Source organism: Chiloscyllium punctatum, chromosome 16 (assembly GCF_047496795.1).
Source record: "Chiloscyllium punctatum isolate Juve2018m chromosome 16, sChiPun1.3, whole genome shotgun sequence".
Taxonomy (NCBI): Eukaryota; Metazoa; Chordata; class Chondrichthyes; order Orectolobiformes; family Hemiscylliidae; genus Chiloscyllium; species Chiloscyllium punctatum.
The window spans coordinates 74,084,688-74,156,776 of NC_092754.1; the positions used below are offsets into that span (position 1 = coordinate 74,084,688).

Genomic DNA, 72,089 nt, shown 5'->3' on the forward strand with positions numbered 1-72,089 from the left:
CATGGGATAGTGGGAAATTTGGCCAGTTGGTTCGAGAACTGGCTAACCGCTCGAAGTCAAAGAGTGGTGGTCGATGGTAAATATTCCGCCTGGAGCCCAGTTACAAGTGGAGTTCCGCAGGGATCAGTTCTGGGTACTCTGTTGTTTGTAATTTTTATTAATGACGTGGAAGAGGGAGTCGAAGGATGGGTCAGTAAATTTGCAGATGATACGAAGATAGGTTGAGTTGTGGATAGTGAGGAGGGCTGTTGTCGGCTGCAAAGGGACTTAGATATGATGCAGAGTTGGGCTGAGGAGTGGCAGGTGGAGTTCAACCCTGTCAAGTGTGAGGTTGTCCATTTTGGAAGGACAAATAAGAATGTAGAATACAGGGTTAACGATAGGGTTCTGAGTAAGGTGGAGGACCAGAGGGATTTTGGTGATTATGTTCATAGCCCTTTGAAAGTTGCCACTCAGGTGGATAGAGCTTGTAAGAAGGCCTATGGTGTATTAGCGTTCATTAGCAGAGGGATTGACTTCAAGAGTCGTGAGGTGATGTTGCAGCTGTACAGGACCTTGGTTAGGCCACATTTGGAGTACTGTGTGCAGTTCTGGTCGCCTTACTTTAGGAAAGATGTGGAAGCTTTGGAGAGGGTGCAGAGGAGATTTACCAGGATGTTGCCTGGAATGGAGAATAGGCCGTACGATGATAGGTTGAGAGTGCTAGAACTTTTCTCATTGGAAAGGCGATGGATGATGTGTGACTTGATAGAGGTTTATAAGATGATCAGGGGAATAGATAGAATTGACAGTCAGAGACTTTTCCCCCGGGTACAACAGAGTGTTACAAGGGGACATAAATTTAAGGTTAAGGGTGGAAGGTGTAGGGGGGATGTCAGGGTAGGTTGTTTACCCAGAGAGCGGTGGGGGCATGAAATGAGCTGCCTGTGGAAGTGGCAGAGTCAGAATTATTGGTGACCATTAAGCGGGAATTGGATAGATACATGGATAGGTGCTTAAGATAGGACAAATGTTCGGCACAACATTGTGGGCTGAAGGGCCTGTTCTGTGCTGTATTGTTCAATGTTCGATGTTCTAAGACTGTGAGAAACAGATTTTAATCAGCAAGGTATTCAAAGGTTAGGTGCTATTGCAGGAACTTGAATCTGAGGATTATCAGATCAGCTGCAATCACACTGAATGGTGAGAGCAGACTGCACAGGTTTAATTGACTACTTCTGCTCTTGCATCTTTTTATCTCTCCTTTCTGGACTTTCAATTGCTTCTGTTTTTCCTTTATCAATGAATTTACTGAGCATTAGAAGAAGAAGATTTACAGTGCGAAAGCTAAAAACCGAATATCACTTCCGTATCTGATGGTGTTGTCCTGTTGATTGTTGCCTGAATATGATTCACTTTTGAACATGAAAGGGAAAAGCATCCTTCACAGTGTGGAGAAACTGTACACATGTTGTACGTGTGGGCAGGGCTTCACCAGATAATCTGCCTCGTCAGAACATAAATACAGTCACACGAGGGAAAGACCATTCGTCTGTTTCGAGTGTGGGACAGAATTCACTTGATCCACTACGTTGTTTTAACAACAGCAAGTCCGCATAGCGGATATTTCTTTTAAATGCCCTGAACGTGGGAAGCAGCTTAACATCTCTGAGAATCTGCTGACCCATCAATATGTTGACACTGATGAGAAACTTCATTTGCTCCCAAACTGGACCTGGATTAAAGTGATTAATTGGACTCTCTGTGCACGCGCCATCTCACTGTGGGGAGAGGCTGTTCACCTGCACTGGTGTGTGTGAAGATTTTATGTGAAATCCAACCTATTGAAACAATAGCAAGTTCACAAGTGAACAAAGTGGCTGGTTTTTACTGTCCTTCATCGTGTGTCAAAGTCTCAAACAAAAGTTTTGGTTTGAATTCCAACTTACTGTCGAGCTATTCCATAGAGTTTAATGTATAGGAAAGGATTAGAAGGTTACGGGGCAAAGGCAGGGAGTTGGGATTTGTCTGAATGCATATTTCGGTCGGAATGGGCCAGTTTGGACCAAAGGGTCTGCCTCTGTGCTTTAGGACTCTATGACTCTAACAATCATTGCTTGTCTCCCACTGAATGCCATATTGTACTTTCCCAATTCACTGGAGCGAACATGACCCTCCACCCTGCAGGCTTCCCTGATGTTTGACAATCATGTTCAACATTCGATATTATATGCAAATGCCGTGTAAAATGCAACATATTAATGTCACATTTCCTGAGAACAAGATTATTAATTAGTCCTTCTGAGCACACATCACCAAATTCAAACTAACCTTGTCTCTAGTTTGGATTACAACATACTCTTCCAGCTGCCTGGTACACACTTCTGGAATTTATTTTTCACAGCATTAGCAGTCACTTAGTTTATGCAGTTTAGATGTAACGTGAGATAATTCAGTATTACTGCAGCACCAACAATACCAATTTTCCACAGCATAAGATATATAAAATTTGCACGACAATTTTACACAGCAGAATACACCAATACTTGTTTCTCATTGCTCAGATCCTCCCAAACCGATTCTGTGGGATCTGAGGGACAGGGCCGGTAGCATTATTAGTGACAGACTTAGGGAAGACGTTCATTGAGGCTCGTCTCGACGCTGAGATGATCTGAAGAAATATCCAGGACGTTCTGTATCCTCGTTCTACCAGGATAAGTGTCACCGTATTCTCTCTGCTCCCTCACACTGACTGTATATCTGTTATAGCACCTACCCCCGAACAAGGCTTACGCTCTGTCTCCAAATAAAGTTCATGTACTTCCAATCTCACTGTTGAATTCAGCACCTTCCTTCCATCATTTTGTCTGTCGCCCATGCAATATACCCACACCAATAACACCTTATGGATTCTGCACTGTGGACTGACTCCCTCCAGACACCTCACCATTCAGCAACCCTCCCACCCCCCAACACCACCTAAAAAATTACGAACAGCACATTCCCCACTTCCCTTTCTCCCATTCCAGGATAAACAGCCTGGAACAAGACAGAAAGGGCCAAGCTGGGTGGGGGAGTGTCCGATATCCGTTCCCTTTCCCCCCCTCCCCTCTCCCCGCCATGTTGGAAGCACCGTTGCACGAGCTGGAGAGGACCGAGTGAATCGTATGGAGATTCTGTAATATCCACCTCCTACCAACTGAGTAAGAAGCAATGTTTTATGGAGGGCAATTCTCACTTAAACCGCTCTGTCTTTTCCACTACTTCTTTCCCTCCCAAAACAACAAATATCTCATTGCAGAAAAATGCAGACACAGAAATACTGAGAGACATATGTAAACACCACAATATACTAACACTCATAGTACATGCAATGAAATGGACCCGCACACATGTAGAGGCATACAGAGACATACACAGTCACACACAAACAGACTTAAACAGATAAAACGCAGAGGCTGATACACGGAAAAACAAATGTATAGACACAAATACACATGAACAAACACACACGCACGCATGCAGATACACATAAACGCAGGTACTTGTGTCTATAAGCCAGAGATAGATCGGTTTTTGATGAATAAGGGTACCAAGGGTTACCGAGAGAAGTCACTAGAATGATGTTGAGAAACCTCTAAGCCAATATTAAATGACATTCAGCTTCGATGGGCAGAATTGCCTAATTCTGCTCCCTTTTTTTTAATGTTCATGTGGTGTTATGCTATCTGGTATTCTTTTCCTGGCACAGGAGTAGAGAATGAGTTTAATACACATTTGATTGGAAAGAGTCAGTGGTAATGTTGGACAGGTTTAGGGGGATGTATAAGTCTATTCCTAATTATTCTGTCCTTCTGTTTCAAAAAAGGTGAAAATTTGATGTTAGTTTAACACATTTTTAAAATAATGGGTCCTGCAATGAAATAACGACGCTCCTTTTCCTTTCGTGTTATGGTATCTGTGGTGCCCTTTTCCTCAGGGAGCAGTAAAGATGCGTTTTTTTAAGCTATTCAAGGCTGACCTCGAATGATCTTTCCTGGACAGGAGGGTCAATGTTTATTGGGAACAGACCAGAGACAGATGGTCAGAACATTCAGATCAGCCATGAGCATTCTGAATGGTGCAGCCGAATGGCCAACTTCTGCTCCGATCCATTAAGTTAGTCTGCAGATGTAGCAAGTGGGATGAAATGATGTTGTTTCTGGGAAAAGGTATCGGGTTTAATTGTAGCAATGTGTTACTGCATCTGGACAGCGAGACTGCAGATACAGGAGGTCAGAGTCGATAAATATTGCCCTGTAAAAGCACAGCAGGTCAGGCAGCATCCGAGGAGCAGGAAAGTCAATGTTTCGGGCATAAGCCCTTCATCAGGAATGTGACTGAAACATGCCTCTCCTTCTCCCTGTACACACATTTCTGGGAGGCCTTTTGATAAGAAGCATTACCAGTTTAGGTATTGGATGCGAAATCTTTTTTAACCACACACGATTTTCTGAAAAAAATTAGCTGGATATATATTTTATCTTGTTAGGGTGTTTGAAACTACAGAATAAATGTTAAGTATAAAATGTGTTGATTGATAAAAATGCATAGGCGTGTACTGTACCTTTTAAAGAGAGTAAAAGTTGGCAAGGACTTAACAAACACAGAGTGTGCTGAATTTTTAAAAAAAAAATAACATTTGACTGAAAGAAAAAGTTGATCTGAGTGCTATGCTATACAACAAATTCGATATAGGCCAATCAGTTTAACTTACGCTCCAAGAAACCAAAATCCAAACGAATTTGAATTTTAATGCTATAAAACCAATGAGACATTCTGGTGTTTTGTGGTATAAAATCGAGCATTTTGGACAGTTAGGCAGGGCGGCAAAAAGCACTAATAAATGCAGACTGCCTGCAGAATCGCTCTTTGAAAGGTACCTGTTTCTATGAAATCTGTGCAGTAGAAGACCGAAGATAAGACCCGGGAAAACCTACAGATGAAGATTCACAGGAAAATCGACATAAGTCGCTGGGCGTTTTGAAATTCAATTTTTTTTTTGTAAATCTTAATCGGGTGGTTTTATTGGATCAGTACATTACTGTAAAGTGGGAAGTAGATAAACTGATCAGACCAGGATGAGTACAGTGTAGAAAGTTGTTGTTTAATGTTGTCTTTTTTTTATTGGAGTTAAAGAATAAACTATTATTGCTTTCGATAGATAGAGGGATTTGGTCGTTCTTTGTCCCTCACACTTTTATAGACTATGAGGCGAGGTGATATTTTACTGTGTGTCTGGTTTAAATTAGCAGAAGGGCTTCACACTCTGTCGTAACATTGATTTTAACGCAGATATAATGAAGACATCAACCGATTTCTTAAAATTATGCAGACACGTGTAAACATGCCATCAAATTATGCAGCTGGGATATTGTTTTTTTTTGCCCAGAAAAGGCACTGTGTACAACAGCAGTAATGATGCATTTGTATATAGGATCTTATCATCCATTGCAGAGAAATTTCAAGGAAAGCACACGTGGTCCTTTTTGGTGTTCAGTTGGCATTATTGCATAGTTTAATACAGGGAGGGATAAAAATGTTAACTGCCACATAGCAGCAGCCTCGTGCCCCCGTCTCTCATTTTCATCCACCTGACAAGAGAAGAAAATCCTGCGTCATCTTGACCAATCGTGTCGGTTTCCTGATGAAAGATTCTTTGGCATCTTTCCACTATCTGACGTAAAGTGAATTGAACCAAATCCAACTGTTCCAGGGAGATAGTCCATTACAAGCAGCTCGTGTGAGCGGAAGAACTTCAGAGGACCGAATAACATTTGGGACATTCTGTCATCTTTCCATTTGTTAAGAGTTCAGCTATTAAAGAACTCTGGAAAGCTTTCTTTTTTTGTTTTGTCTTAAAATGTGTGTGTTCCGTGTGTGCATGCAGCTGCACGCTTGTGTGTTTGTCTTTTTCTCTAGAAGGTGAGCCAGGCTGACACTTATATCATAGGCCTTATCACTAAACTTTGAAATTTCTTGTAACCAGTGGAGGAGTGTGACTTCAAAAGGAATCAGTAACCCTGGAACAGTGGTTGGAACACGAATGAGAAATTCTGAAAGAGCTGTAAAAGTGGGAATTCCATTTCCCAGAAGTAAGTGATGTCTAGGTGTTTGTATTGAACAGAGAAATGAATGAATGGAAATGGCGCATTTAGAAAAGTGCTGCTAAGACCACAACCAGATCAGGTACGAACTTAGTACCTGGTACAGCTGTGGCAAAGTGGTTAATGACCCACTCCTGCTCCTCACTCAAATGTTCCAATGTTCTATTCAGCCCCTCACAGGAGCAGATAGAGGCCACTTGCGCCAAATACCTGGTTCACAGTAACATAGGATATCATTCAGTTCCTCCAGACTGACACACACAGTATGGTGTGGGTTGGAAAATGTTATTGGGTAATACAAGCTGGGTTCGAAAGACGCCTCTGGTCTCTTTACAGAGCGTTTCTGCTCTGCAACCTGTGGTTCATTTGTTGGTCATGTCGTGGACCCAGTTTCACTGTGAATACAGCCCACAGACATCACTCAGAGATGATACACAAAATAATTTGCGCTCTCTGACTGCAACATTCAGGAAAATTACAATCATTAACTTTCCAGATGCAGGATATGAGAACATAAGGTGATGAGTTAATTCGGCCAGTCAATCCTGCTGTGCCATTGTATACCATGATGGCTGATCCACTGTTGGTAGCAATTCCTTTCAATTCCCAATTCTCCACACCCTTCAACAAAATGATAGTGGGCAAAAACCAATCTACCTCCACTGTAACTACTTTCAGTGATCTAGATCCCCGAACTCTCTCATCCAGATAGTTCCTGACATGCATTACATTCTGTGAGAAGAAAACACTCCCCACACAGACACAATAACCTATTGATGAGTTCAAAAGAGGTGAACACAGGAGCCCAGCTAAGAGTGGCAGACCCTGATATCAAGGCCGGAGTTGACTCAGTATGGTATCAAGGAACGCTGACTAAATTAAATTTAGTGGGCATCAGCCACAATATCTCTTCTGGTTGGGGTCATCCATAGCACAACCGAAGATATGCGTCGTTTGTGGACATCAATCCTTTCAGTTCCAGGGCATCACTTCAAGAGATCCTCAGGGGAGCCTCCTTAACACAAACAGCTCTAGCTGCTGCATCAATCCTTTCCACCACCATAAGATCAGAAGTTGTGATGGTCACTGAAGATCAGACAATATTCAGAACATTTTGTACACTGTCAGCTCCTGAACCAGTCTGTATCCATATGCAGCAAGACCCGGACAACATTCAGGCTTGTGCTGTTAAAGTGTCGGTAACATTCATGATACAGCACGGCCAGATACTGCACATTTCCACAGTTAAAAGAGGTGCTCATTCAGCATCTCAATGTGGTTGCACCCGGATATGAGGAAGTAATTCAGGCCATCGAAACGAATGGACAAGAAGAGGGACAAACTATTAAACCCTTCTGCCTGTTCCACAAGAAAAGAAGCAGTCTCGTCAATGCATCTAACTGCTAAACAGGAACGTGAAATGTCCAATCAGACCCTTGAGCGAGTTCCATGCGACCTGGACGAGAACATTCATCCCCTCAAGGGCTTATGCAGAAAAAGGAGGATGTCATTGATGTTCCAACGTGACAAAGAAAAGGAGCAGTGACTGCACTCAGCGACTGTTCCATGATGTTCCTCGTAGCCCCATTGCATGTGGAACGTGTGCCATTTTAACATAGTTTCCTGGCAGTGAGGAGAGAAGCCAAATATTTTGTGCGAAGTCTCAAGGAGACATCTTTCCCCTCCGAGAAGACAGACCCATGTTCTCCATCCAGGACAGAAGCTGTTGAGAATGGTTAACTGTTTTAGAGTGAAGGTATTTTGGCTGCTGTCGGGATTGTGGATAACATGACGCTCTGTGCAGAATCACACATACCGAATGCACTATATTAATGTCGGAGACTGTATGCAAACCCTGAACCTGTCTCTGTTAATCGACATGGAGAGTGGGGCTGAAGTAGGAGAAACCTTCTCAGAGGCACTTAAACTATCGAGAATTATAACCCGCGTGAAAAAAAAACAAACAATGGAATTTATCACGTTCTTAGTGTCTGTTTAGAACATAATGAGTGATTGTCCATTCCCCTCATGTTTCAAGGCAATTACCTCTTATTCTGTCACAGAGCTACAGATTAATCTTCACTCACTCCTCATGGTACCATGATCCCTGTGATTAGTCTGTTGACACTCTTTCACACTCTCTCTGTGACGTGGAGATCATTCCCTATAAAGGAGAGAAAATCTGCCCACAATACCCTATATACTGCCTCAACAACACTCTCAGGGATGATCATAATAATTCCCTTCCCTCACTTTGCCGTCTCTGTTTCTTTCCTGTGGTGTGAAAAAGCTATTCCTTCTCTATGCCCTGAGACTGATGTGAAATTTACAAGTTCCTTACGTCTGTACATCAACATCAACAAAGCCAACGCCAGAGATGGAGATGAACATCACTCTTGTGAAGAACTTCAAAGATATAGAATACACCTAAAACAAGGAATGGTCACCTACCCCAATGGAAAGGAATATGGTCTGAATATGGTAAACAGGCAGAGGAAGGAGCTATCTTTCCTTTGTTCTTCCCTCACGGGATGTGTGTAGACCTGGTCAGGCCAGCATGTTATCCCGATCTGAAACTGGGTGGCTGGTTTAGCTGATCCACAGGACAGTAAAGAGAAAACTACATTGCTGTGGGATTGCAGTCACATGGAGACTTGACCAACCAAGCATGACTCATTGTCTTCTCAGAAGGACATGAGGCAAGCAGATGGGCTTTTTCTCACAAATAATAATGGTTTCATTTTAATTATATCAATTTCTTTCATGAGATGTCAATTGATTATTATTCGATGGCAGTAGGTTAAGCGTCATTGACTTGAGTACTATACACTTTCTTACATCTGACAGATTCTGTGCAGAGAACAAGTTAAACATCTCAAATGCAATTATTTTGTAGTGGACACGTGGTTTGAAGAGATTTGAAGAAACAGCTGTATCGGATTTAACAAAAACACAAACGATGGTTCATTCAGGAATTGCACTGAGGCTGAGGAGACGACTGGGATATCATAATGGTGGTATTGGACAGGATTGGTGGGTAGGGAGGATATGGAAATGTAAATTTGTGCAGGACAGAAAGGATTATGGAGTTTGAGTTCCATCTCGCATATCAATGAGTAATTTGTAAATAGTAATTTGCTTTATATATTTTATAAGGAAAGGAATTTTTGATTGGAACTGAAGACATTGATTGCCATTTCCTAATATTTACATGTCATGAGCAGAAATTCAGTTCAACCCAGTTTAACAGTCAAAGAGAATGACTTACTAGGAACACCAACTATAGTGAAGATGGGATAGTAACCACCCTGAATAATCCAAAGGATTTCCTGGATCCGCCATGCTAATGATATCCAAGGCTGAGAAAGAAAGTATAGACCCAAGGATAAACTCCTGTCCATTGGTGGAACATTCCAGTCTAATGTTCACAGATTCTGATCCATTGTTGGAACATTCGAGTGTAATGTTCACATATTCTAATCTCTCCTCCCTTCCCTTTGGAGCTGCTGATCCCTGTTAGTGCTGTCGGTGATACACCCTCTCACACTATGGGATAATACATTGACATAGCCCATTTATCGTTTAACGATGGAAACCCTCCACTGGGATAATTAGAATCCACAGAGATTGACAATAATCACAGTCGGTGAACAATTAGCTCCAGTTAAACCCTTTCAATTCAATATTAATTTTAATAAAATTGAAAATAACGTTTAACATTTTCACAGTCCGCATGGGATATGTTGGAGTGACTGAGGGAAGGGATGTTGGAGATGGCAGATTGTTTGTGTGTAATCATTCAATCTGCCTTGGATATGAGTGCAATGACAGAGAATTGTTGGAACATAAACGACTTTCTCCATTAATCAATTGAAATTATAGCCTGAAATTATTGATCAGTGATTATGTTGATGAATTAACTTTTATATCCCAAAATCTGATGGGAAAATGTGCTTAAGAAAACATGGATTATAACAGGCAAACTGCATGGATATGTTAACACAGACGTGTACATGATAAATACAATTCAGATTGTTATTTGAGGATGAGAAGGGGCAAGTAAGGGTCATGCTGCTGATGTTATTGATGTCAATGAACTCTGATAAAGTATCGTTTATTAGACTCCAATTACTGTGTGATTATGACATTGGGGAGGAGACAGAAATCAGAGAGATTTGGAGGAAATGGCTGCTGCGACTGGAGGGAGAGATAATGATATTGCCAGTCATCAGTATTGGAACGTGCCTCTTTATAAATCATTAGGTCAGAATCATGATGCAGTTATAGTCAGGGATGAGGACAGCCAACATTAACCAGAAGACCAGAAGACATAGGAGCAAAAATGTGGCCTTTCTGCCGATTGAGTCTACTCCGCCATTTGATAATATCTGTTAAGCTTCTCAACATCACTATCCCGCTTTCTCTCCATAACCCTTGGTCTCCTTGACAATCAAGAACCAATCGAGCTCAGTCTTAAATATACATAATGACCTGGTCTCCAGCTTCTGTGGCCGAAAATTCCATAGATCCCCGACTCTCTGGCTGAAAAAGTTTCTACTTGTTTCTGTTGTAAAAAGTCTTCCCTTTATGCTGGGATCTCGAGTCCTAGTCTCTCCTATCAATAGAATCGTCTTTCCAACATCCTGTCTGTCCATGTCATTCAGTATTTGGTAAGTTTCAATTAGATGCCCCAGATAATTCTAAACTCCATCAGATACTGACCCAGAGTCCTCAAATGTTGCCATATGTTAAGCTTTTCATTCAAAAACCATTCCTATGAATCTTGTCTGAACATCCTGCAGTGTCAGTACATCCTTCCTGAGATACGGGGCCCAAGACTGCACACAATGCTCCAAATGTATTCTGACCAGAGCCTTATACAGCCTCAGAAGTATATCCCTGCTTTTATATTCAAACCCTTTTGAAATGAATAGCTTCATTGTATTTGCTTTCCTTACTAGTGACAACCTGCAAGTCGACCTTGAGAGACTCCTGGACTAGAACTCCCAAGTCTCTGCACTTCAGACTTCTGATTTTACTCTTAATAGTGAAATGAGTCCATGCCTCTTGTCTTGCTGGCAAAGAGCACGACCACGCACCTTTGCACACTGTACTCTGTTGACCAGTTCTTTACCCAATCTCTCAAACTGCCCACATCCTTCTGCAGGCGAAAGTGAGGACTGCAGATGCAATAGATCACAGCCCAAAAGTGTGGTGCTAGAAAAGCCCAGCCGGTCAGGCAACATCCGAGGAGCAGGAGGTGCAACGTTTCAGACATAAGCTCTTTGTCAGGATTGAGGAGGGTGGGCGAAAGGGTGCTGAAAGTTAAATAGGAGGCCGTGAGGCTGGGGAATGGTAGCGTGGAACGCAATAGTTCGATGAAGGTGGATTGTGATCGTGAAGGACAGGGAAGATGGAGAGATTGGACAGTTCAAAGGGACAGTGCAAAGTTGCAGTGTTCGATGTGAGATAAGGTGGGGAAGGTGAGATGAGGAAATTGGTGAAATTGACATTGATACCGTGTGGTTGCACGGTCCCAGGGTGGAAGATGAGATGTTGTTCCTCCAGGAGTTCGGTGACTTGGGTTTGGCAGTGGAGCAGACCCAAGACTGGCATGTCTTTGGCGGATTGGGAGGGAGAGTTTAAGTTTTCGGCCATAGGGTGGTAGGGTCATTTTGTGTGTGTGTGTGTGTGTGTTTGTCCCAGTGATGCTCCCTGAAACGTTCCAAAAGTTGACATCCTGTCTCCTCAATTTAAAGGAGACAGGGAACAATGGACAAGGTACAATGTCTACAGGGTGAGGAAGGATCCTTTGGGGCTTTTGATGGAGTTGAGGGGGAAGATGTCGGCGCGCGTTTTACACAACTTGGGATGGCAAGGGAAGGTGCTAGAAGTGGATGATGGCTTGGTTGGGGGGTTGGACCGTGGACCTAATGAGGGAGTTGTGGAGGGAATGGTTTCTGCAGAATGCTGATAGGGGTGGGGAGAGAAATATATCTCTGGTGGTAGGGTCTGCCTGGAGGTAGCAGAAATAGTTAAGGATGATGATACTATCTGGAGGTTGGTGGGGTGGAAGTTAACGACCATGGCGGTCTAACCTTGTTGTGTTAGGAAGGGTGGGGTTCAAGTACAGAGGTTTGGGAGGCTGAGGAGAATCAGTGGAGCAACTTTCCGCAAGCTCACTACCTCTTCAATGCTATCTGACCATCTTCATATCTTTGTGCTGTCGGTGGCACGGTGGCTTAGTGGTTAGTACAGTGTCAGGGACACAGGTTCGATTCCCACTTCGGGTCAATGCTAGTTTGGAGTTTGTGTATTCTCCCCATATCTGCGTGGGTTCCCTACGGGTGTTCTGGTTTCCTGCTGCAGTCCAAACATGTGCAGAATAGGTGAAATGGATATGCTACATTGCCCAGATATTACGTTATTAGTCAGCAGAAGATGGGTCTGCTTGGATTACTCTTCGGAGGATTGGTGTAGGACTTATTTTGCCAAAAGGCCTGTTTCCACACTCTTGTGATTCTAATACTAAAAATTAGCCAAAGTGCCCTCTGTTCCTTCATCTAGATCGTTAGCTGTATAAGGTGAAATTTGGTGCTCCCAACACTGAGCCTTGTAGCAATGCTTGTCACTGACTGCCATCGTGAGATGGCACATTTTACGCTTACTCTCTGCTGGCTTCAATCGATGGTAGCATGTTGCCTCTGACACCATGGATCCCCTTTCTCTATAACCTCCAGTGTAGCAAGTTGTCAAAGGACGTCTTGAGGTGCACGTAGATTATATCCATTGGCTCTCCTAATCTGCTCAGTACTTCCTCAAAACATTCTGGTATGTTTGTCAGGCATGACCGCCCCTTGATGAAACCAGGCTAACTCTGCCCTATTTTACCATTTACATCCAAATATTCAGAAATCCCATCCTTCATGATGGATTTCAGAATCTTACCCATAAATGAAGTTAGGTTAATCAGCCTGTAATTTTCTGTCTTCTGCCTTAATCCCTTGTTAAACGGGGTGTCACGTTAGAGATTTTCTAGTCCACTTTGCCCTTTCCTGATTCTAGTCATTCCTGAAAGATCACAACTAACGCTTGCACTACACCTTCAGCTATCTCCCTCACAAGGCTTGGGTGTAGTCCATCTGGTCCAGAATATTTATCTGCATTCTGGCTATTCAGTTTTCTAACCCGTTCTCTTTGGTGATGACCACCATACTCTGTTCTTCCCCTCACTCTGTTGATTTTTTTGGGAAAGTAATCCTATCTTCCACTGTGAAGAGTGATGCAAAGTTCCTCAGCCATTCCTTTGTTCCCCACCACGACTTCTCTGGCATCATTTCCAATATCTACTTTTGCCTCACTTTTGCACTTTATATATCTAAGTGGCTAGCTTACCTCCTTATTTAATTTTCTCCCTCCTGAAACATTTTTGTTGCCCTATGTTGGTCTTTATAAGCTTCCCAATACTTTGCTTTCACACTGCCCTTCACCACATTATATACTTCTCTCCTTTGCTTTGATGCTATCCCTAACTTCCCGCGTCAGCCATGGTTGCCTCATCATCCCTGTACCATGCCTCTTTGTCCTTGCAATGTATCTCTGCTGTGTCTCCTAAATTACTCCTAGAGCCTCCTGCCATTGCCGTTCTACTTTCTTTTCTGCAAGGCTACTCTCCCAGTCAATTCTACCCAACTTCTACCTTATGCCTCTGCAGTTGCCTTTATTCAGCTGAAGTACTGTTGCCTCTGATTCTATCTTCTGCCTATCAAATTGTAGCATAAATTCAACCATGCTATGATCGCTGCTTCCGACGGCTTGCTTCAATTTAAGATCCCTTATCTAGTCTGCCTCTTCGCACAACACTAAAACCAGTATTGCCTGTTCCCTCGTGGATTGCACCACAAGCTACTCAAAAAATATCTTGTAGACATTTCTTGAATTTCTTTTCTTACAATCCACTACCAATCTGATTTTCCCATTCCCCCCTGAATATTGACATCGCCCATGATCACTGTAACCTTGCTTTTCCTACACATCTTTTCTATCTCCTGATATATCTGATGGGCCAGCTCCTCACTACTGTTTGGAGGCTGTATAAGACACCAACTGCGTTGCTTCCTCAATTTTACATATGCAGATGCTACACCATCTGACCCTATGTTATTTCTTGCTATTGATTTAATTTCATTTCTTCCTGATAAGGCAACCCCACCTCATCAGCCCACCAGCGTATCGTTTGGATAGGGTGCATATCCTGGAATATTTAACTCCCAATCCTGATCCCCTTGTAACGATATCTCCGTGATGCCCATCACGCCATACCGGCCAATTTCGATCTGGGTCACGAATTCATTTACCCTATTCCTCATACTGCATGCATTCAGATAAAACGCTGTCAGTCCTGTATTAACCATCTCTCCTCTCATTGTCATTCGTATTCCAGAGTGCTTGAGGTTTGTTTGTTAATCATTTCTAGATACTCTATCCTATTTATGTCTGTGATGGATATTTTAATAAACTATCCTGAATTCTGCACTCTTACCTCCTCTTTTAATTCAGGTTTCTAATTACCCCTATAACTGATTCCCGTTCCCCACTACTTTTCCATTTACATCTCTGTCTATCGCCCTAGTTAAGCGATTCATTCGGACTCTGGTCCCAACATGGATCTGATAAAGGCTGTCCCATCAGAACAGGTCCTTTCTTACCTAGAAATGATATGCGTTTATTCAACAGAAAATACAGGGTCAAAATGATTTTCTCGACAAACCAAAATATGAAATGTACAAAGAGATAAGATTGTTCAAATACCCTCATGATATCGAGCTGTATGAAGTGAAATGTGGATTACTAAACCATGGAAGTGGGGTGCAAACCTTTTCAGTCATTACTTGACCCACAGCTGAGATGCTGATTTCCCCTTTGAGAGTGATCCCCTCACTGAGATTCTCTGGCTCAGTCACTCGCACAGTGTCTCAGGGGGTTATCAGTTCTGCTACCGTTGGCACAGTCGATTTAAATTAATCCACCTTCTCTCTGGAGCCAGTCAATTGGTCTATTAGATTCTGTTTAGCTGTCAGCCACTCAACTCTGTGATATTATAGAAGATAAATGATCTAGGATCGCAACCAGTATCACCATGGTGCTCACAGTGTTTGGCTCCCAAACAAAGAGCTTTTGGTTCAGGGGAAATGGTTAAATAAAACTTCCATTTTCTGTCTATGTCTCCTCATGCTGTCTCCTGATCTACCGAATTTCATCCCCATTTCACACCCCTTCATTTCTCACTCACTCTGTCACTCCGTTTTCTCTCCTCTCTGTTCATCTCCCTTCACATTCTTTCTTTCTATTTCATTCTCTCTCTCTCTCTCTCTCTCTCTCTCTCTCTATCTCTCTATCTCCAATAACTCTCTCTGCTTTCTGATTGCATAGTTGGAGAGCTCGTGAATGCACGAAGGACTGAATGGCTTCCGTCTGTTCTCTATTAATTCTGTGGTGCTCTGACCCACATTAAAAATATTAGGTGCCTGTAGAGACAATATGATTCAGTGAAGGACTCAGGTCACAATCATCCATTGTCTCTTTCTGTTCTCTGGTATACAGCGACTTCAAAATATTTGTTCAAATAAAATAGATTGAAATTCGAACAGTCGAGAGGACGTTCGCCAGATGAAATTTCAATCAGGATTTAATAAACAGTTGCCACGTACAAAATGTGGATTTGCCTGATAGCTACTCCTCCCAATTAACACTCTCTAGCTCCTGCCTGATACTGACATAACTTGCCTTACTCCAATTCCATAGCTTCTCAAAAGGTCCTGACTTATCCATGTTCTTAGGTATCGGAGTTTCCAAAATGATTCCACAATGCTGTCCCCCTAAAATTTCAATCAACTGTCCAGGCTCATTAGCCAACACGAGGTCCAGTATGCCCCTTCCTGTAGTGGACTACCCACATACCGACTCAAGTAACCCGCTTGGATGCACCAAATTCTGCCCCGTTGTAAGCCACTTGCTCTAAGGGAGTCCCAGTTATTATTGGGGATTTTGAAGTCACTCAAAATGACAACTCTGTTTTTATTACACCTTTCCATAACTGGTCCTCACATTTGTTCTCAAAGTCTCGGTGGCTGTTGAATGGACTATAGTATAATCCGAACACAGTAATTGCATCAACCTTATTTTTGTGCTCTACTCATATTGCCTCAGTGGATGAGCCCTCCAGTACGACCTCTCTGAGTGCAAATGCAACATGATCCCTGATTAGTAATACAGCTCCTCCACCTCTTTTACCTTTCTTTATATCTCATCTAACACAACAATGTTGAACGCCCAGTCCTGTCCCTCTCCAAACTAAATGCCTGTCAGAGCTGCAACATCATGGTTCCACGTATTGAATCAGGCTGTAAGCTCATCTGCCTTACCCATAATAATTATTGCGTTGACATAAACACACTTCAGCCCAATGCCATCAGATCCTGACTTGATAGGATATACACAAGAAGGACGGGATGGACCTTAATTGGTAGCAATCTCCGATATATGGATCATTGGGATTTGCAGGTCGGTAGGATGTTCGCAAGAAGAAGGGGATGGACCTGAACTGGCAGCAATCTCCTTGCAGGCAGGTTTGCTGTTGTCAAACAGGAGGGTTTAAACTAGTGTGGCCGTTGGGGGGAGGGGGGAGCAGTGGGAACCAGAGCAGTAGGTCCACAAGTACACGACTGAGGCGGGGTTGGTGACTAATCCCAGTACAGCTAAGACCAACAGCAAACAGACAGAGGTTACTGAACACAATGAGCCTGGCAGTCTGAAGTACACTGATTATAATGTGAGGAGTATGACAGGCAAGACGGATGAACTTGGAGCTTGGGTGAGTATATATCACTGCTATATTAATATTATAGATATTTGTTTGAGAGAGGGACTCGGGAATCCCAATGATACACATATCGGAATTGCTGCCTCCTCTACCAGTTCTTTGCCCATGTATTTAACTCTACCTCCATCCTATTCCTAACCTCATTGGCACATTGAATAATCTTGTCGCATGAAAATGTACATATCATTTCAGCACAACTCCGGCAATTACTTTTCCTTTAAAATGGACAGACCTGACAATAAATACTTAAGAGTGAGTTCATTAACTGGGAATGAAGAGTCCTTTGAATCAGTCCAGTGATTACAGGATCTGATATCTATCACCTCAACCAAACCTGCTTGACAACGACCTCCATTTTTCCAGTGCGGCGGGGAGAGGAGGAAGAGTGAAGCGAGGGCTGCTGGGAAGGTTAGTGCTTAATTTATATCTGAGATGTTGTTATACCGAGATACCACACATATATCTCCCTAACTCCCCCCTCCACTAAACAGAAGAAAACGATCCTGTAAGGTAAGGTTTTTATATCTTATCCATCTTTTGCATTTATTTAAGTGCATTGTTTGGTTTTAGTTAGTTCATATAAAGTTAAACTTACAATGGCAGGGGCCCTCAGATGCGTCGCATGTGACTATTGCTTGATGGGGGAGCTTAGGAACGTGTCTGTCGTTCCTGACTCTTACACTTGCAAGAAATGTGTCCAGCTGCATGATGGCTCTAGAGCTGCGGATGGACTCACTGTGGAGCATCCGCGATGCTGAGGAGGGAGTGGATAGCACGTTTAGTGAACTGGTCACACCGCAGGTTAGGATTGCTGAGCGAGACAGTGAATGTCTCCAGCTACCACATGATGCAGAAATAACACATCCCCCGATCCACCATCGTTATTGTATTTAGCTAGTGCTGAATTTGTTTTTTTTTTACATTTTTAAATGTTTTTATATCTCTACTTATGCGACTTGTATTCAATAGATAAACAAAATTCAATTTAAGGCAGATTCATATTTCGCAGAGTCCCAATTAGCCAATCAAATCACATCCTTCCTTGCCAAACTTGCACATTATCATCTGAAAGAATTCTGGCAGACTTGTCAGCGAGACCTCTCCTTGACAAAGTCATGCTGACTCAGCCCTATTTTACTATGCACCTCCATGTACTGCATTACAAGGTCCCAGTTCTGCAGCGAAATATTCCAGGCCAAGCCATCTCCAGCTGCTTCATCAAAGTCCTTCCCTCCATCATAAGTTCAAAAGTGGGAACGTACAATGACAAATGTACAATTAATACCATCCACAACTCCTCAGTTTAAATTTACCATAGCATAATCCATTAGAGATTGGGCAACTTTAGATTTAGTCCTAACAATGAGAAAGTCTAATTGCTAGGCCCCAAGGGATCCTTCTATATCCGCCACAAATTCAACTGCACCTCCACACATATTTACTGCATCCGCTACACCCGATGTGGCTTCCTCTATATTGGGGAGACAGGCCGCCTACTTGAGGAACGTTTCAGAGAACACCTCTGGGACACCCGGACCAACGAACCCAACCACCCTGTGGCTCAACACTTCAACTTCCCCTCCCACTCCACCAAGGACATGCAGGTCCTTGGACTCCTCCATCGCCAGACTATAGCAACACGACGGCTGGAGGAAGAGCGCCTCACCTTCCGCATAGGAATCCTCCAACCACAAGGGATGAACTCAGATTTCTTCAGTTTCCTCATTTCCCCTCACCCCATCTTGTTTCAGGCCCAACCCTCGAACTCAGTACCACCTTCCTAACCTGCAATCTTCTTCCTGACCTCTCCGCCCCCACCCCCACTCTGGCCTATCACCCTCACCTTAACCTCCTTCCACCTATCGCATTTCCAACGCCCCTCCCGCAAGTCCCTCCTCCCTACCTTTTATTTTAGCCTGATTGGCACACTTTCCTCATTCCTGAAGAAGGGTTTATGCCCGAAACGTCGATTCTCCTGCTTCTTGGATGCTGCCTGACCTGCTGCGCTTTTTCAGCAACACATTTTCATCTTAAATTATTCACAAGGTTTATAAATAAAACATGCAGAGCTGGCAGAGCGTACGTAAAAGGAGAGTTCAGCTCTGTGTTTATAATGCTACTTCAGGCTCCCTCAGAAATTACCTTAACTACATCACTCTGTACATTCCCAAAATAAGAACAGCAAGAGATTGTCCCACTATTTTCATTGCTGTGAGCATCATGTGGGGAGGAATACAATTTCCAAGATTACACAGCATCCTGGCTTGAATCAATATCATTGTCCCTTCACTGTCATTTGTTTAGAATTCTGTGGCTCTCTTTGAAACATATCAGTTAGTGTCCCTGCACCACGAGGATCACTGCGGTTCACCACTATATTCTGAATGGAAATTAGACATAGGCAATAAATGCTGGTCTTGCTAACGGAATTCACCTTACAAGAACAACTGACAGGAATCTGCTCAATTAACGGCATCCATTCTAACCTGTCTAATTTCTAACGCAGTTTTAATGAGGCTTTTACTTTGACCTAAGCATCTGATCTTTCTGTAACTCCATGAAACTTCCACGAGTGCTTTCTCAGTGCTGATTAAAATCATATTTGCAAGTTGTGCTCATCATTCTGAAAGGGAGAGCCTTTTTGCACTTGAGAATGCTTTCATTATTTGTCAGTATCTAAAGGCAATAGCTACAAAGAAACTAAGATTAGGAGTAAGTGATTGGACAACTTGAACCAAGTCTGACATGTGATAAGATCATGGATGATCTTATTATGGCTATGCCCTATAACTTTAATTCATAATTCATAGCCGATAAACTGTCTGACTGTGTCTTAGAATATTCATTGTCTTACCTTTCATCACTCTCTGGGAGGGAAGTTCCCACAGACGCAGAACCCTTTGAGATGGTTAAAACAATCACCAACTCCTTCACTGGGATATTCTCCAGTTTCCAGGAGTCCATCCATTTCTGGAAATCTCTCGCACAAATTGAAATATTGTTTCAGCATTCAACTTGAATAGACTACTCAGAATATTATGGGTTTAAAAGGGATCATGCGTCATTTGCCTAAACCCCACCTGATCCAAGGCCAATCTGACGATGTTCTTCATAGAGATAAATGCTCCTCACAGAAATCAGTTGAGTGAATCTTCTCCGGACGGCTTTTCATGTCATTGGGCCCTCAGCTCTCCGTTCCCTACAAAACTGTAGGATGTCTTCCCTACTCCTGAATGTATTCTCTTTCAAAAGGTTTGAAAATTTATATCGCCTCCCTATGATGTGCACGCAACGTGTTTTTTTTTGTTATCCAGGTGTCTGATTCCTCTGTGCCTCAGCTTTGCAATCTCTCCTTTGGATTTATGCACTGTTTTTCATTCAAATCACCAATCTATTCAAACACAGACACATGTTTCCTGCTATGCCCCATTTCCCAATATATCATTCACTTGACCCACTTCGAACTCTCTATAATATAACGAAGTGGAGGTCAACATCCATCTGATAATTAAAAGCAATGCACCCAGCGAAGAGAGTGTGACAAGTGATGTAACCTACCTCCTTTTTGACAACCCAGTTTGTTATAAAGGAATGGTTCAATGAAATGGAATCCTTTCACGCATTCTGTCATTAACAAGTACTATTTGCTTGTCTAAGGGTGACACTGTGCCTCAGGGGCTAGCACTGCTGCCTCATAGTGCTAAAGACCCCAGGCTTGATTCCAACCTCGGGCAACTGTGTTTGTGGAGTTATCACATTCTACTCGTGTCTGCGTGGGCTCAAAAACGTGCTCCTGTTTCCTTTCACAATCCAATGATGTGCAGGTTACTTAAATTGGGCATGCCAAATTGCCCATAGTGTTCACGGATGTGTAAGTTAGGTGCGTTAGTCGGGGGTAAATATAGTCATTAGTGTAGAGGAATGCATCTGAGTGGTTTACTCTTTGGAGGGTCAGTGTGATCCTTGTTCGTCCGAAGGACCTGTTTCCCTACTCTACGTATTCCATGATTCTAACTTTAACACTGAACAAATCACTTACAAACTGAACAATCTCTCTGTAACTAATTACGTTTTCCGGAAAAAAAAACAAGATTTTCCTGATATGCGGTTTCACTAATGCGGATTCCATTCATAAATCCATTATTACTAAGAGTAAAATTAAAACTTAGTCTCTCAAAGTTCATCCAGTATGGACTGTCTTGAAATTTCTGTATCTTATTCCCTCGTCTTTCTCTGTCTGAAATGCCTTCCCAGTTGTTTTCTGGTTTCAAGAATATTTGCTCAGCGTGTTGTGTACCTTTATTGATGGATAGAGCTTTTTAGGCAGAGCATGGAGATTTTTTGTGAGACCCCAATATTTCTTTCACAGATGACACTTCCCTGTCATCGTTTTTTCAGCTAGCAGTGGACTCTCCCCCTCGCCCAATTGCCTCTCTGTTATATATATCTCCTTGACACAAGAAATTCTTAGTATATGATTGGTTTCATATTGTTAACGCTAAAATGGATCCTTAATCTCCAAGTGCCGTTTTAAGTTAATTGGCAGCATTTGAACTGTTGCCTGGATAAAAATGCTGTTTGGGCCTGAAAACTGAACGGGTTTGATCCATTCTGTCAATTTGGGCACCTGAAAACTGCTTACCCACAGACATTCGTTCGTCTGTTTAATCACCGAAAAGCACCTTACCTTTTCAAAGGTCATCATGGTATTGCCCAAAATTTTGCAAGTTCGCCGTTTTTACGCACCAATAGATTGATATGCAGACGGATACCTCCACCTCGATAATAATAGTACGATCAAAAAATCCTGATGAAGATTTTTTAAAAACTCTTAATTCAAAACCAGGCAGCTGTCAATTCTTCTCCATATTCCTGTCTTCTTTTCTTATTCTTGGGGATTCTGCTTCCCAGGTCTTTGGTTGATAAAGGTCCCTGTCAGAGAGCAGATCTTTCTGCTGCCAGGCTGGACTTGTTAGCGGCTTGCTGCTCTTTGCCGCTCTGACCAACTGTTCAAAATGTTTGATATTTATACCCCAAAAGATTGGATTGTTTCATTGGTTTTAATATTTTAAAAACACTAAATACAAACTTGATTAGCATTTGGCATCTTGGCACATTATTTAAACTGATTGGCTGAATTTGAATTTGAATTTGTCTGATAGAAACCCAGATACTGCTAGCTGTTTGACCAAATATTACATTTTTTATTTTTTCCAGTACTCTGGCCACCCTTTCAACTCTCTTGAAGGTATAGTACACTTAAATATTCATAACACTGTCCACCCTATCTAACCCTCTGATTATCGTATATAGATCAATTCAGACAGCTCTCATCCTTCTTCTCTCGAATGAAAACAGTGAAACGACCTCAGACTTTTCTTATAAGACCTTCTCTCAAAATCAGGCAACATTCTTGTAAATCTCTTTTGATCCCTTTCCAAACGTTCCACGTCCTTCCTGTAATGCAGCAAGCAGAAATATACAGTACTCCAAGTGCGGCCACATCGGAGTTTTGTGCACCTGCCATATGATCATGTGGCTCCAAAATTCTATTCCTCTTCCAATAAAAGCTAACATACTCTACGCCTTCTTAACAAGCCTATTAAACAGATTGGCAACATTGAGTGATCTACGTACATTGACACCGAGATCTCTCTGCTCATGGACACTGCCAAGAATCTTACCATTGGCCCAGTACTCTTTATTCATTTTACTACTTCCAAAATGAATCACCTCACACTCTTGCACATTAAACTGAAGTTGCCAGCGCTCAGTCCAGCTCTGTAGCTTATCTATGTCCCTCTGTAACCTGCATCATCCTTCAGCACTATCCACACTTCACCAATCTTAGTATCATCATTAAATTTACTAACTCGTCATTTTATGCCCTCGTCTAGGTAATTTATTAAAATGACAAACAGCAGTAATCCCAAAAAAGTTCCTCTGTTTTTAGTGTAGTCTGTGAAAACAGAAAACATTGCTTTTGAGCCTCTGCCATTTTTGAGTTTTTCATCGTTATCTTGTCAGTTTCATCCTGCAAAGAGCCATCACTGAGTGTCACTCTGGTATTCATTTTTATGTACTAGTGAAAGCTAATGGTATCAGTATTTATGTTTCCGTTCATTTCCTGTCATAGCTTCTTTTAATGTTGTGTGTTAACCCTTTGCTGATTTTTTTTTGTTTGTTTTCATTAATTCATAGAAAGAGGGCATTGCTGCATAGGCCGGTATTTATTGCCCATCCTTGATTTCCCAGCGGGCAGTTAGGAGTTATCTACATTGATGTGGGTCTGGAGTCACATATCGGCCAGACCAGCGAAGGATGGCAGTTTTCTTCCCCAAAAGACATTAATGAAACAGTTGAGCATCTCCTGACAATCTATTCATGTTCACTATCAGTCTGTTAATCCCAAATTGGAATTCAAATTCCACCATCTGCCATAGCAAGATTCGAGTCCAGCTCCCCAGAACATTATCTGGGTCTCTCGATGAGCAGTTCAGCTGTAATGCACTAGGCCACCGCCTTACCCAATCCCCGGAGCACGACTAACTTGTGCAGTATGATTTGCCCTAGTGTTTGCCCTCATGCTGTCATTGAATTCCTTATCTAGACATGGATAAATTTTCTCTGTCATGCAATTCCTCTTCTCTCACAAATATACTTTACTTGAGACGTATTTAGTATCCCCTTAAGTATTAGCCACATTTCTTCACTGTCCTGCCTTTGACTGTTCCCCTCCTCACACCCCGCCCCCCCCCCCCCCCCCACCCAACACCTTCCTTAGGCCACTATATGTATTATTACCCAACACTAAGGCTCTCGTATGTGAAACTGTTCTCACCAGTATGTTGTGGTCATTCTTTCCAAGAGGATCCTTTCCTGCAAGATCGTTTCTCATTCCTTGCTTATATCAAATCTAAAGTACCCTGCTCTCTTTTTGGCTCCATGACATGTGTTCTCAGAAACAATCCTTCATATACTCTATGATTTGTACTTGGAGCCTACCCTTTGCCAAGTTGATTCATTGATTCAATATGCACGTTTATCCCACCGTTGTTACCTTGTCACGAACCCTCATTTCCGACCTCAGAAGTACTTTGGTGAGATGGTGGCTGAAGATTACTCTTCCAAAGAGGTTTCTTCAGTTTCTTTTTATTTGCACCTGGACTGATTTTAATTTGTTCCCTCGTGCCAACATGATTTCTTAATATAGTCTTGATATCATCTGTAACCAATACACCAATTCCACCTCCTTTACATTCATGTCTATCCTTTCGGAATACCGAGTACCCATGAACAGTTCACTGTCCAGTCCTGATCTTCCTGCAACCATGTTACAATCATCCTTACCAGGCCATACCCATTTATCTCAATACCTACTGCCAGCTCATCAATTTTATTCCAAATACTGTGTGCTTTTAGGCCTAAGGATTTTAAATAAGACTTTTTCGATTTATTTTTCCCCGTTAATTGTTTCTTGAGTACAAGCTTCCTGATCTCACACACCTCACTCCTTCACATTTCATCTTCATTTGTTAATCGCTGACATACATCTCTATCACTTATTCCAAACTCCAACTCACATTTTGGACTGATTTGATTCCTTCTCGCAGCATGGTTATGAGACTGACCGTGCCTGATGTCCTACTCACCTCTACCTTCTGCTCCGTTCCTGACCTACTGCTTTGTTTCCCAGCCTCCTGGTTTATTAGTTTAAATCCACCCAATTTGCACGAGAAAACCTCCCCACTAGGATGTTGGTGCTCATCCAGTTAAGATGCAATCTCTCCATTTCTTAAAGCCCCCACCTGTCCTGGAAGAGTGCCCAATGATCCAGAAATCTGAAACCGTCGCCCCTGAATTTGCTCTTTTACCATATGTTAATCGTTACCTAATCCTTACCTCTTTGAAACGAGGCACTGGGTGTAATTCAGACATTACAGAGAATTGTTTATTTTGTCTCTCTCTCTCGCTCTCGCTCTCTCTCTCTCACACACACACACACTTCATTACTTTGAAGAAGAATAACTGGAACCTTATAAATAATCAGAGTGATAAGTGGAATGAAGAAATTAGGTAAAGGTACGATGCGAGAAATTAGAGTAATGAAATTACTCCTGATTGATCAGAACAGACGAAGATGTGAACATATTGCAGTAATCAAAATTATGAAAAAAAAGGGTAAAATAAGAATACTTCGTTTCTCCTAGCTGGCATTACAGCATCCCAGTTTCAAGATCGTCGGCACAAGAACTTGGAGTGAGATAAGTCAAAATCTCTTTATTGAGACAGTTGTTAGGATTTGGAATGCCCTACCTGGGAGATTTGTGAATGAAGACTCAAGAGGGAACTGGATATATATTTGAACGTTCCGAAATTAAAGGGCAACAGTGATAGAGGTGGCGAATGAGAGGATTTGGGAGACACTTCACAAGCTGATGCATACACAGTGGCCAAATAGCCTCCTTGTGTGTACTCTATCATGAACAGATGCAAGTCAAAGCCAGTATCAGATTATTTCCAGCTGTAAATGTTGGCAAATATCTGTTCATTTTGCTGCAGCATAACCATTTATAATGCAAGTATTGCAAGTTCAGCTTGATGATGAAGTCTAATTAGTACTCAGCGCACGAATATTTTAAATTTTGTATCCCAACAAATAAAACAAATATTTCCTTTGCTTTGCCACAAAACTCTTTCGAAAATGTCTGACTGTTCACTCACACGGATATATGTTCTTCATTCTTTTTCACATTTCAATTTAATACCATTCATTCTGAAAATTGTAAGGTTTCAAATTGTTGTTCACTTCAATTTAATGACACAATTCGTTTATTTAATCTAATATTCTCTGTTCATATTGAATTATTGTCATTTTTCAATTGTTGGTAAAGAACTGAAGCTCGCACATTTAGTGAGAAATTAAACTGATCGATTATGTATAAATATGTAAGAACACAATTTCTATATGACTGTTCAATCGTTTTCTCACTCGAAAAATACAATCATTCAGAAGCCAACGACTTTCCAAATGTTGGAGCAACGATGTATTCATTTGAAAACTGACAATGAGTATGTAATTATAGCGAGTTTTGAGAAGATTTGTAGCTCAGGTTGAAGTTTTGGATGTAGGCTTCTTCGCTGAGCTGGGAGGTTCATTTCGAGATGTTTTACCATCTTCATCTTCAGTGGGCCTCAGGGGAACCAACGCTGAAAATTCCTGCTTTCTATTTATATGTTTGGGTTTCTTTAGGTTGGTGATGTCATTTCCTGTGGTGATGTTGTTTCCTGTGGTGAAGTCACGTCCTGTTCCTTTTCTCAGGGGTGATAGTTGAGCTCTAACTCGGTGTTTTTGCTGATAGAGTTCTGGATGAAATGCCATGCTTCTTGGAATTCTCGTGCATGCCTCTGTTTGGTTTGTCCCATGATGGGTGTGTTGTCCCAGTTGAAGTGGTGTCCTTCCTAATCCGTATGTGAGAATACTAGTGAGAGGATCATGTATTTTTGTGGTTACTTGATGTTCATGTATGCAAAAGCATGTTATTGTGATCATCACTACAGTCAGAAAACATGTTCTTTGTTCGGTATTAAATAAAATATACAATCTTAATTTTTGTATCATGAAATGTTGGCAGGAAAGTATATTTTAGTTCCATAAATATACCATTGACCTAATTGTTTTCAGAGCTGATGCAATTATTGTTTGGTTGAATAATGATAATTCACACATTTGTGAATCACAATTCATGAACATAGCAAATATCTGATTTTTTCAGATCAGATTGCAATCATAACCTACATTGAAAAAAGACATTAAAAGATTTGAATTCAGACACAGCTGCCTGTGATCCTGGGTAAGACATTTGTCTGCTCTTAAATGAATCCAGAGAGCTTCCACCTGGGTCAGGGCAGTCATTCAAACATTATTTCACAACAAATTATTTCGACTCCATCTTCGGTCTGAGGCTTGACTGGGGGAAGATGAATGGACATGGAGTGTCAGAATCACATCGCACAAGTTAATTATGGTGATGATATCTGGCCTGCCCCCCAGACTCCAAGCATCTGCTATCTGGACCACACACTGGGTAAAGACAAGTTGACAGTATTCTGCAGCACATTGTGTCTAGCAAAGAAAGCTCCAAAACCGTTTCCAATAAATGTCACCTTCACATTCACCAGTATACAAATAAAATTGTACATCTCTGTTGATGGACAAAAAATAACACATGGGTCAACCAACAAAATCTTTCTGAAGAAAACAACAGCAAATGACAAGTCCAGAATCACCTTAATAACAGAACTTGATGGATTCTGTCTGGTGTAGGTCATCACACATATATTGTACTGGTACTCAGGTGACTGTAAGAATGCACCCCAGAAGTGGTCGTCTTGGCCTAACTCCCCTACAGAGCTTCCTGATCTCACACACATCACTCCCTTACACATTCAACAATTGAAAATAATCCACATGCTAAGTGAAATATAGAACACTACAGTGCAGACCCTTTGGCCTTGACATCCTGCCGACACTTTATCCTACTCTAACATCAGACTTATCTACATACCCTTCATTATACTATCATTCAATTGCCTATCCAATCGTCTCTTAATATATCCCCAATGCAGCTGACTCTACTACAGTTGCCAGCAGTACATTTCCAACCATCCACCATTCTCTGTGAAAAGAACCTACCTCTGACATCTCCATTCAACCTTCCTCCACTTACCTTTAGGTTCTTCTCCCTTGTGATAGATATTTGCACCATGGGAAAAAGTATCTGGCTATCCACTCTATCTTTGCCTCTCGTCATCTTATAGACCTCTATCAAGTCATCTCTCATACTTCTTTGTATTCATCAAATGCAACTTTCCAGAACTAAGTAATGGAGAAAGTGAGAACTGCAGATCCTGATGAACTGCTGATGCCCAAAGCTTTGACTCTCCTGTTCCTCAGATGCTTCCCCAATGGCTGTGCTTTGCCAGCGCCACACGTTTCGACTCTGATCCCCAATACCTGCAGTTCTCACTTTCTCCATTACTTAGAGCTCTCCCCTCTGCACACTGAACAGGGAATTAATCAGCAGAAACTCATTGCATGTGAAGCTGACTGCTTAGTTCTGGAAAGTTGCATTTGATGAATACAGATATTAAAAGAGAAATTGCAATTCAATAAATATTCATTCATTCCCAAAGTTACAGTTTTGGTTCATGAATTGGGCAGCTTGAGAACAAACAATGAATGACTAAAAAACTCCGCGTTATAGAGTATTCCAGGTGTTACATTCCAGGCTGGATGTCGTTTACCTTAATGCTGGGAATGTTATCGGATAAACAGAAGTGATAACGGAATGAGGTGAAATGGAGAAGTGTGATATTTTTGCCATCACAGAGATGTGTTTGAAGGAGGTCAGGGCTGACAACTCAATGTCCTGTGGTACAAGATCTAGAAGCACGACACGAGAGGTGGTAAAAGAGGAAATGGGGTTGCATTATTAATTGTGGATTTAGTTACTGCAGTAAGGAGGATCTAATGAGGCTTGGTGTTTAGAGCTCAGGATCCAAACCATGAAGACACACCGCTGGGGTTATAATCCCAAACAAAAGAAAGTACAGGAGCTGATATAGAACCAATTACTGAGGTATGCTAATACAACAATAGGATCGTTATAATCGGGCATTTCACTTCCAAACATTCATTCGGGCAGTGATAACATTTTTAAGAGGGGACAGATGCCTTGAAATTTATTCCAGGGAGCTTCTTATGTCAACGTGTAGCAGATACAACAATGGGCGGGGCTGTGCTGGGCCTCACCGTGGGGAATGAAGCCAGTCAGATGTTGCAGGCAGGATTGGGGTGAGCATGAAAGGACTAGTGACCGTGAATCCTATGTTTTGGGTTTGCTAAGGGAAAGACCCAAACATGTTTGAAAAATAAAAGCTTTTTGGATTTGGGAGACCGATTTTATGAAAATATATGACAGGATCTGGCCAAAGTACAGATGCTTCTGGGTGGAACTGCAGCAGAACAGCGTGGGGCGCGAGTTAGGGGGTCACTTGATCAAAATGCGATTGATGACAGTATCAGCCCAGCATGTTTAACCGAAGATGAATTTTAGGAACACAAGCCCAGAGAACCTTGGGTGTCGACACAAATTCCGAACAGAATTAATAAGGAAAGAAAAGATTAACGCAGTTACAAAGTGAGCAGGTCAATGGAGGTCCGAAAAGAATATAGAAAGTGTAGGGCTAAACTTAAAAAGTCAGTAGAAGAGCAGAAGTGTTGGCGGGGAGTTAAAACATTCGAGTGTAGAGATTAGCAAGAATTCAAAGACATTCTTTCGGGTTATTAAGAGGAAGAGGATAACGCGGGAGAGAATGGGGAGTTTTTGGGACCAAGGGGGCAGCCTGTGCACGGAGCCAGAGAATATGTTAAACACTGACTTTCTTCCGACCTTCAGTTTGAAGAAGGAGTTCCTGGATTCAAGGAGAGTGACCGTGTGATCCTTGAGTGAATTGATACAGAAGCTGACAATGAATGGGAAGTTTTTGTGGAATAGAGAGTAGGCAAGTGCACAGACCAGGATGCGCTGTATCTTAGGCTGACGTGAGGAGATTACAGTCTCTTAACTTTTCATTTTTGTTTTGCCTCTGGCCACAGAGAAGGTGTGATAGGACAGGATAACATCTAATATTGATACAACTTTCAAACAGAGTGCTAGAAATACCGCATGAGGTTAAAGACCACCAAGTCTCACATCAGTGAGAGGGAAATCATTTTCGAAAATTCTGTGGGCTGTTGAGGCTGGATCATTAAATATCTTTAGGATTGAGGCAGACTGATTTTCATACAAGGCTTATGGGGAAAATATAGACAAGTGGAATGGGGGATTATCAAAATCGATCTCACCTAATTGAGTGGAAAAGCAGACTCAGTGAGCGGATAGACATATTTTTGTCCCTATGTCGAATTGTATCATTTTCACAATAGCCTTGTATTTACTGGAACATCAACCTCTCTCGCTGTGGAGTGAGACACAGTTTGGAATGCAGTCGATGGATTCAAGGAATTAATAAATGCAGTACTATTAGACAGAAAGGACCAAGGGACTGTGACAACGCAGATTGGCTGTCGGGGTGAAGATTAGCAGCAGTGCAGTTAGCACGACCAGAAGGAAAATCTCAGTAAGACATCTTCCAAGGCCAATCAGTGATCTTGGATGGAGAGCAGGTCGTCAGTGGCCAGGTGTCAAGGAGTGCTTAATGCCCAAGTGCTAATCACTGCAGTGTCTCCCTCCTTCTTTAACTAAAACTAAATGTGAAGGGGTAGAGAGACATGCGGTTGGTAGCAGAGTCAGTAGTAATGTTTGGCTCAAGAGGTTTTGGACAGCAGCAGCTCAGTGAAAACTACAGGCAAGCTCAAATAAAGTCCTTTCAACTTTCGTCTTGCAGCAATGGAGATGGCAGTTAGGACTGTTGAAACTTCCTCCTACGGGATGTGGGGAGCTCAGGGAAATTCCCACAGTCCCTGGTAACTACATGTGTGGAAAATGCACCCGGCTGCAACTCCTGGGAAACCGTGTTCGGGAGCTGGAGCTGGATGCCCTCAGGATCATCTGAGATATTGAGAACTTCATAGATAAGAGCTTTCGTGTTGTGGTCACACCCAAGACTCGCCACAATCATGTTTCTGTAATGACTATAATATCCCAGTCCCGGTTAAGATCCATGCTATGAGTACATCAGGCTTACCTATCTCTCCTGTTGCATTTAAATAAAGGCAATTTAACCCAACAGGAGTCCTTGCTCCCTGTTGTTTTCAAGACAGAGAGGAAGTTGGCGACGACCTGGAATGGCAAACGGAGTTGGCAGAGAGTGCAGGAATCCCCTGTGGCAATTCCCCACGAAAACAAGTACACCGATTTGGATACTGTTCAGGGGAAATACATTCCAGGGGAAAGCAGCAGTAGCCAGGTTGGTGGCACTACCATTGACTCTGGGGCACAGTGGGAAAGGGTAACAGTTAACAGGACCTTCGAGATAGGAGAGTCGATTGTTAGAGGGACAGATTGGAGATTCTGTGGCCTCAAATGGGAATCCAGAATGTTGAGTTACCGCCCAGGTGCCGGGGTCCAGGATGTCTCCGAGCGGCTGCAGAACATTCTCAAGGGGGAGGGGGAGCAGCCAGAAATCATTATGCACGTTGCACAAATGACACAGGTAGATGTAGGAATGAGGTCGTACAGAGTGATTAGTGAGAGCTGGGAGAAAAGTTAAAAATCAGGACCTTGACGGTAGTAATCTCCTGATTACTTCCATTGTAATGAGCTAATGAAAGTAAGAACAGGAGGATATGGCAGATAAATAAGTAACTAAAGAATTGGTGCAGGGGTGGGGGGCAGAGAGATTGAGATTTTTACATTGTTGTCTTTTCTGTGACAGAGTGGTCCTGATCAGGAGGGACAGGGGGTGCATGCACTGGGATGGGGACCAATATCTTGTTGGCGAATTTTGTTCATGCTACAAGGGAGGATTTAAACTATATTAGCGAAGAGCGATACCCTCATGATCAGGGAGGCAAGAACGAGGCTGGTAGGAGATACAGTAATCAGAAACAATAAAGTGAAGAGACAGGTCAGGCTGGAACATGATAAGGAGTAAGGAATGCCTGTTGGATTAAACTACTGTTATTTCGGTGCAAGAGGGCTGGCAGGTAAGACCAATAAACTAATGGCGTGGATAGGAACATGGGATTGGGATAATATAGCCTTTATAGAAACATGGCTAAGCGAGGGTCAGGACTGGCAGCTTAACGCATCAGGTACAGGTGCTTTAGGCGGGACATGGATGGTGGAAGGAGGGGAGGAGGAGTTGAATTTCTGATTAAGGGGATTATCACAGCAGTAATCAGAGATAAAATAACTGACCAATCATCCAGTGAGGCTTCGCGGGTGGATTTAAGAAGTAGGAAGTGGATGATGATGTCACCGGGGTTGTACTATAGGCCTCCAAGTAGTCAACGTGAATTTGAGTAACAAATATGCAGGGACAAGGGAGACATGCAGGAGCAATATGGTTGTCATAGGAGTGGATTTTAATTTTTGTAACAGACTGAGACTGCCAGAGCGTGAAGGAATTTGATGGAGTGGGATCCGATAAGTGAATTCAGGAAAGTTTCCTCCAGCAGTATGTAGAGGGTCCTACTTGGAAAGGGGCAAAACTCGAACAACTCTTGGGAAACAGAGCAGGACAGGTGACTGAGGTGACAGTGGGGGAGCACTTTGGGACCAGTGACCATCATCCTATTAATTTACAAATAGCTATGGAGAGGGACAAAGCTGGTCCACAGGTTCAAGTTGTAAATTGGGACAAGGGGAATGTTGATGGGATTGGACAGGATCTTGCAGGGGTCGACTGGAGTAATTTGTTTGCAGGTAAATGGCCCGCTGGCGAGTGGGAAGCCTTTAAACATGAGATAGCTAGAGTTCAAGGTCTATATGTTTCTGTGACGGTGAAGGGCAAGGTTGGCAGGAATGGGCAACCCAGGATGACAAGAGATATTTAGGCATTGACTGGAAAAAAGAGGGATGCGTGGCTCAGGCACAGGCAACTAGGATCAAGGGAGTCCCTGGCGCACAATAAGGGATATAGGAGTTTACCTTTGATGGAAATCAGGAGGGCGACAAAGTGGATATGAAAGAACCTTGGCGGAGAAGATTAGGATGAATCCAAAGAGGCACTTTAAGAATATGTGAGAAGTCTGGTTGAATTTATAACACAGATGGCAAGCTGGAAGATTAAGTCCAATCCCAAGATCCTGTGCTTAAACAAAGTAGACAACAACAGGATGAGGCAGTAATTTTTCAAAGTGCACATCAAAATTATATACATTAGTGAAAAGGAAGGACTGTAGGAAAAGGAGTAATCTGCTGTTTGTGTCTAAGGAAATAAGGGAGTCTATCAAATTGAAATAGAAGGCATACAAATTGGCAAAGACCAAGGAGAAACTAGGAGATTAGAAACAGTTTAAAGATCAACAAAAAGCTTGATGGGATTTTGACTGGGTATACAAATGAGCAGCTATCCCCAGATCAAGAATAGCAGTTTACACTACTTGAGGAAACCTATTGCGTGGGGAACATATGGCCTATTTAATTGTTGAAGTACTTATCTGAAGAAGTCTGTCAGCATAGTGATGAACCTGATAAAGTTAAAAATTACATCGTGCTTGGAAAGCTAGTGCTTCCTAATAAACCTGTTGGACGATAACCTAGTGTCGTGTGATTTTTAACTTCGTCCACCCCATTCCAAGACCGGCTCCTCCACATGAGAATCCTGACAGACAACCTCACCGAAACTGAAGCACCTGTCAAGTACTTGACTGAGCCACGGAGGTGTTGGGAGGGGTGTGTTGTTTAAACACAAAGTGCTGAATTGAACTAGACTTTTTAAACTGCCGTTGCCACGGAGATAATCCTGACAACCAGCCTCCATGCAAAGCCACAAAGCACGTTAACATGGACGTGGCTGTGTCTCAGTACTTTTCCAGTCACACTGAGATTTGAAATATTTGCCCACGGACAGAGTGCATACCTTTCCTTCCAGAGGAAAAGGCCAATGATATTCAGATCGGCACAGATCAAGTAACCATGAGATCTGAACATGAAGTTCAATTTGAATTTCTCATCTGCAAATCCACCCTTTCCGTACCCTACAACAGAAAAACATAATTCACCATTGTTAATGCAGGATGGAACTTTATAAGACAATGATAGTATTAAATTGTAGTTTCCTTGTTCCCCCAAAGCTTTAAATCTCAGTCTCACAATTTCTCTCTCTTGTTAACTGAAATCCAAACTAGTCTCATCCCTCCTTTCCTCCACACCCCGTTCTCACAATCTCTCTCCTCGCCTTGCATTCAGTTTCCGAGCTGCTGTCTGCAGACTCAGAACCAAATCAATGGGTTTGACTTGGAGCCTCCAGGGTGTTGGTGAATCCTCCCCACCCCCCCATCTCCAAGAACCCCCATTCTCTGATGAGAACCATTCTGCATACACTGGCCAAATCATATCTGGTTGAACTAAAATTAACCAAATTAGAACTCTAATTAGAGGCCCATCCTTATCATTTTCCATAACAATCCTGACTATTCATAAGAGTTCTGAAAACTTGCTGCAAAATGCTCCCCCATTGATACTTTGACCACTCGTCAGGACACCAGGAAAAGGGCTATTCCCCTGGGTCGTGTCCTCAGAAGAAAGAAGGAACGGAGCTGCTAATGACAGATTAATCCCACACATCCACAGCCTCCCTCCCTGGCACTGACCCACCCTGCACATACGCCAACAACTGGCCAGCACTGCGCCCGTGCACTGATCTCCCTTCCTACGGAACATGCTCTCGATCACACAGGAGCCTGGATGATTGCTATCGGCTGCTGCCCAATAGAGTGGAGGGGGCGGGGCTGGAGAACAGGAAATAATGGGATTGTAAACAATGAATTAATGTGGAGGACACTGGGGGATGGACAGGTCAATGAGGGACAGGATCAGTGCAGCAGCAGGAGGGGATCCTGGACAAACTGAGCAATGGGAGAGTCTGACAGGAGAGAAACTACAAGAAGATTCTGTTTGGAGGCTCAGGCAGGGACAGCTGGGAGACAGTATGGCCTGGTGGCTTGGGCATGTTTTCTAATCATCCTCTTCAAAACCGCTGTTACCAAACTCTGAACCCGATCCTCTTGGTCCAGAGGAAAGGACACTACCACCATTTCATAGTGGGTGGTGGAAAGAAAGGAAGATTTGCTCAACCTCACTCACATGGAAACTCCATGAGCTCCTCGTACTTCCTGTCTACGGTGGGGCTGGAGGAGACAGAGCAGGTGGGAGGGGGTCGGGATATAGGGACTGCCTTTCAAAAGGAACTCACCTGTGTTGGTGTTATTAACAAGACTCAATACGCAGTCAACAACACAAAGCTGGTGTACGTGAACGTTATCCAGACTATTAACTCCTGTTACTGGGCGACGCAGACCCCAATGTACAGAGTTAAGTCCTGGATATCAATAACAGTCTTGCGCGTGGGAAATCATGTCTCATGAACTGGACTGAGTTTACTGAAGAAGTAACAAAGTGGATTGATGAGGGCAGAGCGATGAACATGATCTTCATGGACTTGAGGAAGGCGTTCGACAATGTTCGGCATGGGAGATTGGTTCGCAAGGTTAGATCTCATGTAATACTGGGAGAACTAGTCATTTGAATATAGAACTGGTTCAAAGGTCGAAGACAGAGAGTGGTGGTGGAGTGATGCTTTTCAGGCTGGAGGCCTGTGACCAATGGAATGTCACAAAGATTGGTGCTGAATCCACTACTGTTTGCCATTTACATCAATGTGAACATAAGAGGTATTGTTAGCATGTTTGCAGATAACACCAAAATTGGCAGTGTAGTGGACAGTGAAAAAGATTACCTCAGAGTACAACGGGATCTGGATCAGATGGGCGAATGGGCTGAGGCGTTCAGTTTACAAAAATGTGAGATGCTGCATTTCAGGAAAGCAAACCTGAGCAGGACCTTTGCAGTTAATCGTAAGTTCCTGGGGAGTGTTGCGAAACAAAGAGACCTTGGAGTGCAGGTTCATAGTTCCTCGAAAGTAGAGTCACAGGTGGATAGGATCGTGAAGAAGGCAGTGGGTATGCTTTGCTTTATTGGTCAGAGAATGTAGTATAGGTGTTGGGATGTCATTGTGGCTGTACAGGACATTGATTAGGCAACTTTTGAAATATTCCAGCAATTCTGGTCTCCTTCTTATCGGAAGGATGTTCTCAAACTTGAAAGGGGTCAGAAAAGAATTACAAGGATGTTGCCAGCGTTGGATAGGGTGTTTTCCCTGCAGCGACGGAGGCTGAGGGGTGACCTGATAAAGATTTATAAAATCAGCCGGTCATGTGTAGGGCAAATAGACAAGCTCCTTTCCCTTGGGGTATACAGAACTAGGTGAGAGGGAGGGGAGAGTAGGCAGAGAGGATGGGCTGAGGGAGGGGGGAAAGAGAGGATGTGGGGATTGAGAGTGGTTGCACAGGTGAGGATAGAGATGGGGACAGGGGAGGACAGGCAGAGGCAGGGGAGAATCAGAGAACGGGGAGTGGAACAGAGGGGGAGGGAAACAGAGAGACGGGAACAGAGAGTTATTTTATGGATCTACAACTCAACCTTGTTCCTGTTTTCTCCTCCTCACTTTCAATCCCTCTGAAGAGCTCAGAACTGCATAGTTCCTGGAAAGTCCAGTTTCAGGGAGACTGGGTGCTGAAGACTGCATTTCGGACGCTGACCTTTATTGGTCTGTGCACTCATCAAACAAGGGACCTGGGTTCGATTCCACTCTGTGTCGTGTTTGCACATTCTCCCTCTGTGTTTGCATGGGCATCCTCTGGGCGCTCTGGTTTCCTCAAAAAATCCAAAGACGTGCAGGTTAGGTGGATTAACTGTGGGTAATGCTGGGTTACATGGTTCAGGTGGGATGCTATTCCGATGGTTGGTCACGTCTCATGGGCTGAATGGGCTGCTTCCACACTGTAGGGATTCTGTCACTGAGTATAAGAGTTAGGAGGTCACGTTGTGGCTGTACAGGGCATTGGTGAGGCCAGTTTTAGAATACTACTTAACAGTGTGAAACGGACTGTTAAGCTAGAAGAGATACCTGTTAGGAAGGAAGATGTGTTGGACATTTTGAACAACTTGAGGATAGACAAGTCCCCCGGGCCTGACGGGATATATCCTAGGTTTATGTGGGAAGCAAGAGAGGAAATTACAGTACCGTTGGCAATGATCTTCTCGTCTTCACTGGCAACGGCGGTGGTACCAGGGGGACTGGAGAGTAGCGAATGTTGTGCCCCTGTTCAAAAAAGGGAATAGGGATAACCCCGGGAATTACAGGCCAGTTAGTCTTACTTCTGTGGTAGGCAAAGTAATGGAAAGGGTACTGAGGGATAGGATTTAAGAGTATCTGGAAAGACACTGCTTGATTAGGGACAGCCAGCACGGATTTGTGAAGGGTAGGTCTTGCCTTACAAGTCTTATTGAATTCTTCGAGGAGGTGACCAAGCATGTGGATGAGGGTAGAGCAGTGGATGTCGTGTACATGGATTTTAGTAAGGCATTTGATAAGGTTCCCCGTGGTAGGCTTGTGCGGAAATTCAGGAGGCATGGGATAGAGGGAAACTTGGCCAATTGGATAGAAAACTGGCTAACCGGTCGAAGGCAGAGAGTGGTGGTAGATGGTAAATATTCAGCCTGGAGCCCAGTTACAAGTGGAGTTCCGCAGGGATCAGTTCTGGGTCCTCTGCTGTTTGTAATTTTTATTAATGACTTAGATGAGGGAGTCGAAGGGTGGATCAGTAAATTTGCAGATGATACGAAGATAGGTGGAGTTGTGGACAGTGAGGAGGGCTGTTGTCGGCTGCAGAGGGACTTAGATATGATGCAGAGCTGGGCTGAGGAGTGGCAGATGGAGTTCAACCCTGCCAAGTGTGAGGTTATCCATTTTGGAAGAACAAATAAGAATGCGGAATACAGGGTTAATGGTAGGATTCTTAGTCAGGTGGAGGAACAGAGGGATCTTGGGGTCTATGTACATAGATCTTTGAAGGTTGCCACTCAGGTGGATAGAGTTTGTAAGAAGGCCTATGGAGTATTATCGTTCATTAGCAGAGGAATTTAATTCAAGAGTCGTAAAGTGATGTTGCAGCTGTCCAGGACTTTGGTTCGGCCACAGTTGGAGTACTGTGTGCAGTTCTGGTCGCCTCACTTTAGGAAAGATGTGGAAGCTTTGGAGAGGGTGCAGAGAAGATTTACCAGGATGTTGCCTGGAATGGAGAGTAGGTCGTACGAGGATAGGTTGAGTGTTCTCGACCTTTTCTCGTTGGAACGGCGAAGGATGAGGGGTGACTTGATAGAGGTTTATAAGATGATCAGAGAAATAGATAGAGTAGACAGTCAGAAACTTTTTCCCCGGGTACAACAGAGTGTTACAAGGGGACATAAATTTAAGGTGAAGGGTGGAAGGGATAGGGGAGATGTCAGGGGTGGGTTCTTTACCCAGAGAGTGGTGGGGGCATGGAATGCGCTGCCCGTGGGAGTGGTAGAGTCAGAATCATTGGCGACCTTTAAGCGGCATTTGGAGAGGTACATGGATGGGTGCTTAATCTAGGTTAGAAGTACGGCACAACATCGTGGGCCGAAGGGCCTGTTCTGTGCTGTATTGTCCTATGTTCTACATTCAATTCTAGTCTCCCCGATTTCAGGAAGATAGGACTCAGCCCCATAATAACAAGTTCCTGGGAAGTGTTGACGAACAAATACACTGTGCAGAGTTGTTTGATAGTTCCTTGAAAGTGGGGCTGAAGGTAGACAGGTCGGTGAAGGTGGTGTTTGGTATGCTACCTGTTATTGGGCAGTTCATTGAGTTTAGGAGTTAGGAGATCATGGTTCGGTTGTACAGTTTATTAGCTCAGCCACTTTTGGAATGTCCAGACTACTTTACATTCTAGTCTCCCTGCTGTAGGAAAGATGTTGGGAAACCTGAAAAAGTCCAGAAAAGATTTATAAGGGTGCTGCCAGTATGGAAACATGTGAACCATAAGGAGGGGCTGAGGAGATTTTGCCTGGAGTAGTGGATGTTGTGGGATGGCATTATACAACGTCTTCAAAACTGCAATGTTTCCTGCAACTGTCATAATTTAAGATGCTGCCAGACCGGCTGAGGATCTCCAGCAATTTTTTGTTTTGTTTATATTTCAGATTTCCACGATTTTGCTGAGGCACTTAGAGTCATAGACATTTAAAAGGCCTCATATTTTGTTGACTCTCACCCCTGGGATGGCAGAACTGATGGATGAAGAGGACTCAATCCTCGTTTAATTCTCCTTTCCTTTGTCTTTCTGAGCTGTTGTCTGCATCACGAATACTCTCTCTCCCATTCCCTGACCTGAATCTGGCCCATCTAAGCCACCCTTTAGCTCCCAACCCCCTGCCAAACTAGTTACAATCTCACCAATGGAACTGGCAATCACCCCACCAAGAGATTTCTCCCAGCCCTGCCCAGGGGTAACCAATCAAGCTGGTACAAGTCTCACCTAGCCCAGAACCAGTCGCAGTGCCTGGAAAATCTAAACCCTTCTCTAGTACACCATTTCTCCAGCCACACATCCAGCTGATCTATCCTCTTGTTCCTGCTCTCACTAGCACATGGCACTGGGTGTAAGTCTGACATTATTACTTTTCATTTGAATATATCTCTGATTTTCCTTTATACATATTTCAGGCCCTCATCCCTTTGTTTCGCAATGTCGTTGGTATCTGTGTGTTCCACAACCATTGGTTATTTACCCTCCAGCTGCAGAACTCACTGTAGCCACTCCATGCTATTACGGATCCTAGCACCAGGGAGGTCACATGTCATCCTTGATTCATGTCTGTGGCCACAGAAGTACCTGCCCTTACTCTGATGATTGATCCCATGTCACTATCGCCCTGCAACTGTCTTTCCTCCTGTTCGGTGCAGCAGAGCTATCTGTGGTGTCATGACCCTGGCTGTTGCTGATTTCCCCGAGAGGCCACCCCACCCATTCACCCCCAACAGAATTCCAACTGGTATACAGTATCTGTTTGAGAACGGGATTATCAATGGGGACTCCTGCACTCCCTTGCTGAGCCTTTAACTTGATGTGATGGTCACCCATTCCCTTTGTGCCTGTGTAACCCTCACCTGCAGTGTGACGAACTCACTAAACGTGCTGTCCATAATATTCTCAGTATCATAGATGGTCCACAGTGAGTCCACTCACAGCTCCAGGTCTGAAAAGCAGTTTCCCAGTAGCGCAGGTGGACACACTTCCTACACACATTGACGTCAGGGACACTAGAAGCGTCCCTTATTTCCCACATTGTACAAGAGGAGCCCGCCACGGGTCTGAGGGTTCCTGTCTCAATGTCTCTCTAGATTCAGCTAGTTACTCCCATTAAGAGAATTTAAAAGTGCTTTCAACCTTCCTTCACTTCAAACATGTCCATTATAATCAATAGCCCCAATCTTTACTTAAGCTGATATATTATACTTTAAAAATTGTTAACAAATACTCCACAGTGTCGCTTACAAATTGGCTGTTCCCATTGGGACCATGCGAAATTCTGAATGGCCTGAACTAAAACTGAGTTTCAGCTTCACCTTCTCCCTGTCTCATCTCCCTCTGTTTTCACCCAACTCCAAAACATTCTCATTGAGCCAAGCAGCACTCAGCGTCAACATGGCCTTCAGCAATTTCTGGATGAACAGATAATTGTCAGAATCTGTAAAATTCCACCTGAAAAGTTACTGGAATTTGAGTCCATAAGAAATTTTAATGGGAAATTTACAGGGAATTGAAAATAAGGAGTTCACAGGTTAAAGTCATGAAGTGGTTGACTGGGTCTAAACATGACAGTTCCTGCAAAGAGTCGAGGTGTAGTTTGGATAAATCTGTGTTCCCTCTCAGACCAATATCTCCTTCCCGGGCTGCACTGCCCAGAACAGAGCACATACCCCAAGGGTGATCCAACCATGAATTTGCTTGATAAAAATATGAGAGTCTGGAATAGGGTGGTTCTGGAAAAGCACAGCAGTTCAGGCAGCATCCGAGGAGCAGTAAAATCGACGTTTCGGGCAAAAGCCCTTCATCAGGAATAGAGAAAGGGTGCCTGAAGGGTGCAGAGATAAATGAGAGGAGGGTGAGGGTGGGGAAAACGTAGGAAAGAGTACAATAGGTGCGTCGGGTGATGCTGAAGGTGATGGGTCAGAGAGGAGGGTGGAGTGGATAGGTAGAAAGGAAGATCGGCAGGTAGGACAAGTCATGGGACAGTGCTGAGCTGGACGTTTGGAACTGGGGTGAGGTGGGGGAAGGGGAAATGAGGAAACTGGTGAAGTCTACATTGATGCCCTGGGGTTGAAGTGTTCAAAGGCGGAGGATGAGGCGTTCTTCCTCCAGGCGTCGAGTGGTGAGGGAGCGGCGGTGAAGGAGGCCCAGGACCTCCATGCCCTTGCTGAGTGGGAGGGGAGTTGAAATGTTGGGCCACAGGACATTGTTTTTACCTAAAAATATGAGCTACTTTTCGACAGACAGAACCGACAAACCTTTCTCGTTCCACAGTTAAATGCCAATGATATTCAGATCCTGATGACTCTGCTGACTGTAGAAACATGCTTTTGATATCCCAGTCTCAATTATTCTCAATTAATATCTGATAAAAAAAAATCACAAGACAAAGCTCACAGTCAGTGCAAGATGAATATCAAAGACAAATATTTCCCTGGTATATGTTTGATGTGTAAATGTTTCCCTTCAAATCGCCCTGCCCCCATCAGGAAGAGGACATGTCCATGCGCCTCGCTGTACCTTGTCCCCAATAAAGATGGCGGCTATAACCCAGGATCTATCATTGCCTGAGGGTCACAGACATTTTCCCATTTGCTGCAAACGTGGCAGCAGGAGTTTCTAATTCAGGACTAGCGACCTGTACAGAGTGTAATTAAACCCCTCCCAGTCTATCCTGATACATTTCATTCGGTTTCCGTTGCCACTTCCCCTTTCCCGTTTCCACCTCCTTCACACACCAAGGGTCATTCTGGTACCTGTGACCCTTCCTTCGATCCGATTGAAGGAATTCTAAACTTTCCCAGCTACCGTGTGGAAACAGGGCCATCAGCCCCACTAGCTCACACCCACCCTCCGATGATTATCCCACCCAAACCCATTCCCCGACCCTCTTACTCTACATTTCCTCTGACTAATGCACCTAAACTATGCATCCCAGAACACTACGGGAAATGTAGCTAGTCCAATTTACCGAATCTGCATATCTTTGGACTGCAGGAGATAGGGGATAAAGAGTAAATAATAAGTTGAGATGGAGTGCAAAGAGAGACAGGAAAGACAAAAGAGTGGATAATGACCTTGCTGGGAGGGTGCATAGCTGTTAATGGAGGGGACAGGAACCTGTGTCTGGCAGCATCTCAGTGGCGGTGGTGGAAATGGTGGCTGATGATCTACGTTCTGCTGCAAAAACAGACCCTGAGCTTCCAGTTGCCTGCCACTTTAACACACGAGCCTGTTCCCTGGCCAACATCTCTGTCTCAAGCTTACTGCAGTGTTCCAGTGAAACTTGATCCAAGCTGGCAGAACACTCCAGAACATACCAAATTGCCTCCTCTTTCAAGGATTCACAATTTCCCCTCCCATGTGGTCAACAATGCTCTCCAGTGTATCTCCTCCACCTCCTGCACCTCTACTCTTGAACCCCACACCTCCAACGCAACAAGGATAGAACCCCCCAGTCCTCACCTTCCACCCAGATACAACACATCATCCTCTGCCAGTTCCACCACCTACAATCAGACCGCATCATCAGAGATATATTTCCCTTCCCACCCCTTTCAGCATTCCACAAAGACCATTTCCTCTGCGACTCCCTCATTAGATCCATGCTCCCCACCAACCAACCCTCCACTCCCAGCACCTTTGCTTGCCAGTTCAAGAGGTGTAAAACCTGTGCCCACACCTTCACCTCACGTCAATCCACGGCTCTAAAGGATCCTCCCACATCCAGCAGAGATACCCTGCACATCCAGATACCTCACCTATTTTATCCTTTGCTCTCGATGTGGTCTCCTCTACATTGGGGAATCAGGACGCCAACTTGATTCAGAGAACATTTCTGGAACACATGCACCAAACAACTCCACCACCCTGTGGCCGACCACTTCAACGCCCTCTCCCACTCCACCAAGGACATGCAGGTTCAGGGCTGCCTCGATCGCCAAATCCCGGCCACCCGACGCCTGGAGGAATAACACCTTATCTTCCATCTTGGGACCCTTCAACCACACGGCATCAAGGTTTGCTCATCTCCCCTCCCCCCACCTTATCTCAGATCCAACCCTCCAACTTGACACTGGCCTCTTGAACTGTCCCACCTGTCCATCTTCCTTCCCAATTATCCACTCCAACCTTTCATCATTACCTCCCATCTACATCGACCTATTGCCTTCCGAGTTCCCATCCCACCAACCCCACACACCCCTCTTATTTACCTCTCAGCCCTCTTACCTTTGGAGAGCTGATGAGTGAAGCAGCCTCCTTTCAGCATTTACAATTCTGTGAACATTTCATTCTCAGCCCTCCAAGGAAATATCAGGGCAGGGTTTGTAAAGAGATCAGATTGAATGAGGGTCTCAGTGAACAAAAGTGAGACACAGATACAGAGCGGTTTTGGGATGGATTGATTCAAATGTTATCAATTTGCACGGCTGACAACATTACAGAAGGTACAAATGGGAGTGATCAAGAGAGTGGAATTAGAGCAGCAAATAAATGTTAAACATTTATGGAGCTAAAGGGGTTGCTGGGTAAAGATACCACAGTTAGTGCTGATTTCATTCCAGGCACACCAGCCAGGGCACACACCCTTGCTGTGTCTACCATATTGATCTCTTTAAGATTTTTGTTCATTTGAAGTGTTTCATGTTTAGATAGTCCAGAGAAGACAGCTTCATTCTCCTCAATCTATTCTGCCAAGGCAATGCTGCTGTTAGAATTCAAGTCACGATGGCGTGTTACTGGCTGCTTCAAGGACTGGAACTGACAATTGAGACTGAAAGGTTTCTGTATAAAATATCTTCAATTGTATTGCCAGACACATGAGGGGCTTTAAGAAAAAGAACTTAAATGATGGGCACTGAGTGTCAGAGTGCCTACTGTTGTGGGGACATTCTGTTCAGATCCAATCTATTGGTAGTTGTTAGAATTGACTTATCCTGGCTCCAGAGAAGTGGGCAGAGCGTTATAACGGTCATCGAAGATGGTAACAAATTTCCCAGAGGTTACAAATCGTAAATGACAGAGTAGGCATGAGTTCTGCTGGTAAAATGTATAAATTTATTGAAAATGGCTCCAATTTACTTTCAGAAACAAGTGAGAGAAAAGCACATTCCTGAGGTCTTTGCATTAGTCCAAATTTAGACGTTCAGGAGAGCTGAAGGGAGAGCTGGTGTTGGGAGTTGTAGTAATGATAGGAAAAAACTTGTTTCACAGACAGAGAGAGTTCACAGGTGGAAAACTCAGCTTTAACATCACATCAACTGCAGAGTCGTCCAATTCTGCAGGTCCTGATCCTTATCAGTAATATAAAAGGGGAAAGCAGCATTCCTAGCTCAGAGAAATCATTCCCATGTTAGGCAGCTGGTCGAATATTGAACCAGTCATGTGATCTGGGAAGACACCAATGTAACGGGACAAGGGCGAAGCTGTGTAAATTTAAAGAAATTTACTTACCCCTCCCAGTGGGACACTCACTGACACAGTCACACTGGGGAGAGGCTGTTCACCTGCCTCACGTATGGGAAGGGATTTACTCGATCTTACAATCTGCTGAGGCACCAGAGGGGGTACACAATGGATTTAGATCCTTCACCTGCTCCATGTGTGGGAAAGGATTCACTCTGTCCTCTGATCTGCTGAAACACCAGCGAGCTCACTCTGGAGAATGACTATTCACTTGCTCCCAATGTGGCGAGATTCACTCAAATGCACCACCTGCTGTGACCCCAATGAGCCCACATAGGGGAGAGGCCATTCAGATAGTCAGTGTGTGAGAGGGGCTTCAGTGATTCATCCTGAACCCCTGAGACACCAGCGGGTTCACACTGGGTAGGAGCTGTTTCCCTCTCTGTGTGACAAGGGATTTGCTGAGACTCAACACGACTGAGAGACCAGTGAGTGCTCACAGGGAAGTGGGCATCCACTTGCTCCCTGTGGACTGCAGGACTCTGATTCTGATGTTACTGTCCATCAGAGTCAGGAGTGGACCTTGTACATGATGACAATGTTGGAGTACTGATGTTGTTGTTAACCACATTAACTGGGCTGGAGTTGACTGAACTTACATTGCCACTTTCTGAACCTCAGGATGCCTCTCTGGGCAGTAGGTCACCACACACAGCAATGTGACAAGGAGCAGGGTTCATCTGTATTGATTTAAATTGTGATCATAGCACTGCTGTCTCACAGCACCAGGTAAAAGGTTGGAGTCCAGCCTTGGTCAATGGCCTATGTGGGGTATCCACATTCTCCCCATAATAGTGTGGGTCCCCTCCATGTGCGCTGGTTTTCTCCCACAATTCAAAGATATGCAGGTTAGGTGGATCGGTCGTCATAAATTGTCCACAGTGTTCAGAATTTGCAGACTGAGTGAATCAGCCATGGGAAATGCAGTGTTACAGGGATGGAGTGCTCTGGGCGGGATGTTCTTCAGATGGTTGGTGGGATTTGATGGACCAATGCTCTCCTTCCACACTGTAGGGATTATATTCTATGATTGAGGATAAAGAATATTCTCAGGGTCGCCTTGGAGGAGGGACATGTGATGTGTATCAATGCTCTTAATGCCATTAGATAGAGGTGGGAACCGCAGGGGATACAGTGCTTTATCTCCACCGCCACCGCCACCCCCTCACCCCCAACTCTACTTTGATTTAGTCCCTTCCCACTCTGTCACTTGTAATGGTTTGCTTTGCCCATAATGGGCTTTGTTTGTAAATATTCAACTGACGACACTGGTGTGCTACTGCTGGTGATTACACGTTAACAAAAAACAAAATAATGGAATAATGATGTTGATGGTGGGAAGGTTGCTCAGCTGTGTGAGATAACACTTCTGGGTAGGAGAAATGGGAGAAAAATGCTTCACAGCTCACAGAACGAGAACTGAAAGTAGTTAAATCATACCAAAGATCCAGAGAGAGAAGGAATATTTCCCTGGAGTTTGAGTAACTGAAAAGTGATGGCGCCCGGGAGTAGACAGGATTTTGTTTAAAGGGCATTTGAAATTTTAAAAACTGTCATATGCAGATAGTTTCAATTCTTTAAGTTTTATTTATTGTGCAATAAATTTGTACTTTTTTAAAAAATTCAAATTCACAAACCTTGTGTTAAAGACAAATGTTAAATAAAATCCATCAAACCATTCCTCACTGAAAACTGAGGTGGAAGTGCAATCTCCTGCAGAATCCCTGCCCTGACTACTTCTTCCTACCCCGGCTCCATGGCTATATACATACCTGGGAGATAGCAGCAGAAGGCCATTCGGCCTTTGAATCTGGCTCCACCATTCAATGGGAAACAGCTGACCATCCAGCTCAGTCTCCTGTTCCTGCTCTGTTCCAATCCGCTTTCATGACTTTACCTTGAAGAACTATATTTCAGTCCTCCTTGGGCTTCACTGCCTTTTATACCAGTGATGTTGCTGTGATATTGCGTGGGTGTAGGCAGGGGTAATGTGATGGTGCTCTTCCTGGAGGATACACTTAGCGTCCGTCATCATCCTGCAGTAACATCAACTGGGTTTCAGCAACTAGAGATAGAACCCATTTCCAGGATATGGGCATCACTGGCTCAGCCGCATTTATTCCCCATCACTAGGTACCATTGAGAAGATGGTCGTGAGCTGCTGTCTTCAACCATTCACAGTCCATTTGGCGCAGATAGTCCGAAAATGCTGGGAGAGAGAGTGTTGCAGGATTTTGGCCCAGTGATTCTCCATCTTTGCTTCTTCAAACGCTGGTTCACGAAATCACAATCTGCACATGATATTGAGATTTCAGTCTGCAAATCTTCACCATCTAGCACCCTGTATAAAGGAATATGCACAGATAAGAAATTCAGAACAGACTATTCTAGTTTCTCTGGAAAATCGTTTACCCCTTTCTTCCCCCAAATCTGTAACCCTCCAGCCCACTTACTCTCTCCCACCATTCTGACTCTGCTGCCCCTAATGTACACCCTCCTCATTCTCATGGAGTTACTGATTAACAGATCCATGCCACCACTTCCCATCCTGGTTAGACTCTGCGCCCTTTCTGGGTTCACTTCCGTTCCCTTCAGTTGCTGCAAGTCAATAATGTAAGAGCAAAATGAAACAGACGGAAACAGCAAGAGAGGTGGCAGATCCTGGACAGAAGAGGAACCTTCAGTCTGGGAGAATGGTTCAGATTCTTCCTTGTTTCCCATTAATTTATTGCCAGCATTACAATGAATTGGGGATGGAGAGTGGTCCCACGTGGGTGTAGTGACACTTTGACCCCCCCCCCCCCCCAACTGATCAATACGACAAGCAGATACGTTCCTCCTCTTGCCAATCACGGTGTGAAATACTTTCCCCTAATTACCCCAAAACATGTGCTCCAAAACCCGCCCACATTCTGTGCATATACAGTGCTGGGTTTCCCAGTACACCTGTGGTTCCTGCCTCAGGAATTGTGGGAGTTGCAGTCCCCATGAAGTCACTGGAGCCCTGTCTCTGGAAAGTGAATGAAACGTGTGGGGTGGAGGGTGTTGTGTATAGGATCCCCATTCAGACAGACAGGACATATGGCTTGTCACTGGGTTTGACTGAAACATCTGGTTAGACAACCCAGTTTCTGACGTAAGGAATATAGATTCAATCAATTGCGGGGTGGAGGGGTCAATACGGGGAAGCAGTTTTAGGCAGAGGTAGCTCAGTGGCTAGCACCTCTGCCTCACAGCTTCAGAGACCCTGGTTTGATTCAAGCCTTAGGTGACTATGTGGAGTTTACACATTCTCCGAGTGGCTGCATGGCTTTGTTCGGTGTTCCAGTTTCTTCCCGAAGTCCAAAGATGTGCAGGTTAGGTGGATTCGCCAGGCTAAACCACAGTGTCCACGCATGTGCAGGTTAAGCCATTAACCATGGGAAATACTGGGAATGGGTGAGTCTGAATGGGAGTTAAAGGTACACAAGTCTCATTGCCCTGATGGAATACATCCCAGGATACCAAGAGAGTTTGGGGGACAAATAGCAAATGCACTTACTTACAGCATCCTACAGCAGAGACAGGCCCTTTGGCCCAAAATGGCCCATGCCGATCAGAATGTCCATCCACGCTGAGCCCATTTCCCTGCACTTGGCTCATCTTCCTCTGAAACTTTGCTATCCATGTATTTGTCCAAATGCCTTTTACATGTTGTTAGTGTACCCGCCTCAACCACTTCCACTGTCAGCTCATTCCATATGCGTACCACCCTCAGTGTAAAACAGTTGCCCCTTAGCTTACCTTTTATTCTTTCTCCTCTAACCTTAAACTGATGCCCTCCAGTCCTTGGTTACCTGGGAAAAAGACTGAGTGCATTCACCTTACCCACGCCTCTCATGGTCTTATACACTTCTATAAAATATTCCCCCTCGGTTTCCTATGCTCTAAACAAAAAAGCCCTCGCTTGTCCAACCTCTCCCTGTAACTCAGACACCTGAGCCCTGGCATCATCCTTGTAAATTTCTTCTGCACCTTTTCCAGTTTAATAACTGAAACTTACACTGCATTCATCACATTTCCAGTGTTTCCCCAGGCGCTGGAACAGACATGACAACGCCAATGGATTATAATCAATGATCGATAATTTACTCCGTTACAACAATCCCATTTTGATAGCTTTTTTCCATGATGCAGGAATCCTTTTGCCTTTCTGGTTTCATGGTTAATTGTCCTCATACAAAACCAATCTGTGGCTTACCTGTTCCAGGGAAATATGCCATGATTGTTTAGACTTTCAAACACCAATGAAATCTCTCTCCACAGTACCCACGCTGACATGGACTTCACTGTCTCAGTACTTTTTTCCCCAGTCACACTGACATTTGAAATATTCGTCCACGGGCAGAATGCACACCTTTCCATCCAGATGAAAAGGTCAATGGTATTCAGATTGTCACGGATCAAGTAACTATCAAAACTGAACATGAAGTTCAATCTGAATTTCTCAACTGCAAATCCCCCCTTTCAGTACTCTACAGCAGAGAAAACAGAAAGTGCTGGAGATCCTCAGCAGGTCTGGCAGCATCTGAAACGCTGACAGATGCAGGAAACATTGCAGCCTTGAAGAAGTGGTTAGATTATCACACCAGGCACGTGCGCTTGGTGGCCAGTATGTAGAAGATGGGGGCATTGTGTTCAACAGTTTTATACCAGAGACTCTGACCTCATTTGATTCCATGTTTCTCTGCGATTCCTTCTTTTCGGAAGCAGGCAAGAGTGGGAAGCAGTGGAGAATGTAAATGATGGGTGACCTTCCTAGTGAGAGGATTCGTGTACAGTAGCAGGGATCCCTTTCTGGAAGGGCCTTGTTGACACCACACCGGAAGTACTGTGCATACGTTTGTTCCCCTTTCCCAAGGAAGGCTCTCCTGGTTGTTGAGAGAGTAAAGGAGGGTCACCAGCCTGAGTCCTGGGATGTGGAGATAGTTAAGGGCTGCAGATGCTGGAAGTCAGAGTCCATACAATGTGGATCTGGGGAAGTGCAGCAGGTCAGGCTGCATCACAGGAGCAGGAAGGTCAATGTTTTGGGTCGGAATCCTTTGTCAGCCCTGATGAAGAGTCCTGACCCGAAACGTCACCTTTCCAGCCCCATCGTATTCATGCTGGTCATCAAGCACCTATTAATTCTAGTCCCACGTTCTGGCACTCAGCGTGTCACCGATATTATAGTGCTTAGTGTGATCATCTCAACACTTCTTCAAGGCTGCAATGTTTCCTGCATCTGTCAGCATTTCGGATGCTGCCCGACCTGCTGAGGATCTCCAGCACTTTTTGTTTTTATTGTGGATTTCACCCATTTTGCTCAAGCACTTAGAGACAGAGAGCTGTACAGCTCCATATTTTGCTGACTATAATTCCTGGGATGGCAGGACTGATGGATGAAGAGGGACTCAATCCTCATTTCATCCTCCTTTCCTTTGACTTTCTGAGCCGCTGACTACATCACTAATATTCTACCTCCCATTCCCTGTCCTGAATCTGACCCATCTAAGCCTACACTTTAGTTCCCATCCCCCTGTTAGACTAGTTGAAACTGCACCAATGGGACTGGCAAAAGCCTCCACCAGGAGATTTCTCCCAGCTCTGCCCAGGGGTAACCGGTCAGGCTGGTACAGGACCCACCCAGAAACGGTCCCAGTGCCTGAAGAATCTGAACCCTTCTCTGGTCCACCATTTCACCAGTCACACGTCTAGCTGATCTATCCTCTTATTCCTGCTCTCACTAGCACATGGCACTGAGAGTAAGTCTGACATTATTTTATTTCAGGAGCTACATTTTACTGTATCCCTGATCTCCCTATATCCAGCTTTCAGGACCTCATCCCTTTGTTTAGTGATGTCATTGGTATCGGTGTGTTCCACAACCACTGGCTTTACACTCCAGCTCCAGAATGTCCTACAGCTGCTCCATGATAATCGCGGATCCTGGCCTCAGGGAGGTAACTGTACCAGCCTCAGACTTACCTCTTTTCTCACCATCTCTTTGAGTTTACCCACATTCCCTCACTGGTTTAATGACTCCTGAGTAGCACGAGCAAATCTCCTTGCCTGGATATCAGACACCTTCCAATTCAGGTACAATCCATCCTTCTTATGCACATCAACTCTACTCAAGAGGAGATTACAATGATCAAAAGATGTGAATCCTTCTGCCCTACACCAGCTCCTTAGCCAATCATTGATCTCCTCCATCCTGCTATTCCTACTCTCACGAGCATGTAGCACCTGGAGTAATCCACATATTATGACCGAGGACCTGATTTATTATATTCCAGGTTAATTTGCTATATTCTCTCATCAGGACTTTATCTTTTCCCCTTACTTTGTCATTGGTACCAATGTACAATAACCTCCCAGGGGTCATTCTTTCCTTTGAGAATATTCTGCTACCTGTCCGAAACATCCTTGACCCTGGCACCAGGGAGGTACCACCCCATTCTGATGTCTCACTGTCAGCTGCAGAAACAGCAGTCTGTGCCCGACTAGTAAGTCCCTGATCACTGTTGAGCATTTGAAATCTGATATACCTCTCATTATAGTGGAGCCAATCTCAGTACCGGTAACTTGGCTGTCAGTACAACATTCCCTCAAAGTCTATGACCACCTACATTATCCAAAACACTATACTTGTTTGAGATGGGGATAGCCACAGGAGACTCATGGCTGAAAAAATGTGTTGATGGAAAAGCGCAGCAGGTCAGGCAGCATTAAAGGAGCAGGAGAATCGACTTTTCGGGCAGAAGCCCTTCTTATGCCCGAAACGTCAATTCTGCTGCTCCTTGGATGCTGCCTGACCTGCTGCGCTTTTCTAGCAACTCATTTTTCAGCTCTGATCTGCAGCATCTGCAGTCCTCACTTTCTGTACAGGAGACTGATGCTCTACCTATCTCCCTCTCCTACCTTTCCGAGAGGTAACCCATCTACCTGACTGTATCTGCAGTTTCCAACCTGAAACTGCCACCTATCACACATCCTGACTCTTGTAAATTCTTCATTACCATTAAGCACCGCTCCACCTGATCCATGTGATCCAACAGGATTTGCATCACTTCCTGCAGGCTATCATCAGGATCATTCAAACTCCCCCTACTCCCCTCCAGGAAGTGCACATCACTGTACGAATGGCCATCTCTGCACCTTAATCAGTAGACCCAGAAAAAGGTAGAGTCTTACTGCTTTACAAAAGACTACTTTCGAATACATTAGTACCTGTATTTTATATTTAAAACATTCAACCAAAAGATCATAACAGAGGCAATTAAACTAGTAAACACTCACCCTACTGAATGTTGCGGATTTTAAAAAGTAAAACAGATGTACCTTTGAAGAGACTGAAACCCACTGAGCTGATCCCCGGCTACGAGTCACAGACATACAGCACGGAAACAGACTCTTCAGTCAAACTCGTCCATACCAACAGATATCCGAACCTAATCTCGTCCCATTTGCCAGTACTTGGTTAATATCCCTCTAAACCCTTCCTATTCATATACCCATCCAGATGCCTAATAAATGTTGCAATTGTACCAACCTTCACAACTCCCTCTGGCAGCTCATTCCATAAACGCACCACCGTCGCATAATATGGTTGCCCCTTAGGCCCCCTTTACATCTTTCCCCTCTCATGCTAAATCTATACCCTCTAGTTCTAGACTCCCCCACTCCAGTGAAAATACCTTGTCTATCTATCCGATCCATGCTCATGATTTTATAAACCTCTGAAATCACTGCTTAGCCTCTGACACTCCAGGGAAAACAGCCCCAGCCTGTACAGCCTCTCCCTATATCTCAAACCCTCCAACCTTGGCAATATCCTTATAAATCTTTTGTGAACCTTTCAAGTTACACAACATCCTTGTGATAGGTGGAGAACAGAATTGTGCACAATATTGCAAGAGTGGCCAAACCAATGTCCTGAACAGCTGCCACATGACTTCCCAACTCTCTTACTCAATACTCTGACCAATAAAGGAAATCATACCTTCACTATCCTATCTACCTGCGCCTCTACTTTCAAGGAGCTGTGAACCTGCACAGCAAGGTCTCTTGGTTCAGCAACACTCCCCAAGACCTGACCATGATGTGTATCAGTCCTGCGAAGCTTTGCTTTTCCAAAATGCAGCACCTCGCACTTATCTGAATTAAACTCCATCTGCCACTCCTCAGCCCATTTGCCCATCTGATCAAAGTCCCATTGAAATCTGAGGTAACCTTCTTCACTGTCCACTACACCTCCAATTTTGGTGCCATCTACAAACTTACTAACTATACCTCCTGTGTTCACATCCAATTCATTTATATAAATGATGAGAAGTAGTGGACCCAGCACCAATCCTTGTGGCATTCCACTAGTCACAGGCCTCCAGTCTGAAAAATAATCATCCATCACCACCACCCTCTGTCTTCTGCCTTTGAGCCAGTTCTGTATCCAGATGGCTACTTCCATGAGATCTAACCTTGCTAACCATTCTCCCATGGGGAACCTTGTCGAAAACCTTACTGAAGTCCATATAGATCACATCTACTACTCTTCTCTCATCAATCCTCTTTGTTACTTTTTAAAAACCAGATCAAGTACGTGACATGATTTCCCATACAGAAAGTTATGCTGACTACCCCTAATCAGTCTGTGCTTTTTCAAATACACGCAAATCCTGTCGCTCAGGGCTCCCTCCAACACCTAGTCTAGCACAGCATCTGTAGTTCCCGAGCTTGTCCAAACCACCTTCGTTAAATAGTAGCACCATATTAACCAACTCGCAGTCTTCTGGCACCTCAGCTATGACTATCAATAATGCAAAAATCTCAGCAAGAGGCCCAGAAATCACTTCCCTCGATTCCTACAGAATTTTTGGATACACCTGATCAAAGCCTGGGGATTGCTCCACCTTTATGCGTTTCCAGATATCCAGTACTCTGTATTATGGACAATTTTCAAGATGTCACCGTTTATTTCCCCACATTCTACATCTCCCATGTCCTTCTCCACATTAAACCCTGATGCCACTCGTTTAGTATCCCCCCAACAACCCCATCTCCTGTGTCTTCACACACAGGCTGCCTTGCTGATCTTTGAGTTGGCCTATTCTCTCTCTAGTGACCCATTTGCTCTTAAATGTATTTCTAAAAACCCTTTCCCTATTCGCCAAAGCGGTCTCCTGTCCCCTTTTTGCCCTACTGATTTAACACTTAAGTATACTCCTCTTGTCTTTATACTCAAAGGATGTGATTTTTGGATTGGAATAAATGCGAAATATTACATCTTGATAAAACAAACGAGGGCAGGACTTACACTGATTAAAAGTTAGGCCTCGGATAGTGAAATGGAACAAAGAGACCGAGGGGTTCAGGTCTTTGAACTATGTGGCACATGCAGACAGGATGGTTCAGAAGGGCTTTAGCACATTTGCCTTCATTGCTCAGATCTTTGAATATAGGAGTTAGGACGTTATGTTGAGGTTGTACAGGATGTTGGGGAGGCCTCTTCTGGAATACTGTGTCTAGTTCTGGTTGTGCTGTTATAGGAAGGATATTATTAAATTGGAGCAGGTTCAGAATAGATTACCAGGATGGTGATGGGAATGGATGGTTTGAGTTATAAGCAGAGTCTTGATAGGCTGGGTCCTTTTTCACTGGAGCACAGGAGGCTGAGGGGTGACCTTATTAAGGTTTATAAAATCCTGAAGAGTTTCGGTAATGTGAACAGCAGGTTCCCTTTCCAGGAGGGGGCGCGATTCAAGATTGTGGACATACGTTTCTCACGTTAAAAAGTAAGGCTTTAAATAGATGTCCCGGATTTTATTTTTTGTTTTTGCACAGAGTGGCTCACATATCGAATAAACTTGCATAGGACGTGGTAGATGTGAATGCAATTATAATTTCAGGGTGGCACAGTGGCTCAATGGTTAGCAATGCTACCTCTCAGCGCCAGGAACACAGGCTCAATTCCTGTATTGTGTGACTGTCCATGTGGAGTTTGCATATTCGTCCCCATGACAGCGTGGGTTCCTCCAGGTGCTCCCGTTTCCTCCCACAATCCACAGATGTACAGGGTAGGTGAACTGGCCGTGCTCAATTGCCCACAGTGTTCAGGGATGATTGGGTTGAGTGAATTAGTCAGGGGTAAATATAGAGCAAAAGGGTAGGGGAATGGGATTCTAATAGGAAAAAAAACATTTGGACCCGTATATCAATAGGGAATGCTAGGATGGACTTGGACCAAGTGGAGGCAGGTGCGATTAGTTCAGTTCGAATTTATGGTCGACACGGACTGGTTGGACCACAGGGTCTGTGTCGATGCCGTATAATTATATGACTTGTTGTCTCTGTAAATTCCTCTATGCTTGGAACTCTCCCTATCAGTGCCACCTCATCCAGCCTTACAAATCCTCCTCATCTCTATAATTCCTTTCCAGCCGCAAAATCAAAAAAACCTCTATCACAAATCTCTCTATCTCTGTAACATCCTCCATCCTCACAATCCTTTCCAACTTGCATCTCCTCCAGCTTCATTATACTCCCCATGTCTAATCCCCTCCAGTCTCTCAAAGCTCTGCTTTTTGTGCCTTTCATTATTTCCAGCTTTCAGGATGCCCAATGTTTATTTCTCACTTGATAATAGCCCTTTACAATTCCTGCGCTGAGCTTCTGAATTTGCTTTTAAACCTCTGTGTCTCACTTTCCTTCCAGAAATATCGACCAATCACGTGTCATCTATTCTAGTATCACTTTTTCTGACTAGATGTCCAACGGAGCCTGTCATATTCCTATAATAAACATCTCAGCGGTCTACAGATCAGAAAAAGGCTCTGGTGGTCCATCGGGTCTGTGAGAAAGAAAACTACCACCGAACTATCCTCATTTATTTTCCAGTACTTGTGGAAAAGTGTCATCTATCATGGCATAGCAAGTGCACACTAAATACATCTCAAATGTTTTGGGGATTTGTGTCTCCCACCCTCACAGACAGTGAGGTTTAGTGCAACTGTTGCTCGATGATGACATCACCCACAGGAACACAGAGCAGCTGGGTCTGTGCAAACCAGAGATCGCCCACACATTGGGAAGGATGGCAGGGTCCCTGAGAGGGGGCACAGGAGAGTTACCAGGATGGTTCAAGGAATGGGGGATTTTAGTTGCAGGGACATAGGTGTTGTTAATACATATCAAGAATATCCATCTATAATAGATGGACTCTCATTCTCAACCTCTCCCCTTGCCTGGGCTGTGGTAACCTTCAGTTTAAACCACCACCAGACATCTCTCCCTAATGAGAGAGCAGCCCTATGGTCTGGTAGGACAATGCTGACTTTACGTTTCACACACTGATGCCACTGTGCATCGGGGGTGGAGAGAGGGAATGCTGAAGGTGGTGGATGGGACACCACTCAGGCACGGTGCTTTGTCCTGGAGGATGTTCGCTTTCTTTAATACTGTTGAGGGCTGCACAGATGAAGGCAAGTGGAGAATGTTCCAACACGATCCTGATGTGTGCCTTATTGAGAGCAAACAGATATTGGGGAATCAGGGGTTTGGGAAAACTGAGGTGTTCTCCTTGTAGCAAAGGAAATTGAGGGGAGCTGAGAGACAAGTGCTTACAAAACATATACATCAGGATCTTAAACCTTGCACTCATCAACTCATCATAAATGGATTACTGGACACATATTGAAGATTTTGGGGAGATCTATTGACAGGACGGTTTGATTCAAAGGAGAATTTTTATGCAGAAAATGGAATTGAGCTGGAACAAAATACTCACACACAGTGCAAACATCCAGGTCCTGATGAATGGAGTAATTCAATCAGAGTTTGGCGTTACAATTACTGAGACTGCCATCTGGATATCCACCTGTAGTATCCTGTAATACAAGTTTATAAAATCTGTCACTGTCAGGTCAGGTTAGAAACTCACACCATCCCCTCCTCCTGGTCCAGGATGACTGTACACATTACCCCTTGTGCAGACCAGCAGTCAGTTCATGGGGAAATCTGTGTGGGTTTCTATGAGTTTCCACCTTGGGACATCATGTGACTGAACAGGGCAGATCTTTGACACATGGGACAGAATGTTCCAAGAGTCAGTGAGATGCGGACAGCAGGATTTTCTTCCTTTTCTTTCCTTCCGTGCTGCCACTTTGCCTCATCAATAAGATATGGGGGGGGGGGGGGGGAGGGGGGGTGAAAGTCTCATGCAGCTTGATGGGCAAGTTGCCTCCATTCTCACCAAGGGGCAGCAAGATCCTCCCAGTCACTCCAAAGAGTCTCTCTGAAAAGACAGCAACTCAGCATGCTTCCCACTGTCCGGTGCTCCCTGGAAAGATTTAGAAGAATGAGGGGGGGGGGGGGGTGAATCTCCGAGAAAATGTAGACCAGTAAACTTCCAAAAGGATTATAAACAGTTTACAGAGAGGGATTCGGAGAAGTGGACAAGTTGGTCAATGGAGCATAACTTGGGATAATGTGAAGTTGTTCATTTTGGAGGAGGTAATAAAAGAACAGAGGACTATTTAAATGGTGGAAACTGTAGAAACCTGCAACACAAAAGGGACCGGGGGAAACTGTGCAGGAAACACAGAAAGCTAGCACACAGTTACAACAGGTCATCAGGAAGGGGAATGGAATATTATTCCTGATTCCAGGGGATTTGCAGTATAAGAGATTGGAATATATACCTGAGAGCCACTTTATATAGTGCGAGTGAGACCACATATGGAGTAATGAGAGACGTTTTGGTCCCTTTATTTAAGGAAATACATCACTTCATCGGAGGCATTTAGAGAAGATTGACTGGGATGATCCCTGGTTTGCAGGGACTCTCTTTTAAGAAAAGGCTGAAGAAGTTGGGACTTGACTCACTGGATTTGGGGGAGAATGAGAGGGGATCTTATTGAAACATATAGACTTATTAAGGGGTATGACAGGGTAAATACTGAGAGGATGTGTCCCATCATGAGGGAACCTAGAACCAGATTCTGGGTCAGTTGCAGAATCAAGGGTTCTGTTTTAGATTTGTCAATTTTAATGCAAATCAGACATGGGTAAGGGGTTTCAGTCGCAATGGAGCTGGGGTGAGGTGGAGAATAGCAACATTTTAGAGATTGGAATTCCTGGTGTTTGCAATTGTGTAGATGTCTGATCAGAAGGTCACCTTGGGGTCAGAATATGAGCGCAATATTGTGAAGTTCTGCCTCAGGCATTTCCCAGTAAGAGGGAGGGGCTCAGCAGTAAGGGAAAGTAATTTGTAATAGCTACTGAAGGCAATGGGTTTAACCATTGCAGTGTTTCATTGGAGGAAATTGCAGCCAATCGAGTTGTAGGCGTGTGGAAAGCAGCTTAATGAATGAGGAACAGTGGAGCAATGGAGAGGGATGAAAGGGAGAGAGAGCTGGGCATTGTCAGTGTACATGGGAAACCAATACAATGTCACCTCCTGGCAGTATGTAGGTGAGATAAAGGAAGGAACAAAGATAGATCCTGGATGAACACCACATATGAGGAATTCAGAAAGGAAAGGGAGAGTGGAGATGGAGCAGGATTTTCCAACAACCGTGAGGTCAAATATTATTTCTTAGCAGAATTGGAGAGAAGGACAAAACCAGAAAAGACAGACAGAACAAGGAACAATATTTGTGAATCGGTGAGGGGGAGTGATGAGGAGGAGCCCGACTCCAAAACTGCTATTTCTACATCAGTGACATCACCCAACTCCACCCTAGTCTCAGCTCATTTACTGAAATACTAGTCCATCCCTGTGTTATCTCCAGACTTCGTTATCCAAACACAGTCCTGGCCAGCCTCCCACATTCAACTTACTTATAAGCTCAAGAGTATCTAAAACCCTACTGCCCAAGTGCTCACTTGTACCAAAACTTGTTGATTCATCAAAAGGCTCCTATTTACGAGCAACAATTTAAAATTCTCTCGCTTAATATAATTCCTGGCTGTGAACATCCCTGTCTCCCTGCACCACACAACCTGTAAGATCTCGACAACTCATTTTCTTTCAGACTCCCAAAGATGCATTTATTCATTGCTTCACCTGTCTGGCTACTTCAACAGTTGCCAAGGCAACACGGTCTGGAATTCGCACCCTGACCCTCTCAGACCTGCTTTCCTCCTTTAAGGTATTCCTGAAAACCTGCTTATTTGGCAATACTTTTGATCACCTGACCTAATATCCCCATCTGTGGCCTTATGTCAGAAATTCTCAATTTCTGTGAAATTATAAAAATGATAAAAATACAAACTGTTGTTAATTTGCACACACATTGTCAACTCTTCACTGTCGCTGAGTGAATAATCTGTAACATCTCTTACCCAAGTTAATTGTGGGAGCACATTCACCACACGAACTGCAGCTGTACAAAGAAGTCAAACATCACCCTCTCCACAGGTAATGGGACTCTGGCATTAATCACTGGTGTCTGTGGAGAGAGAAACACATAGTTGATATTTCAGGGAGTGCTAAATACATTACAGGAAGTGAGAATGTTGCAGAATTTGATGGTCAGAAATGGAAGGAAAATGCACTCTTTTGTTGAAAAAAAGAATTATTCACTGTCAAAGATACTGTGGAAAATTTAGTCCATTGAGAGAACAGCACATTATCAGGGGTTGGGCAGCAGAGGAAAATTAACTTACAAAAGGTCTGTGAAAGTAACAGTAAAACACTAAACAAGCCAAACAGCCTGTGCCCAAAGACTTTAACTCCCCTTCCCGCTCCACCAAAGATATGTAGGTCCTGGGCCATCTCTGCCGCCAAATCCCAGGCATCTGATGCCTGGACGAAGAACGCCTCATCATCTGTGTTCAGATCCTCCAATCACATGGGATCAAAGTGGATTTCATCAGTTTCCTCATTTCCACTCCACCCACCTTATCCCAGATCCAGCCTTCCAACTCGGCACTGCCCTTTTGACCTGTCCTACGTTTCCATCTTCCTTCCCACCAATCGGCTGCTGCCTGACCTGCTGTACGTTTCTAGCATCACACTCTTTGACATTGAAAACATCCTGACTCTGAAACTGTGTAAATCCTGCCCGATCACTCCCTGCCAAGGAAGGCTGCGCATGCGTCCCCCGACAGCTTGCCCCTCTCAAAGTTGGCAGCCACGCACACGTGTCCCGTGGATCACTGCCCCCAATAAAGATGGCGACGATCACTCACGCCTTTCACCATTTGAAGCATTTTCCCGTTTGCCACAAACACGGGCCTGGGATTTTCAAATTTGTGTTTTCCGATGTGCACTAAGTTCTGTAAAACGTCTCAGCCTGTTCCATTAAAATTTCCTTCTCTTCCTGGTCAATATGTCTTTCCTTAACCATGCCCTGCACCTTCACACATTTCCAATGCCTTGGTCACAACATCACAGTGCTGCCAGTGAAGCTTATCACGTGGTATCACTTTATTCCTGATGAAGGGCTTTTGCCCGAAACGTCAATTTCGCTGCTCCTTGGATGCTGCCTGAATTGCGGTGCTCTTCCAGCACCACTAATCCAGAAGCTTATCACATGGTTGAGTGTAGCCACGCCCCTCATTCACTCAGACCAACCGGCAGTACCTTGTCTTCCAGCCCCATCCCCATCCTCTTATTGGTCCTGCACTGAGATCAATCACCAGAGGCCATTTGTGGGCTCGAGCATGCTCAGTGCTTCCTGCTTTTGCTGCTGTTCATCAGGTATAAGAGAGAGCGTTCATTCCTGTTTCTCCTAATGTCAGACATGAACAACAACGACCTGCATTGGATGGAGCCTTTCACACTGACAATTCTCCTAAAGTGCTTCACGAATGCTGGAAACATTGATTAAAGAGAACAACTTTAAGATACATCTTTGAGGAGTACAGAGGGGGTTGGGAAGGATATTGAAGAGGTTTTTAGATCAGACAAACCGTCTAAAGAGCAACCCACCCAGACCCATTCCCCTACATCTAACACTACGGGCAATTTAGCACGGCCAATTCACCTAACCTGTACATGTTTGGACTGTGGGAGGAAACTGGAGCACCCGGAGGAAACCCACGCAGACACTGGGAGAATGTGCAAACTCCACACAGACAGTTGCCTGGGGTGGGAATAGAACCCGGATCTCTGGCGCTGAGAGACGGCAGTGATAACCACTATGCCACCGTGCTGTCCTCTGCAGCTCCAATCATGGAGTGATGTCTGTGGAGAACAGCTGACAACGGAGACAGTTAGTGTCTAACCATAGTTTAGCAACCCCATGTCCTCGCCCCCCTACCCCACACCCCAGTCCTTGTTCTCACAGCATGTCATTACACATTACCTAAGGTTAGCCACTAACAGTTTCCATTACCAGCTAGTCGCCCTCCCCCAGCCAGATCGTTATCCACTCCTTTATCCAACCCTTCTTCTCGCTCTGTCCCCACCTATGCTTTACTCCTTACATCTTCCCCTAAACCCTACCTGCTGCATATAAACCAACATTTTTTCTCTCAGTATCAGTTCTGAGGAAGGGACACCGGATCTGAAACTTTAACTCTGATTTTTCATTCCAGATCCTGCCAGACCTGCGGAGCTTTTCCAAAACCTCCTGGTTGTTGTTTCTGATTTACATCTCCTGCAGTTCTTTTGGTTCTAATTTACCGGGAGTTTGTAATTCAGGTCCCACAGCCTCTGTCCCAGTGTCTGCTGTCTCTCCCAACCCCAAACAGTGACACGACACCTGCACAGCTCATGGACATGCGTCATCTTGCTGGCCACACCCCCTCATTCACTCCCATTGGCTGGAGGACCACACAGACTCTCCTCCCATTGTCTGGAGCTGCCGTCAATCAGCCGGGCCCCATTGTGATGAGTGGAGGGCTAATCCCACTGTCTGCCCTGGGATGAACTTCATCATTCAGAGTGAATGGGGCAGTATCACAGAGCACAGGACCTGGGGGCTATTCAGCCCATTGGGGCTGTACTCTCTCCCTCTGGAGATGCTGCAAATATGTCCCAATTCCCCTCCTATTTGCCCACAGCCCCCCAAATCTTTCCTTAAAAATTAAAATTCCAAGTCTCTTTCAGAATACCTGCTGAATCTGTGTCGTTCAGAAAGTTCCAGTTGCTCAGAACTTACTGAGTGCAATAATGTTCACATTTTCACTTTGTATTATTTGCCAATTACTTGAAAGTAGTTACTAAAAGTTGTGACAGTTAACAATTCCTCTCTCTCTCTGCAAATTCAAGACCTTGGAACCAAATCTGCACCTGGTCAAAATCACTGCTTCACCTTCTCAGCTCCAAGCACAATTATCTGTGCTGCAGCTTGCTCTCCACAAAAGAGGAACGCATCTTTGTTTATTAACGTCGTAGACATATACAGCACAGAAACAGAACTTCGGTCCAATTCATCCATGCCAACTAGGAATCCTAAACTACTGAAGTCCCATTTGCCAGCTATTGGCCTGTATCCATCAAAACCCTTCCTGTTCACGTACCCAATCGGATGCCTTTTAAATGTTGTGATTTTATCAGCCTCCACTACTTCATCTGGCAGCTCATTCCATACATACACCACACTCAGCTTGAAAACGTTGGCCTTAGATTCCTTTTAAATAGTTGCCTTCTCAACCATGTGCTCTAGTTTTGGAGCTACCTAACCTCAGGATAAAGAACCCCGTCTGCTCACCTTATCCATGCCCCTCGTGATTTTATAAATCTCCATGAAGTCACCTCTCAGTCTTGGACTCTCCAGGGAAATTAACCCCAGCCTATTCAGCCTCTCCCTGTAGCCCAAATCCTCCAAACCTGGCAACGTTTTTGTAAATCTTGTCCGAACCTTTACACATTTCACAACATCCTTCCCAGAACAGGGAAATTCAAACAAAAAACAGAATTCGAGAAGTGGCTTAATCAATGTCTTTTAAATGTTGTAATTGTACTCTCACTCCTTCCCTTGGCAGCTCACTCCAAACATGCACTGCCCTCAAACTGTCCAACTCTGGCAAAGTCCTTGCAAACATTTTCTGAAATGTTTCAAGTTTCACAACATCATTCCTGGAACAGGGAGATTGGAACTGAAAACAGAATTCCAGAAGGGCCTTAATCAATGTACTGTACAGCCACAACATGACGGAGAGCATAACAAACGCTGCATTCACTCCCTTACCTATCTGTGACTCTACTTTCAAGGAACTATGAACCTGCACTCCAAGGTCTCTTTGTTCAGCAACACTCCCCAGGACCTTACCAGTCAGTGGATAAGTCCTGCCCTGATTTGGCCTTTCCAAAATCCAACAGCCAACATTTATCTAAATTGAACTCTATCTGCCATTCCTTGCTCCACTGGCCCATCTGATCAAGATCCTGTTGTATTCTGAACTAACCTTCTTCGCTGCCCACTACACCTCCAATTTTGGTGTCTTGTGTAAAGCTACTAACCATACCTCATATTCACATCCAAGTCATTTATTTAAGGACCCAATAATCGATCCTTGTAGCACACTGCTGCTCACAGTCCTCCAGACCACAAAGCAAACCTCCATCATCACCCTCTGTCTCCTACCATTAAGACAGTTTTGTACCCAATGGCTTGTTCTCCCTTCATTCCATGTTATGTAACCATGCTAACCAGTCTGCTTTGTGGAACCTTGTTGAATGTCCATATAAACAATGTTCACAGCCTGGTTTAATCAATTTTCTTTGTCACTTCAAAACATTCAGTCAAGTTAGTGAGACACGATTGTGCACGTACAAAGCCACATTGACAACAGGAGAAAGTGAGGACTGCAGATGCTGGAGATCAGAGCTGAAGATGTGTTGTTGGAAAAGCGCAGGTTAACAGCATCCAAGGAACAGGAGAATCGACGTTTCGAGAAGGGCTGATGCCCGAAACGTCGATTCTCCTGTTCTTTGGATGCTGCCTGACCTGCTGCGCTTTTCCAGCAACACATTTTCAGCTCCACATTGACAACAGCAAATGATTATTCCTTACTTTTCCAAATAGATCGATATCCTGTCCCTCAGAATCCCTTCCAACAACTTGCCTGCCACTGACTTCAGGCTCACTATTCTCTTGTTCCATGGCCTCTCCTTACCAACTTTTTAAAATAATGGCATCTCACCTGTCACTATCAATGATACAAATACCTCAGGAGAGGCCCAACAATCACTTCCCTAGATTTCCAGAAAGTTCCGGGATACATCTGATCAGGTCCCAGGGCTTCATCCACCTTGATGCGATTCAAGACATCCAGTGACACCTCCACTGTAACATGGATACTTTTCAAGTTCTCTCTGTTTATTTCTCCAACCTCTCGAGCTTCCATATTTTTCTCCAGTAAAAAGGACGTGAAATATTCGCATATCTTTCCCACCCCCGGTGGTTCCATAGACAGCCTCGTTAACCTTTAAGGGGTCCTATTCTCTGGTCCAGTTCATCTTTTGTCTGAGATATATTTGTTTAATCTCTTTGATTTCTACTTAAACCATTTCCTGAAGCTATTTCATGTCTAACAGCATCAGCAGCAAGCAACAGAGCTAAACGATCCCACAACCAATGGAACAGATCGGAGCTCTGCAGTTCTGTCACACCCAATTATGAACGGTGATGGACATTTAAACAACTTACTGGAGGAAGCATCACAGATATCCCCACCCTTACTGATGGAGGAGCCTCACACCCATGCACCAGATAAGATGACAGCATTTGCAGCAATCTGCAGCCAGAAGTGCAAAGTGGGATGATCCATCTTAGCCTTCTCCAGTGGTTTCCAACATCACAGATGTGAGTTCTAAGCCAGTTTGATTCAGTTTGAATAACATCAAGAAATGGTTTAATAGTGCAAAGACTACGGGCCCTGCCAATATTCTGGCAATAATACTGATGGTTTGTGCTCCAGAACTTGCCACCCACCAAGCCGAGTACCCCTCCAGCACTGGCATCTACCGACAATGTGGAACATTGCCCAGGGATGTTCAACACAAAAACATAGGGCAATCCAACCCAGCCAATTTCCATCTATCAGTCCACACTCGATCAGCAGTAAAGCGATGGAAGATGTCATCAACAGGGCTATCAAGCAGCAGCTGCTCAGCAACAGCCAGCTGAGTGACACTCATTTTAGGCTCCACCAGGGCCACTCAGATCCCGATTGTGTTACCGCCCTGACTCACAACCTGACAACCAGCTGAATCCCAGAGGTGAGGTGAGTGTGATAACTCAGTCCCACTCCAACACTACTATTTCTAGCTGTGTCTACCCTTGTCTCAGCTCATATACTCTCATCTACCTTGTGTTATCTCCAGACTTCAGTATCCAAACATACTCCTGGCCAGCTTCCCACATTCAATCTCCCTGTAATCTTAAGAAAAACTAAATCTCTGCTGCCCAAGTACTCCCTCGTACCAAAACTTGTTGAACCATCAAAAGGCTCCTATTCATAATCAACAACATACAGCCACAGAGATGTACAGTATGGAAACAGATCCTTCAATCCAACCCGTCCATGCTGACCAGATATTCCAACCCAATTCCGTCTCACCTGCCAGCATCCGGCCCACATCCCTCAATTTAAAATTCTCACCCTTGATTTAATTCCTGGTTGTGATCATCCCTAGCTCACCGCATCACACATCCTTGAAGACCTCGACAACCCATCCTGTTCGAGACTCCCAATGACCTGTTAACTTATTACTTCACCTGTGAGGCTGCTTTTACAGTTGCCAAAGCAACATTTTCTGAAATTTGCAGACAAAACCTCTAAGGTCTGCTTTCCTCCTTTAAGACATTCCTCAAAGCCTGCTTATTTGGCAATGCTTTTGGTCACCTTACCTAATATCATCCTTCTCTGACCTTATGTCTAAAGTTCCCAATAATATTTTTGTGAAATTATAAGCAGGATAATAAAACTACAAACTGTTCTTGATGTGGACATTACCTTCAAATCATCACTATTGCTGTAATGAATACTCTAATGTCTCTTACCCAAACACATTGTGGGAGCACCTTCACCACACAAACTGCAGCTGTAAAAGAAAGTCAAACATCACCCTCTCCACAAGCAACAGGGTTTTGGCATTAATCACTGGTATCTGTGGAAGGAGAAACACAGTTGATGTTTCAGGGAGTGCAAAACAGATTACAGGGAATGAAAATGGTGCAGAATGTGATCGTCAGAAACGGAAGGAAAATACACTTGCTTATTGGAAAAATGAATTCTTGACTGACAAAGATTTTCCAGAAAAAATTAATATGCAGCACATGCTCAGGGGCTGGGCGGCAGAGAAAAATTAACTTACAAAAATGTCTGTAAAAGTCATCGTAAAATACTTAACAGACCAAAAATACACCCATTGTTCGGTACTGAGCAAGCTAGATATTGACAAAGTGGTCATAAGGGAGCCCAGAGATGAAGCAAAGCAGTATAAGCTGTTATGATCCTACAGTCATCGAGATTTATAGCACCGACACAGACCCTTCGGTTTAAGTCATCCATGCCAACCAGGTATCCGAACCTAATCTATTCCCATTTGCCAGCACTTGGCCCACATCCCTGTAAACGCTTCCCAATCATATCATGTGTCTATTTAGATGCCTTCAACAAGTTTTAATTGTACTAGCCTCCACCACTTCCTCTGGCAGCTCATTCCACTCACTGCATGAAAGAGTTGCCCTTTAGCCCCCTTTGAATTTTTGCCCCGTTCACCCTAAAGCAATGTCCTCCACTTTTGGAGACCACTACTCCAGGGAAAACACCTTGTTCATTTACTCTGTTCATGCTCCTCATGATTGTATAAACCTCCATAACATCACCGCTCAGCCTATGGCACTCCAGGGAAAACAGCCCCAGCCTTTTATGCCTCATCCTGTAGCTCAAATCCTCCAACCCTAACAACATCCTTGTAAGTCTTTTTTGAAACCTTTCAAGTTTCACAGCACCCTTCTGATAGGAGGCAGGCCAGAATTGCACACAATATTCCAAAAGTGGCCTAACGAATGTCCTGAACAGCAACATGACCTCCCACATCCTATACTCAATGCTCTAAGCAATAAAGGAGAATATACTGAACACCTTCTTCATCATCCTATCTACCTGCAACTTGAATTGCAAGGACTATTAATCTGCAGTCCAAGGTCTCTTTATTCCGCAAGCGTCTCCAGGGCTTTGCCATTCAGTGTATAAGTCCTGGGCTGAAAAACGTGTTGCTGGAAAAGCACAGCAGGTCAGACAGCAACCAGAGATCAGAAGAATCGACATTTCGGGCATGAGCCCTTCTTCAGGAATCCTGAAGAAGGGCTCATGCCCGAAATGTCGATTCTCCTGATCTTTGAATGCTGCTTGACCTGCTGTGATTTTCCAGCAACCCGTTTTTCAGCTCTGATCTCCAGCATCTGCAGTCTTCACTTTCCCCTAGTGTAGAAGTCCTGCCGTGACTTGCTTATCAAAAACGCAGCACCTCACATTTATCTAAATTCATCCGTATCTGATCAATATCTCACTGTAACCTGAGGTAACCTTCTTCACTATGCACAATACCTCCAATTTTGAATGACATGCAAACTCAGTTACAATAGCAAGTCATTTAAATGAATGACGAAACAAATCCAGAAATAAACATCCATTTCTCTGAGTTTGAATGTGCTCTGTGGAAATCCTGCCCAATGACTCTGTACCAGAGAAAGGCTGCACATGCGCCTGGCTGCACCTTGCCCCCTACAAAGATGGCGTCGCGCACGTGTCTAGTGAATCGTTGCCCCAAATAAAGATGGCGGCGCTCACTCAGACCTGCGGCCACACTGAGGCAATTCACCGTTTACTCCAAACACGGGACCGGGACGTTCAAATTTGTGTTTTCCGACGTGCACAACATGTTTGTAAAACCTCTCCGCTCATAGCAACACAGTTTTTCTCCCGTTTCCATCTGTTTGTTTATTTCTTTCCTTCCCGTATCCTTTCGCTCCAGAACTTCCCGAGCATCCATTACAGTGACTCTCCGCTGCACGCGAGGGTGATCACGTGGTTTAGTCTAGTTCTGCCCCTCGTTCACTTTGATTGGTTGGAGGACCAACCTCCCGCCAGGTCCTTCAGCTCCGCCCACCGTCCTTTCATTGGTCCGGAGCTGACATCAATCACCCGGGGGTCCCTTTGTTGGCTAGAGCATCCGTAGTGCGTCCTGCTTTTACTGATATGTTGGGTAAAGGGATGGGAGAGTTTACTGAGGGGAAGGATCCCTTTGTGCGAGCTCTGCAGTAGATTTCCTGTATTCATGGAGGAAATTGCCTTCCTACTCATGACCTGTGATTGATGAATCAATGCCATCTGAACCAGTACATAAACACACCATTTTCACAACATCTGAGATGTTCAGCACAATGTATCACACTCTTCTTTGGAGATAAAAAAAAAGCATGAAATGGAGCCTCAAGGAATTGGAGCAGGAGGAGGGCATTCATCTACTCCAGCTTGTTCCCCCATTCTATCAGATCATGGCTGGGCAAACCCAGACCTCAACACCTCTTTTATGCTTGATCCGCATAGCCCTTAACTGCTCAATGTTTCAAAAATCTATCTGCCCTCATTTAGAATAATTTGAGATAGAAACATAAATTCCCTACTGTATGGAAACAGGCCCTTCGGCCCAACAAGCCACACTGACCCTCTGAAGAGTAACCCAGCCAGATCCATTCCCCTACCACATTTAATTTTCACAATTGTTTGGGCGAGAAAATTCTAGCCATTCACTGAGAGAAAAAAAATCTTTACATATTTTACAAAATGAATGTTCCCTTGTGTAATGTTTGGTTTGAGACTTCATTGGTGCGAGAAGATCTCGTGTGGGTGCTTGCATTTCAGTCATAAAGTCAAAGAGATGTACAATACGGAAACAGACCCTTCGGTCCAACCTATCCATTCCGACCAGATATGTTTGTGGGCGGCACGGTGGCACAGTGGTTAGCACTGCTGCGTCACAGCACCAGAGACCTGGGTTCATTTCCCGCCTCAGGCGACTGACTGTGTGGAGTTTGCACGTTCTCCCCGTGTCTGCGTGGGTTTCCTCCAGGTGCTCCGGTTTCCTCCCACAGTCCAAAGATGTGCAGGTCAGGTGAATTGGCCATGCTAAATTGCCCGTAGTATTAGGTAAGGGGTAAATGTAGGGGTATGGGTGGGTTACGGTTCGACGGGGCTGTGTGGACTTGTTGGGCCGAAGGGCCTGTTTCCATACTGTAAGTAATCTAACCTAGTCAACATCTACCCTGTCAAGCTCCTCAGAATCTTGTTTCCATAAGATGACCCCTTATATTATGTGGGTGGCACAGTGGTTAGCACTGATGTCTCAGAGTGCCAGAGACCTGGGTTTAATTCCTGCCTCAGGTGACTCTCTGTGTGGAGTTTGCATGTTGTCTGCGTGGGTTTCCTCCGGGTGCTCTGGTATCCTCCCACAATCCAAAAAAAAGTGCAGGTTAGGTGAATTGGCAATGCTAAATTGCCTGTAGTGTTAGGTGAAGGGGTAACTGTAGAGGAATGGGTCTGGGTGGGTTGTGCTTCGGCGGATCAGTGTGGACTTGTTGCGCCAAAGGGCCTGTTTACACACTGTAAGTAATCTGTTTGCCGAGATTGTATTGAATAATGACCTAACCTGTTTAGCTATTCTTGATAGGTCGGTCTCAAAGCAGCTAGCTGAATCTTTTTTTGAATGGTCTCCAATACTGGTTTATCCCTTATTAAATATGGGAGCTAACATTGTATACAGTACTCCAAGTGAGGTCTCGGCAACAGCCAGTGTGGTTAACCAATCCTCACTCCATGCAAATACATTACCCCTGACACAGTGAGCTCCTGTATTATGCAATTAACTTTTATGTAGCACCTTATCATTTGCATTTTTAAAATCCAAATACAGAACATCATTGGATTGTCCTTTATCAGCTCTGCTTGTTATCTCCTCAATGAACTGTCGCAAATTTGTCATAGTGTCTCTTTCACAAAACCCAGTCTACCATGTTAAATGATAAGCTTTTCTAAATGTCCTGCTATTTATTACTTTAATATTCGACTCTGCCGTATTACAAAAGCAGATATTAAACTAACTAGTGTATAGTTTCCTGATTTCTGTCTGCATTCCCTTCTTGAACAGGTACATCAATCCACTGGATGCTTCCTGTCTCCCCTGATTCTGGAATATTCCAATCGATGCCTTGAATATCTCTGCAGTCAGTTGCCCTAAAAGTGTTTGATCCAGCCCATTAGGTCCTGTCTGCCTTTAGTCCTATTAGTTGGTCAATACTTTGTCCCTTGTGACAAAGACTGATATAACATTTTTCTACTCATGAGTAACTTGCTTATTTGCTACCTTTAGGATGATAACGGTATCCTCCTTCATGAAGATCAATGTAAAATATAGGTTTCAATTATCTGCTGTTTCCTTGTACCCATTATCAATTCCACAGTCAGAACCTCCAAGGGTTCGATGCTGACTTTAGATACACAATTTTTATATACCTGTACAACTCTTGCCATTCATTTTTGTTTCTTGTCAATTTAATTACATGATCAGTTTTCTCCCTTTTTCGTCATCCGCGGCTATGTCATTCTTTTCCTTGTGGGTATTGCTCTTGACTGCCTTTGTTACCCACGGGCGGTTCACCTTTCTCTTCGCGTTCTCCTTTTTGCTTCAAATAAACTTTTGCTAAGAATTATGTAAAACAAAACTCATCATATTCCAGTGACTGAGCATGTGATTTTTTTAAACATTGGAGGCCATAATGTTCTCATTGGGTTTTGCTGTTTCAAGGAAGATCTGAGATCCTCTGCAAAGGAGGTGGGAGCTGATTCACTGTTAATTTCCAAAATTAATTTAAATACTTGCAAAAAGAAATTATTTGCATTACTGTGAGAGCAGGGATCTAGCCAAATAGCTATTTTAAAAAGGTGGCACAGTTGTGATAGGTTGAATAGGGGCCTCTGATTTCAAAAGCACAATGTGATCCAAGTTGTCTTCTAATCTGTGCTGTACTAATTCTTTCTGATCGAGATGACTGGGTTGGCATGTGTGCAGGTTGTAGCAGGATCTCTGACTGCCACAAACCGATCTGGGGGAACAGCTCCTGTGTCAGTGGCAGTGCTGTTGGACTAATAGAGGCAACAACATTCAGACTTCGTGAAGCAACTGCGAACCAAGGCTGCAAACCCACAATCCAAAGAACTGCAGGTTAGGTGAATTGGTCATGCTAAATTGCCACAGTGTCCAGCGATGCACAGTTTCAGTGCATTAATCAGGGGTAAACATTGAAGAATGGGTTTGGTTGGGATACTCTTTGGACTGTTGGTGTGGATTTGTTGGGCTGAAGGGCCTGTTTCCACTACGTAGGGATTCCATGCTCTGAGTAATTTTGGGGATCTAACAGAATCCTGGTATTCAGAGGGTTCTCTGTTAGTTAAAATAGTATTGTACACTCAGCTTACATTACCTTCTGAAGCAGTTTGAGGTAGACTGCTCTGTGCAATTTTACAGAACAGATGCTCTGGAACCAATCATGGAACAGCTATTTTAGACCTGATAATATGATTGATAAATGAGCTCAATGTCAAAGACCTTTTTGGTAAGATGCAATGCAGCATGATAGAATCTAGCTTTAGGGTGAGGAATTTGGTTCTTCAACTAGTATCTAAACTTAAAGGCAGTCACAAGGGGATAAGGTAGTAGTTCGCTAAACTGGAATGGGACTATAGTTAGAATGTTGAAGCAGAAGAATACATTCAGTTATTTTATAATTCTCAACAATGTATATTAACTTGTAAAAGAAATGCACGATGAACAGCGGTACATAGCTGAGGGAATTATGAGTGACATCAAACTGAAAGAAAAGATGTACAAAACTGCAAAGATGATGGTAGACCAGAAGGTTTAAAAATTTCAAACTACCGAAGTATGAACAAAACAACAGATGGAAGATATTTTGTCCCTTGTCAGAGAGACTGTTGTAACATCTTTGCTCCCATTAATACCTTGCTTATTTCCCAGCATTAGGATGGTTACAGTATCTTCCGGATTAGTAAGATAATTGGACAAATTAACCCACCAGTTACTCAGCCTAAAACACAGTGCTCTTGTGATGCTGTGGTAGTGTCTCCAACTTTGAGCCAGAAGGCCTGAAACTGTCCCACCTGCTCCAGAGGTGTCATAATGCATTGAAATAGGTTGATTGCGAAAGCAATACTGAGACAAACTTCAGTAATTGAATGGACAATCTTGATGGTCTCTGGAAATTCCAAACTTGACTGTTTTGTATCCTCACATGAGGCCTGATCTCAATTAATCTGCCTCATTTAAATGGTATTGCCTTTTCTTGTGTTGAATATAATTGAAGTTTGTCCTGTCTGCATGCCCCCTTGTGCAAAACATGTTGCAATCTGTCAAAGAACAAGATTGAAAACTCAGATCAGCTGATAGCCTGTTCAAGGGCTTAGTGGCCTTTTCCACTGGGACAGTAGGCGCTACAGAATTGATCCCATTTCCCATTAAACTGAGACAGGAGGTGGTGAGCTTGTTGGAATGTCTTTCACTGAAACATTTTTGAATTAAAATAAATTACTTTGGTTGCGGTGCAATTGAATTTAGAGATTTAGCGGGGTGTATCGACTGTTATCTCTTTGTTTGTTTCATTGCAGAAGGAATGAGACCAGCCCAACGCCAGCCGAAACTGCGGAGAAACTG

General features: G+C 43.9%; 2 long non-coding RNA genes across 2 annotated transcripts; both read right to left on the minus strand.

Annotated features, from left to right (window-relative positions):
* Positions 1 to 27,043: 27,043 nt before the first annotated feature.
* Positions 27,044 to 46,665, minus strand: LOC140486870 (uncharacterized). The gene is made up of 4 exons (XR_011962654.1): positions 46,156 to 46,665; positions 41,176 to 41,282; positions 33,601 to 33,718; positions 27,044 to 27,212 (listed from the first exon to the last, which is right to left on the minus strand). It is a non-coding gene; the product is annotated as an uncharacterized lncRNA (long non-coding RNA).
* Positions 46,666 to 56,261: 9,596 nt separating this feature from the next.
* Positions 56,262 to 67,223, minus strand: LOC140486871 (uncharacterized). The gene is made up of 3 exons (XR_011962655.1): positions 67,185 to 67,223; positions 58,745 to 58,851; positions 56,262 to 56,286 (listed from the first exon to the last, which is right to left on the minus strand). It is a non-coding gene; the product is annotated as an uncharacterized lncRNA (long non-coding RNA).
* Between the last annotated feature and the right edge of the window lie 4,866 nt (positions 67,224 to 72,089).